The sequence below is a fragment of the Cervus elaphus genome, chromosome 23 (assembly GCF_910594005.1).
Source record: "Cervus elaphus chromosome 23, mCerEla1.1, whole genome shotgun sequence".
Lineage (NCBI taxonomy): Eukaryota > Metazoa > Chordata > Mammalia > Artiodactyla > Cervidae > Cervus > Cervus elaphus.
The window spans coordinates 99,341-168,652 of NC_057837.1; the positions used below are offsets into that span (position 1 = coordinate 99,341).

Genomic DNA, 69,312 nt, shown 5'->3' on the forward strand with positions numbered 1-69,312 from the left:
GGGGATGGCCCTCCCACACACGTGTTTGTTCAGCGACGTCAGGACTCCTGCCTGGTTGCAAGGGACAATTCGGGATTTTCTTCGAGGTTTGGCAGGGCAATTGGGACGCCTCTCCATCTGAGGCGGGAGACCAAGGGTCCCTTTCCACGTGCCACAGGAATCCTGGGACTCCTACCAAGTTTGACGACGAGTCAGGCATCGTCTCCTTTGGAGGCACTGATCTTCGCGTCCCTCTGGAGTTTTCCAAGGATGTGAGGCCTCCGGTCGCGATGAGGTGGGGAACTAGGTCTTTCTCTGTGGTCTCCACAGGGGATTCAGACATCCATTCGACTTGGGAGATGCAAGACTAGCCTGCACTCTTGTCACTGCAGGGATATCCGGCCATATTTCGAGTCCCGGCATCGCGGTGTCCATTCCACTTGAGGCCGCAAACTCAGGGTCCCTCTCACATACCTAGAGCTGAGAGAAGCCTCCACTTGAGGTGCTTGTGGTAAGGTGGTATTCCTCTGGAGTCGAAGCCAAGGACTAACCTCTCATCTCGAGTTGATTTTTGGTCCACGGAGCTCTTTCGTGTTGCTACAGTGACCTCAGGATCCCTCTAGCCTTGAAACAGTGTTCTTGGGCTTTCTCTGGAGTACCATCAAGGAAATCAAGGCTCCTTTCCTGTGTGATGTGCAACACGGCATTGCTCTGCACGCAGTGCAGGGGAATCGGGCCTCATCTCGCAGCGAGGGGGAAGTCTCATGGTTTTTCTCGAGTTGCGGCGGGAACCTGGGGTATATTAGCGAGTTACGACAGGGATGGCCCTTCCACACACGTGTTTGTTCAGCGACGTCAAGACTCCTGCCTAGTTGCGAGGGACAACTCGGGAATCTCCTCGAGGCTTGGCAGGGCAATTGGGACGCCTCTCCAGCTGAGGCAGGAGACCAAGGGTCCCTTTCCACGTGCCACAGGAATCCTGGGACTCCTATCAAGTTCACGAGGAGTCAGGCATCGTATCCTTTGGAGGCACTGATCTCCGTGTCCCTCTGGAGTTTTCACAGGATGTGAGGCCTCGGGTCGCGAAGAGGTGGGGAACTAGGTCTTTCTCTGTGGTCTCCACAGGGGATTCAGACATCCTTTCATCTTGGGAGATGCAAGACGAGCCTGCATTCAAGTCACTGCTGGGATATCCGGCCTTATTTCGAGTCAGGGCATCGCGGTGTCCATTCCATTTGAGGCCGCAAACTCAGGGTCCCTCTCACATACCTAGAGCTGAGAGAAGCCTCCTCTTGAGGTGCTTGTGGTAAGGTGGTATTCCTCTGGAGTCGAAGCCAGGGACTAACCTCTCATCTCGAGTTGATTTTTGGTCCACGGAGCTCTTTCGTGTTGCTACAGTGACCTCAGGATCCCTCTAGCCTTGAAACACTGTTCTTGGGGTTTCTCTGGAGTGCCATCAAGGAAATCAAGGCTCCTTTCCTGTGTGATGTGCAACACGGCATTGCTCTGCACGCAGTGCAGGGGAATCGGGCCTCATCTCACGGCGAGGGGGAAGTCTCATGGTTTTTCTCGAGTTGGGGAGGGAACCTGGGGTATATTCTCGAGTTACGACGGGGATGGCCCTTCCACACACGTGTTTTTTCAGCGACGTCAGGACTCCTGCCTAGTTTCGAGGGACAACTCGGGATTCTCCTCGAGGCTTGGCAGGGCAATTGGGACAGTTCTCCAGCTGAGGAGGGAGACCAAGTGTCCCTTTCCACGTGCCACAGGAATCCGGGGACTCCTATCAAGTTTCACGAGGAGTCAGGCATCGTCTCCTTTGGAGGCACTGATCTCCGCATCCCTCTGGAGTTTTCCAAGGATGTGAGGCCTCCGGTCGCGATGAGTTGGGGAACTAGGTCTTTCTCTGTGGTCTCCAGAGGGGATTCAGACATCCTTTCATCTTGGGAGATGCAAGACGAGCCTGCATTCAAGTCACTGCTGGGATATCCGGCCTTATTTCGAGTCAGGGCATCGCGGTGTCCATTCCATTTGAGGCCGCAAACTCAGGGTCCCTCTCACATACCTAGAGCTGAGAGAAGCCTCCTCTTGAAGTGCTTGTGGTAAGGTGGTATTCCTCTGGAGTCGAAGCCAGGGTCTAACCTCTCATCCCGAGTTGATTTTTGGTCCACGGAGCTCTTTCGTGTTGCTACAGTGACCTCAGGATCCCTCTAGCCTTGAAACAGTGTTCTTGGTGTTTCTGTGGAGTGCCATCAAGGAAATCAAGGCTCCTTTCCTGTGTGATGTGCAACACGGCATTGCTCTGCACGCAGTGCAGGGGAATCGGGCCTCATCTCGCGGCGAGGGGGAAGTCTCATGGTTTTTCTCGAGTTGCGGAGGGAACCTGGGGTATATTCTCGAGTTACGACGGGGATGGCCCTTCCACACACGTGTTTGTTCAGCGACGTCAGGACTCCTGCCTAGTTGCGAGGGACAACTCGGGATTCTCCTCGAGGCTTGGCAGGGCAATTGAGACAGTTCTCCAGCTGAGGCGGGAGACCAAGGCTCCCTTTCCACGTGCCACAGGAATCCTGTGACTCCTATCAAGTTTCACGAGGAGTCAGGCATCGTCTCCTTTGGAGGCACTGATCTCCGCATCCCTCTGGAGTTTTCCAAGGATGTGAGGCCTCCGGTCGCGATGAGGTGGAGAACTAGGTCTTTCTCTGTTGTCTCCACAGGGGATTCAGACATCCTTTAGTCTTGGGAGATGCAAGACGAGCCTGCATTCAAGTCACTGCAGGGATATCCAGCCTTATTTCGAGTCAGGGCATCGCGGTGTCCATTCCACTTGAGGCCGCAAACTCAGGGTCCCTTTCACATACCTAGAGCTGAGAGAAGCCTCCTCTTGAGGTGCTTGTGGTAAGGTGGTATTCCTCTGGAGTCGAAGCCAGGGACTAACCTCTCATCTTGAGTTGATTTTTGGTCGACGGAGCTCTTTCGTGTTGCTCCAGTAACCTCAGGATCCCTCTAGCCTTGAAACAGTGTTCTTGGGGTTTCTGTGGAGTGCCATCAAGCAAATCAAGGCTCCTTTCCAGTGTGATGTGCAACACGGCATTGCTCTGGACGCAGTGCAGGGGAATCGGGCCTCATCTCGCGGCGAGGGGGAAGTCTCATGGTTTTTCTCGAGTTGCGGCGGGAACCTGGGGTATATTCTCGAGTTACGATGGGGATGGCCCTTCCACACACGTGTTTGTTCAGCGACGTCAGGACTCCTGCCTAGTTGCGAGGGACAACTCGGGATTCTCCTCGACGCTTGGCAGGGCAATTGGGACGCCTCTCCATCTGAGTGGGAGACCAAGGGTCCCTTTCCACGTGCCACAGGAATCCTGGGACTCCTATCAAGTTTCACGAGGAGTCAGGCATCGTCTCCTTTGGAGGCACTGATCTCTGCGTCCCTCTGGAGTTTTCCAAGGATGTGAGGCCTCCGGTCGCGATGAGGTGGGGAACTAGGTCTTTCTCTGTGGTCTCCACAGGGGATTCAGACATCCATTCGACTTGGGAGATACAAGACGAGCCTGCATTCATGTCACTGCAGGGATATCCGGCCATATTTCGAGTCAGGGCATCGCGGTGTCCATTCCACTTGAGGCCGCAAACTCAGGGTCCCTCTCACATACCTAGAGCTGAGATAAGCCTCCACTTGAGGTGCTTGTGGTAAGGTGGTATTCCTCTGGAGTCGAAGCCAAGGACTAACCTCTCATCTTGAGTTGATTTTTGGTCCACGGAGCTCTTTCGTGTTGCTCCAGTGACCTCAGGATCCCTCTAGCCTTGAAACAGTGTTCTTGGGGTTTCTCTGGAGTGCCATCAAGGAAATCAAGGCTCCTTTCCTGTGTGATGTGCAACACGGCATTGCTCTGCAAGCAGTGCAGGGGAATCGGGCCTCATCTCGCGGCGAGGGGGAAGTCTCATGGTTTTTCTCGAGTTGCGGCGGGAACCTGGGGTATATTCTCGAGTTACGACGGTGATGGCCCTTCCACACACGTGTTTGTTCGGCGACGTCAGAAGTCCTGCCTAGTTGTGAGGGACAACTCGGGATTCTCCTCGAGGCTTGGCAGGGCAATTGGGACGCCTCTCCAGCTGAGACGGGAGACCAAGTGTCCCTTTCCACGTGCCACAGGAATCCTGGGACTCCTATCAAGTTTCACGAGGAGTCAGGCATCGTCTCCTTTGGAGGCACTGATCTCCGTGTCCCTCTGGAGTTTTCACAGGATGTGAGGCCTCCGGTCGCGATGAGGTGGGGAACTAGGTCTTTCTCTGTGGTCTCCACAGGGGATTCAGACATCCTTTCATCTTGGGAGATGCAAGACGAGCCTGCATTCAAGTCACTGCTGGGATATCCGGCCTTATTTCGAGTCAGGGCATCGCGGTGTCCATTCCATTTGAGGCCGCAAACTCAGGGTCCCTCTCACATACCTTGAGCTGAGAGAAGCCTCCTCTTGAGGTGCTTGTGGTAAGCTGGTATTCCTCTGGAGTCGAAGCCAGGGACTAACCTCTCATCTCGAGTTGATTTTGGGTCCACGGAGCTCTTTCGTGTTGCTACAGTGACCTCAGGATCCCTCTAGCCTTGAAACACTGTTCTTGGGGTTTCTGTGGAGTGCCATCAAGGAAATCAAGGCTCCTTTCCTCTGTGATGTGCAACACGGCATTGCTCTGCACGCAGTGCAGGGGAATCGGGCCTCATCTCGCGGCGAGGGGGAAGTCTCATGGTTTTTCTCGAGTTGCGGAGGGAACCTGGGGTATATTCTCGAGTTACGACGGGGATGGCCCTTCCACACACGTGTTTGTTCAGCGACGTCAGTACTCCTGCCTAGTTGCGAGGGACAAATCGGGATTCTCCTCGAGGCTTGGCAGGGCAATTGGGACGCCTCTCCAGCTGAGGAGGGAGACCAAGGCTCCCTTTCCACGTGCCACAGGAATCCTGGGACTCCTATCAAGTTTCACGAGGAGTCAGGCATCGTCTCCTTTGGAGGCACTGATCTCCGCATCCCTCTGGAGTTTTCCAAGGATGTGAGGCCTCCGGTCGCGATGAGGTGGGGAACTAGGTCTTTCTCTGTGGTCTCCACAGGGGATTCAGACATCCTTTCGTCTTGGGAAATGCAAGACGAGCCCGCATTCAAGTCACTGCAGGGATATCCGGCCTTATTTCGAGTCAGGGCATCGCGGTGTCCATTCCACTTGAGGCCGCAAACTCAGGGTCCCTCTCACATACCTAGAGCTGAGAGAAGCCTCCACTTGAGGTGCTTGTGGTAAGGTGGTATTCCTCTGGAGTCGAAGCCAAGGACTAACCTCTCATCTTGAGTTGATTTTTGGTCCACGGAGCTCTTTCGTGTTGCTACAGTGACCTCAGGATCCCTCTCGCCTTGAAACAGTGTTCTTGGGGTTTCTGTGGAGTGCCATCAAGGAAATCAAGGCTCCTTTCCTGTGTGATGTGCAACACGGCATTGCTCTGCACGCAGTGCAGGGGAATCAGGCCTCATCTCGCAGCGAGGGGGACGTCTCATGGTTTTTCTCGAGTTGCGGCGGGAACCTGGGGTATATTCTCGAGTTACGACGGGGATGGCCCTCCCACACACGTGTTTGTTCAGCGACGTCAGGACTCCTGCCTGGTTGCAAGGGACAATTCGGGATTTTCTTCGAGGTTTGGCAGGGCAATTGGGACGCCTCTCCATCTGAGGCGGGAGACCAAGGGTCCCTTTCCACGTGCCACAGGAATCCTGGGACTCCTACCAAGTTTGACGACGAGTCAGGCATCGTCTCCTTTGGAGGCACTGATCTTCGCGTCCCTCTGGAGTTTTCCAAGGATGTGAGGCCTCCGGTCGCGATGAGGTGGGGAACTAGGTCTTTCTCTGTGGTCTCCACAGGGGATTCAGACATCCATTCGACTTGGGAGATGCAAGACTAGCCTGCACTCTTGTCACTGCAGGGATATCCGGCCATATTTCGAGTCCCGGCATCGCGGTGTCCATTCCACTTGAGGCCGCAAACTCAGGGTCCCTCTCACATACCTAGAGCTGAGAGAAGCCTCCACTTGAGGTGCTTGTGGTAAGGTGGTATTCCTCTGGAGTCGAAGCCAAGGACTAACCTCTCATCTCGAGTTGATTTTTGGTCCACGGAGCTCTTTCGTGTTGCTACAGTGACCTCAGGATCCCTCTAGCCTTGAAACAGTGTTCTTGGGCTTTCTCTGGAGTACCATCAAGGAAATCAAGGCTCCTTTCCTGTGTGATGTGCAACACGGCATTGCTCTGCACGCAGTGCAGGGGAATCGGGCCTCATCTCGCAGCGAGGGGGAAGTCTCATGGTTTTTCTCGAGTTGCGGCGGGAACCTGGGGTATATTAGCGAGTTACGACAGGGATGGCCCTTCCACACACGTGTTTGTTCAGCGACGTCAAGACTCCTGCCTAGTTGCGAGGGACAACTCGGGAATCTCCTCGAGGCTTGGCAGGGCAATTGGGACGCCTCTCCAGCTGAGGCAGGAGACCAAGGGTCCCTTTCCACGTGCCACAGGAATCCTGGGACTCCTATCAAGTTCACGAGGAGTCAGGCATCGTATCCTTTGGAGGCACTGATCTCCGTGTCCCTCTGGAGTTTTCACAGGATGTGAGGCCTCGGGTCGCGAAGAGGTGGGGAACTAGGTCTTTCTCTGTGGTCTCCACAGGGGATTCAGACATCCTTTCATCTTGGGAGATGCAAGACGAGCCTGCATTCAAGTCACTGCTGGGATATCCGGCCTTATTTCGAGTCAGGGCATCGCGGTGTCCATTCCATTTGAGGCCGCAAACTCAGGGTCCCTCTCACATACCTAGAGCTGAGAGAAGCCTCCTCTTGAGGTGCTTGTGGTAAGGTGGTATTCCTCTGGAGTCGAAGCCAGGGACTAACCTCTCATCTCGAGTTGATTTTTGGTCCACGGAGCTCTTTCGTGTTGCTACAGTGACCTCAGGATCCCTCTAGCCTTGAAACACTGTTCTTGGGGTTTCTCTGGAGTGCCATCAAGGAAATCAAGGCTCCTTTCCTGTGTGATGTGCAACACGGCATTGCTCTGCACGCAGTGCAGGGGAATCGGGCCTCATCTCACGGCGAGGGGGAAGTCTCATGGTTTTTCTCGAGTTGGGGAGGGAACCTGGGGTATATTCTCGAGTTACGACGGGGATGGCCCTTCCACACACGTGTTTTTTCAGCGACGTCAGGACTCCTGCCTAGTTTCGAGGGACAACTCGGGATTCTCCTCGAGGCTTGGCAGGGCAATTGGGACAGTTCTCCAGCTGAGGAGGGAGACCAAGTGTCCCTTTCCACGTGCCACAGGAATCCGGGGACTCCTATCAAGTTTCACGAGGAGTCAGGCATCGTCTCCTTTGGAGGCACTGATCTCCGCATCCCTCTGGAGTTTTCCAAGGATGTGAGGCCTCCGGTCGCGATGAGTTGGGGAACTAGGTCTTTCTCTGTGGTCTCCAGAGGGGATTCAGACATCCTTTCATCTTGGGAGATGCAAGACGAGCCTGCATTCAAGTCACTGCTGGGATATCCGGCCTTATTTCGAGTCAGGGCATCGCGGTGTCCATTCCATTTGAGGCCGCAAACTCAGGGTCCCTCTCACATACCTAGAGCTGAGAGAAGCCTCCTCTTGAAGTGCTTGTGGTAAGGTGGTATTCCTCTGGAGTCGAAGCCAGGGTCTAACCTCTCATCCCGAGTTGATTTTTGGTCCACGGAGCTCTTTCGTGTTGCTACAGTGACCTCAGGATCCCTCTAGCCTTGAAACAGTGTTCTTGGTGTTTCTGTGGAGTGCCATCAAGGAAATCAAGGCTCCTTTCCTGTGTGATGTGCAACACGGCATTGCTCTGCACGCAGTGCAGGGGAATCGGGCCTCATCTCGCGGCGAGGGGGAAGTCTCATGGTTTTTCTCGAGTTGCGGAGGGAACCTGGGGTATATTCTCGAGTTACGACGGGGATGGCCCTTCCACACACGTGTTTGTTCAGCGACGTCAGGACTCCTGCCTAGTTGCGAGGGACAACTCGGGATTCTCCTCGAGGCTTGGCAGGGCAATTGAGACAGTTCTCCAGCTGAGGCGGGAGACCAAGGCTCCCTTTCCACGTGCCACAGGAATCCTGTGACTCCTATCAAGTTTCACGAGGAGTCAGGCATCGTCTCCTTTGGAGGCACTGATCTCCGCATCCCTCTGGAGTTTTCCAAGGATGTGAGGCCTCCGGTCGCGATGAGGTGGAGAACTAGGTCTTTCTCTGTTGTCTCCACAGGGGATTCAGACATCCTTTAGTCTTGGGAGATGCAAGACGAGCCTGCATTCAAGTCACTGCAGGGATATCCAGCCTTATTTCGAGTCAGGGCATCGCGGTGTCCATTCCACTTGAGGCCGCAAACTCAGGGTCCCTTTCACATACCTAGAGCTGAGAGAAGCCTCCTCTTGAGGTGCTTGTGGTAAGGTGGTATTCCTCTGGAGTCGAAGCCAGGGACTAACCTCTCATCTTGAGTTGATTTTTGGTCGACGGAGCTCTTTCGTGTTGCTCCAGTAACCTCAGGATCCCTCTAGCCTTGAAACAGTGTTCTTGGGGTTTCTGTGGAGTGCCATCAAGCAAATCAAGGCTCCTTTCCAGTGTGATGTGCAACACGGCATTGCTCTGGACGCAGTGCAGGGGAATCGGGCCTCATCTCGCGGCGAGGGGGAAGTCTCATGGTTTTTCTCGAGTTGCGGCGGGAACCTGGGGTATATTCTCGAGTTACGATGGGGATGGCCCTTCCACACACGTGTTTGTTCAGCGACGTCAGGACTCCTGCCTAGTTGCGAGGGACAACTCGGGATTCTCCTCGAGGCTTGGCAGGGCAATTGGGACGCCTCTCCAGCTGAGGCGGGAGACCAAGGGTCCCTTTCCACGTGCCACAGGAATCCTGGGACTCCTATCAAGTTTCACGAGGAGTCAGGCATCGTCTCCTTTGGAGGCACTGATCTCCGCGTCCCTCTGGAGTTTTCCAAGGATGTGAGGCCTCCGGTCGTGATGAGGTGGGGAACTAGGTCTTTCTCTGTGGTCTCCACAGGGGATTCAGACATCCTTTCGTCTTGGGAGATGCAAGACGAGCCTGCATTCAAGTCACTGCAGGGATATCCGGCCTTATTTTGATTCAGGCCATCGCGGTGCCCATTCCACTTGAAGCCGCAAACTCAGGGTCCCTCTCACATACCTAGAGCTGAAAGAAGCCTCGTGTTGAGATGCTTGTGGTAAGGTGGTATTCCTCTGGAGTCGAAGCCAGGGACTAACCTCTCATCTTGAGTTGATTTTTGGTTCACGGAGCACTTTCGTGTTGCTACAGTGACCTCAGGATCCCTCTAGCCCTGAAACAGTGTTCTTGGGGTTTCTGTGTAGTGCCATCAAGGAAATCAAGGCTCCTTTCCTGTGTGATGAACAACACGGCATTCCTCTGCACGCAGTGCAGGGGAATCGGGCCTCATCTCGCGGCGAGGGGGAAGTCTCATTGTTTTTCTCGAGTTGAGGCGGGAACCTGGGGTATATTCTCGAGTTACGACGGTGATGGCCCTTCCACACACGTGTTTGTTCACCGAAGTCAGGACTCCTGCCTGGTTGCGAGGGACAACTCGGGATTCGCCTCGAGGCTTGGCAGGGCAATTGGGACGCCTCTCCAGCTGAGGCGGGAGACCAAGGGTCCCTTTCCACGTGCCACAGGAATCCTGGGACTCCTATCAAGTTTCACGAGGAGTCAGGCATCGTCTCCTTTGGAGGCACTGATCTCCACGTCCCTTTGTTGTTTTCAAAGAATGTGAGGCCTCCGGTCGCGATGAGGTGGGGAACTAGGTCTTTCTCTGTGGTCTCCACAGGGGATTCAGACATCCTTTCTTCTTGGGAGATGCAAGACGAGCCTGCATTCAAGTCACTGCAGGGATATCCGGCCTTATTTCGAGTCATGGCATCGTGGTGTCCATTCCACTTGAGGCCGCAAACTCAGGGTCCCTCTCACATACCTAGAGCTGAGAGAAGCCTCCTCTTGAGGTGCTTCTGGTAAGGTGGTATTCCTCTGGAGTCGAAGCCAGGGACTAACCTCTCATCTCGAGTTGATTTGTGGTCCACGGAGCTCTTTCGTGTTGCTACAGTGACCTCAGGATCCCTCTAGCCTTGAAACAGTGTTCTTGGGGTTTCTCTGGAGTGCCATCAAGGAAATCAAGGCTCCTTTCCTGTGTGATGTGCAACACGGCATTGCTCTGCACACAGTGCAGGGGAATCGGGCCTCATCTCACGGCGAGGGGGAAGTCTCATGGTTTTTCTCGAGTTGCGGCGGGAACCTGGGGTATATTCTCGAGTTACGACGGGGAGGGTCCTTCCACACACGTGTTTTTTCAGCGACCTCAGGACTCCTGCCTAGTTGCGAGGGACAACTCGGGAGTCTCCTCGATGCTTGGCGGGGCAATTGGGACGGCTCTCCAGGTGAGGTGGGAGACCAAGTCTCCCTTTTCACGTGCCACAGGAATCCTGGGACTCCTATCAAGTTTCACGAGGAGTCAGGCATCGTCTCCTTTGGAGGCACTGATCTCCGCGTCCCTCTCGAGTTTTCAAAGGATGTGAGGCCTCTAGTCGCGATGAGGTGGGGAACTAGTTCTTTCTCTGTGGTCTCCACAGGGGATTCAGACATACTTTCAACTTGGGAGATGCAAGACGAGCCTGCATTCAAGTCACTGCAGGGATATCCGGCCTTATTTGCTCTCTGCTTCCAGTGCTCACACAGGGTGATGGGGATTCCATTTATGTGCGGCAACTTACAAAATGCAAGTCACAGAGGGAAACATGAATGAAATTGGTGTTTTCCATCTTCCCCAGGAATAATGAGAGGCTGGCAGAGATGAGCACCAACCTTGTGGTGGAGAAACAGCAGAAGAAATCTTACTCAGCACTCTCAGCAGCAGGTCAGTCCTGGAGCCCTCTTCTGTTGGAAATTTCAATCCTACCTCAGGGTTCAATGCAAATCTTATTTCAGGAGCGAATGTAGGGTTTTCTACCTGAATTCCACGCCATTCAAATGGCAGCGTGGAGACTTTCTTGACCAAGGTTAGTTCTGTTCTATTTTTTTTCACTGGGTTTCAGATTTCTGATATAAATGATCCTTATTTTTAATTTGGTGAACTTCTGAGTTGTTTTTTTGATTTATGTGTACTAAGTAAAACCGTAATCAACTGTGATAATCAAGGAGACATTTAATGATTTTTTTGTGCTAGATCTCTTGTTTATAAGAGATACTTTTTAAATTCTTAAATTTGTTTAAAACCTGCATTGAAATTCTACTTTAGAAATGAAATCTTACTGCCTAGTAACCGAAAGTGTACTTTCAGATGTTTGATTAACTTTTTAATTGATTTCACTTTGGCAGTGGTTCATAATCATTTCCAGGCTCTGTTGCTCCCACCACAGTTTTTCTACCCCTAACCATAAGTGACTGACTGGCATCTAAACACTAATGACATATGGATGTGTTTCATTTGAAGAAATCCTAGATAAGTCATTTTTATGAATTAAACAAACTTGTAATAATCAAAAGATTAATTTTGGGTTTTAGGTTAACATTTTTTGTTACTTTCTTATACAAGAGTACATCTTTAATTGCTATTTTACTGACAGAATTTTGATTTAAATGTCTAAAACATATCTTGCTGAGCAGTTGTAGAATGTTTCTAAGTTTGTAGTTAAATCAAATATTTAAAACTTGTAAATGAAGCTCACTTTTGTCTCTGTCGTGACTTCACCTGGATGAATGATGACTGAGATAGCAATGAAGGGGAGTCTTTAAACTGCAGCTAGTTTTCATTGTGTAATCATTGTGATTAAAATATCCATTTCAGTCAGTGCACACGAGTTTATGGTTTTTGATGGTGTTTCCATGATGTTGATGATGCAGAGAAAAGCAGGCCTTGTTAAATGCAATCTCAACGTGTTTTCTCATTTGGCTTCTTGCCATCACAGAAGAGCAATCTAAGGTTTCTTCGACAGCACTGGGGTTACGTTGGGTCGTAGTACTTGGGAGCTATGAACCTGGAGGGCGTGCTTTAGCTGCGCAGTCACAGTGGGCCTCCAAACACTTCATCCCCAGTCAGAGACCTGCCCACGCAGACACAGGCCTAAGAGGAGGAAGCAAATGCTTGACCCCCGTCCCAGGGGTGGCCTGCCTACCGCAGACCCAAGTTCACGGTGCTGTGGGCACATACATCTTTTCAAAGAAGAGATTGGGAACCAAGCAAGCACTTCTTAGTTCCTTCTCCCAAACTCACCCGTTAGGTAAATCTTGCTTCTCCTGAGGAGGGTAGCGGATGCTCCCCTTGAAACTTCAGGCTGAGGAAATGAAGTTCAACTGCAACTTCTGACCGGATTTAGATGATAGTTGAGATTACACTCATGCTTTTTGTATATACCCACTAATGATGAGAGCCTGGATAGAAGTATGCTAAACAGTAAAGAGAGATCTGTTGCGTGTTTTAAATTTTGTCCTCAGTAACCCAAAATGTGGATAATTCATTGCTGAGTCATTTTAGCAAGCCAGGTTCTATCTAGAGGAAGTGAACATCCTTTTAAGGTTGAATCTCTTCACTTTTGGCCCTCTTGATTCAGCTAAAGATTCTCTCCTTCAAGTTCCCTGTCCTCTGTTTAAAAAATATGTATGCTTTCTAAATTACCTGTATCTACTGCCACAAATAGGATTTGATATTGATTTATTCTTGTTCATGCATTTAAAACACATAATTTACTTCAAAAGTCATGTCACACCACAAGCATTATTCAACTGTATAACAAGGTTTTACATGTTCATTTTGTCTATGCTATATTTAAAAATCTATGTGTTTTTTCTTAATCTAAGAACATAGCTGGCCTAGGACTCTGGACTCAGTCAGAAGGACATGGCCTTTGTTACTTCTTTTGTAGAATTAGGAACTTTGACTAAATCAATGACTCTCATACCTTACAAAAAGATTCTTTTTTTCCCAAAGAAAGGAACCTTTCTTTTAAAAAAGAAAACTCCTGCAGGGAACCGTGTTACATAAACGGAGACAAGCATAGAGCCTTGTAGCTGAAGAGCGGCCAGAGGCCCTGCAGCTGTGACTTCTCTGTTCCTCAACCCTGCAGTGACCCCTGTGGGACCTTCCCCGTCTATGGGACATAGTTCGAAAACTAACACTTACGAGAGACTCCCTCTCGCTAAATATCTTCAGAATTGAAACTTGCTGGTACACTGTTTCCTGTGTGTAAATTTTCTCAACTTTCTATCTTTTCGTTAAATGGAAAACTTTAAAGAAAACCACAGATGTGCTCTCGTTCTTAATATTTGACTTTAGACTACTTCCTCCATTTGAACACAATCCTCAACCTAGAAATCAAAATAAAGGTCTCAGTACATATGTAGGGCAGGAGCTGTTAGGGGAGAATATAGGAATCTTCTGGGTCGTTCCTAGGATTATGGGTCATTCCCTCATTCTTTCACATTATGTGTACTCGACAGACTGATACTTATTGTACTTTTTATCAGTTAATCTAAATAGCATTCCATAAATATGCTCTGTTATCTATAAGGAGAATAAGTAGGAATTCATGTTCTTTTATTTATGTAACTTTTTTTTCTACTGACGTAATCTTGAGGTTAGGTCTAGTGTCTAAAAGTATTATTTAAAAGTCACATTTAGTAAGTTTGATGTCATTCCTATGATAGTATCTCTTGTTCATCTTAAACATAAATAATATTTGACTTATTTCAGATGTGGCGGGAGCTGGACAGGAGTATAACTAGAGAACTAAGGAAAGGTATGTTGCCAAAATGTACGAATTAAATTTGGACATTGATTTCTGAAATACACCGAAGGCAGTAAATGGGATCTCTTTCCATTGTTTGGATAGTAGACACCATGTTGAATATTTTTCCTTACACATAGCTAATGAGAAATGTGAACGCATGAGTGGTCATAGTGAAAAATATCCTTCTTCCTCATTGATTGATCATGTTCCATAGCTTGAAAAATAATCTCTAAAGGTCTATGTATTTCTTTTACTTCTGGCTATTTCCTTCTTCTACTGCCTCCATCCCTGTGGAACTGTCTGCCTGCACCTGACACTATTCTCAGGAGATGTGGCATTCACCCGCTTCTCAGGCGCTGGTAGCGGTTAAGGCTGGGAAACCCAGACTCAACAGTCACGGGTGTGAAGCTGTCACTCGGTGGGTGACTAAAATTTCTCTGTCACTGACTTTGTCACCAGTTTATCTTTCACCCTCAGGAAAAGCTCCAAACACGCACACCAGTTTGGGTCCTGCCAAAGTAGGCGGCCTTATCTCCTTACCGCCCTCCTCTGCCCTCAGCTCTGCATCTAACCAGCCAGACTGTAGGATCCCACAGCCGCGCGTCCTCACCTGCGGGCTTTGTACGTGCTCCTCCCCTCCGTCTCCTGTACTTTTTCCTGTCCTCCAGGTATCTGCTTCCACAGCACCTCCACCAGAAAGCTGGCAGTACTGACACGAAGCTGGCTGTCCCTTCTGAGTGTCCCTGTGCCGTCTTTTGTATCTGTCTTAGAGTTTATGAGTCTGTGTGGAAGCTGCCCGTTCACCTGTTTCCCACTGTAGAGCGTGTCGTTTTCCGGGTGCACTGGGGCACCTCCACCTTGTACTTCCAGTGCTTGTCCCAGCACCTCTGCACATGGTTACTGAGTAAATGAATGAAGCATGAGGAAGCCAGAGGCTCTGATCCTCAGCCACACGAGTGACCATGGGCAGAGAGTGCAATTACCTTGTGTTTTGTGTCATGTCATATACAGATCTGTTTCATGCTTCAGAACACTAGGAAAGGTCTCAGGGTTTGTTTGTTTTCGCTAATACTTTGTGAACTCAAGTATTTTAGATAAAGAATATAATTCTGTCTCTTTCCAGGTGCTGCTGAATTTGTATCTGAATTCTCTAGAGTGTCCTCCGTATTATCTACAGGCAGATCAAATCTATATCAGGACCTACCTGTGAGACATCAAAATAATATATACAGATTTTGAAGGAAAAAAATATATGATTTGAAAACTCAATAGTAAAAATTTCCCTACTGGACTGTTTCCATGAGATTTTAGTTGTTTCCCATTAAAAAGGATGAGGAACTCTTTATTAAAGGAAAATATTTTTGTATTGTGTGTGTATCATGAAAATTTATATGGCATTTTAAGCCATGTTTCTCTGCATCTAACTTACTTTTAAGCAGAAACATCAGCACTGTTGAGTTTTCCATGTTCAAAGTGAAAGTGTTAGTCAGTCATGTCCGACTCTTTGCGAGCCCACGGACTGTAGCCCACCAGGCTCCTATGCCCCTGGAATTCTCCAGCCAGGAATAATGGATTGGGGAGCCATTCCCTTCTCCAGGGGATCTTCCAGACCCCGGGATCAACTGGAGTCACCTGCATTGCAGTTGGATTGTTCACCACAAGAGCCACCCGAGATGCCCTTTACAAGCTCAAACTGAGCCCTAATACCAGCTGTTTAAACAGCACTCAAACAACCAAACTTGTCATTACTATTTAGTGGTGTTGATTGATAGCTGATTTGTATTTTCCAGTTTTTGTCACTATATATTTATCTATATGTAGATATATATAGAGAGACCTAAATACTGCTGTTATGGGTACTGTCGATGTTTTGAGGTATTGTAACGGTTAATAGTGGCATAAAACTTGCTACATGTAACTTTAAACACTGATTCATAGATCTTTCCTCATGGGGAAATAAGATTTGCCTGAGTCTTTGCCTTTTAAATGAATTAACTTTTCCTAATTTTTATGTTTAATCGGAGGATAATTACTTTACAATATCGTGATGGTTTCTGCCGTACGCCAACCTGAATCAGCCATAGATACACACGCGAACCCTCCTTGCTGAGCCACCTCCCACCTCCCTCCCGATTCCAGCCCTCTAGTCTGTCACAAACCACCAGCTTAGGGTTCCCTGCATCGTACAGCAAATTCCAAAAAAACACATGTACCCCAGTGCTCACTGCAATTATGCCCATAGCTTTAAAAAATCTGAAAATGTCTGTGGGTTTCTTTCATTCTTTTAGTTCTGTGTATTCCCGAGCATTTGCAATAGCTAGGACATGGAAGCAACCTAAATGTCCATCAAGAGATGAATGGATAAAGAAGTTGTGTGTTATTCAGCTCTAAAAAGAAATGCATTTGAGTCAGTTTTGATTGACTTTTGATTTACTTTTGGAATGAGACTTAAAATTAGGGAAAAGTTCCTCACAGATAAATAAGATTTGCCTAAGACTTTTCACCTTTGCTTTACCTATCAACCTATCTATTGTTGTTTGAGTTTTGGAAAAAGTCTTAAAATTAGAGAAAAGTTCCAAGCACCAGACAAACAGACATTTTCACAAAACTCCCCTATCTCCCATATATCCTCCTAAAGTACCATTTATCTTTCCGAAATGTTATTTGTTCTCCCGTAAGTGCCCCTCCTCCCCCAAGTCACCTGTTTCTCAGAAGATGCCTTTATCTCCTGCTCCCTGTCATTTGTTAAGTAGTATATCAACTCCCAGTTGTAGCCTCCCCTTCAAGTCACATTTCTGTGTGAAGCTTTGCATGTTGTTATTGTCCAGTTGATCAGTTATGTCCAACTCTTTGTGACCCCAGGGTCTGCAACATGCCAGGATTCCCTGTCTGTCACCATCTCCCAGAGTTTGCTCATATTCATGTCCATTGTGTCGAAGATGCCATCCGACCGTCTCATTGTTTGTCACCCACTTTTCCTCTGGCCTTCAATCTTTCCCAGCATTGGAGTCTTTTCCAATAAGTCAGCTCTTTACATCAGGTGGCCAAGGTATTGGAGCTTCAGCATCAGTCCTTCCAATGAAAATATTCAGAGTTGTTTTTTTTTAAGATTAACTGTTTTGATAAACAAATGGGACCTAATGAAACTTAAAATTTTGCACAACAAAGGAAACTATAAGTAAGGTGAAAAGACAGCCCTCAGATTGGGAGAAAATAATAGCAAACCAAGAAACAGACAAAGGATTAATCTCAAAAATATACAAGCAACTCCTGAAGCTCAATTCCAGAAAAATAAATGACCCAATCAAAAAATGGGCCAGAGAACTAAACAGACATTTCTCCAGAGAAGACATACAGAGGGCTAACAAACACATGAAAAGATGCTCAACATCACTCATTATCAGAGAAATGCAAATCAAAACCACAATGAGGTACCATTACATGCCAGTCAGGATGGCTGCTATCCAAAAGTCTACAAGCAATAAATGCTGGAGAGGGTGTGGAGAAAAGGGAACCCTCTTACACTGTTGGTGGGAATGCAAACTAGTACAGCCACTATGGAGAACAGTGTGGAGATTTCTTAAAAAACTGGAAATAGAACTGCCATATGACCCAGCAATCCCACTTCTGGGCATACACTCCAAGGAAACCAGATCTGAAAGAGACACATGCACCCCAGTGTTCATCGCAGCACTGTTTACAATAGCCAGGATGTGGAAGCAACCTAGATGCCCATCAGCAGACGAATGGATAAGGAAGCTGTGGTACATATACACCATGGAATATTACTCGGCCGTTAAAAAGAATTCATTTGAATCAGTCCTAATGAGATGGATGAAACTGGAGCCCATTATACAGAGTGAAGTAAGCCAGAAAGATAAAGAACATTACGGCATACTAAGACATATATATGGAATTTAGAAAGATGGTAATGATAACCCTATATGCAAAACAGAAAAAGAGACACAGATGTACAGAACAGACTTTTGGATTCTGTGGGAGAAGGCGAGGGTGGGATGTTTCAAGAGAACAGCATGTATATTATCTATAGTGAAACAGATCACCAGCCCAGGTGGGATGCATGAGACAAGTGCTTGGGCCTGGTGCACTGGGAAGACCCAGAGGAATCGGGTGGAGAGGGAGGTGGGAGGCGGGATCGGGACGGGGAATACATGTAACTCCATGGCTGATTCATATCAATGTATGACAAAACCCACTGCAATGTTGTGAAGTAATTAGCCTCCAACTAATAAATGAAAAAAAAAAAAAAAAAAAAAGATTGACTGTTTTGTTCTCCTTGCTGTCCAAGGGACTCTCAAGAGTCTTCTCCAGCACCACAGTTTGAAAGCATGAATTCTTCGGTGCTCAGCTTTATGGTCCAAATGTCACATGTGTACATGACTGCTAGAAAGCTATTAAGTATTTTTTCTCATGGTTATCTGCTTTTAACAATTTAATTTGCAGATTCCCAAACACAGAACCTAAGAGGGTGGAGGAAGTGTTTTCCTCCACAATTCCAAGAGCTGAAAGTTACTAATGCTCACTTAATCCTGATCCCCTTTTCCTTCGGTCTTCTCAGTGTCTGACTTGGCAGAACTCCAGTTTCATGTGAGACTGCTCATCCTTCCCCCTCACTCTCTCCACGCGATTCATATGCTGCACTGCCCAATGATCCTGCTACTTTATTTCATTAATTTGTATTTTCTGATGATGATTTCAAATCTCCTTTCTATAAATTTCTCGCCCTGCTCTTCCCCTCTCACTGGTAGCAGACAATCTTAGGTCCCACAACAAACTTCTCGAAAGGTTTGCCTGTATCTCTAGCAACTCTAGACTGTCTTCCCTCTCTTTCCTCAAAACTGCTCCCAAGTCACTGATGACTTCCACGTCAGTGAATCAAAGCCACACCTTTCCAGTCCTTGTTTGTCTGAATTTCTCCTTCGTCTGTTCACTGTCACTCACCTCTTTGAGACACTCTTGCTTTTGGCTGGGCTTTCAGTATTCGTTCCTTTTATCCTGAAGGCACGGACAGGTTATTGCGATCAGAGACATAGTTCTTATTAAATATCTCACAGTAAACATACAGGTGTTGCCCCCTCGCCCAGGACTGCACCTGGGGCCGTGTGTTGAGAGCAGGTCAGTTGTTCCACACCAGCAGGTGCAGGACGGCAGGAAACCTTGTCCCTGCTGCTTGTGAAGGGCCTTTTCCTCTCCTGGGAAGGATCTCCTCCTCACTCTGGCTTTTGATATGTAAGTAAAGCTGGTACCCATCCCAGAAGGGTCCTTCAGCCCAGTGTCGCTCTGCCAGTGGAATGAGTTGTGTTGAGAAGCTAAGGAACTGAAAGGTGGGAGCCCCCCTGCACAGCCCACACTCTCCAATAGGCCGCGGGTGGGGCTGCTCCACAGGACCCTCGTCAGCGGGGCGGGGGTGGAGTTGGAGGGTTCTGGGAGCAGCTGCTCCAGGTAATGGGGCTCACAGGGCTCGTTGCCATCTTGCATTAAGGTGTCCTAGCAGCATCTACGAACACGCCCCCCCTACCCTAAGCAGGAGCGTTGGCCAAGCCGGTTCACACCAGCAACTGCAGTTTGAAGGGCCAGGAGCAAGGCCCCTGCAGGTATCGCCCTGTGAGCAAGAGAAACCAGACTAAGCACAAGGGAAAGGAGGTTAGTATTTTTATTTCGTAAGTTGGATTTTTCTTTCCTTTTCTAACTGTTCATACTGTTCTAACTGCTCATAGGCTTTGCTGGTAACAAAATCTCTTAAGGAGCCGTATCTTGGCCTCATCTCTCCTTGAAATATAAATTCTTAATGAGACGGAGCACCTTCGGGGGACCTACCCTGAGCTATAATATTTAGTCTCCTTGGGGAGATGAGACTATGAATCCTTTCAGGTTGGAGCAATTAATTAGATGAATGGCTGGAGATGTGAGAGACAAAGAGCCTCTGCTAAATCCCAGGGAAGTTTATTTCCCCACGGTTTCCCCCCTTGTTCCTAGAAGAGTTCCTAGAAGAGTGGCCGCAGTTCAGCCACTGTAACCAGTCTGAGGAAACTTGAAGTTGATGGGCACCAAATCCTTTCGGCTTGTCTTGCTGCTAAGTTGCTTCAGTCGAGTCTGACTCTGTGTGACCCCATAGACGGCAGCCCACCAGGCTCCGCTGTCCCTGGGACTCTCCAGGCAGGAAAGAACACTGGAGTTGGCTGCCATTTCCTTCTCCAGTGCATGAAAGTGAAAAGTGAAAGTGAAGGCGCTCAGTCGTGTCCGACTCTTAGCGACCCCATGGACTGCAACCTACCAGGTTCCGCCATCCATGGGATTTTCCAGGCAAGAGTCTTAGGCAACATTTAATCATACATTTAATCGTACCACCCCTGCCCTGTATACCTTGTGATTCTGTAAGGCCAAGTATTTCCTGACTCGTATGAGAGTCAGTCCCAGTTCTCATCAGGTAATTTTTGACAACCTGTGGCTTTTTGTCTTCGTAAGCCCTCGCCTCTCTTTCTCAGAAGACTTTCAGTTTAAGCTGAATCTGTCTTTCTTGAATTGCACTTTTTTTTTTTTTTTTTAGTTATGGATTTAAATACTAATCATATTGGAAATGTATCTTCACAAAAACATCCAAACTGATATTTGACCAAACAGCTGGTATCATAAGCTAACCAAATCGACACATAAATTAACCCTCACACTAGACAGTTATTTTAACTATCAATCTTAAGGAGACTATTGAAATCGTCTAGTACTTCTCCAGTTCTTGGCTAGGTTTTATGGAGAATCTATAACACAACCTATACATTGCCTCCTGTCTTCCTGCAGGAGTTGGTTAGATTTTGTTACCCAACCAAACTTGAGTCCATTTGCCCAATGCACAGTCAAACCAATCTGCTGACACCAGGTTGTGATGAAGGAAAGTGTGGTGTTTATTCCAAGGTGCCCAATGCGGGGCCAGGCAAGGAGAACAGAGGGCCCCTTCTCCAAAGACACAAACTCTCTGATGGCTTCCAGGGGAGGGTTTTATTGCTGCTGTTGCTGTTGCTTCTGATGTCAGTGATTCACTGTTAAAGCAAGGCGAGCTTCACAAGGGCGTGCAGCGTATTTCCAGTAGCGAGAAACAGCTAGATACAGACACACATAATCGCACACACAGGAGGGGGTATACAGATAGCAGCATCGAGATATATGTCCCCAGGTTTTATATTAGACAGTTAATGGTTTCTTACAAGGAGGGTAGGCTGGTTTGTGAGAGAATTAACAAAATCTTAAACCTTTCCCGATAGTTAGAATATTTTTGAAAAAATAAAGGCACTTCTTGGAAAAGTAGAATGAAGAAAAATATGTGACTTCGGTTTCCTAAGGACAAAAAAACATTTTTTCAAAAAACTTATTTTATATTGGAGTCGAGCCAATGAAGAAAAGGGTGATAGTTTCAGGAGCACAGCGAGTGACTCCACCATATATGTACAAGTATCTATTCTCCCCCAAATTCAGGGAAGGGTTTTGAAAGGGAACGTTAGGGGTACGGGTGTGAGGTGCCTGATAGCTGGTGTACCTCCTTCTGGATTGGTTGGTGGTGAGCTAACTGGGTGGTTTTAGGAGTCAGTATCTTCAACCATGACCAGGTTTCAACTGGTCTGGGGTAAACATAGGTGTAGCCTGCATGCAGTTAACTTCTACCTGGTGGGGGTGTCAGTATCTGCAGAAGAGCTCACGGATATGGCTCAGAAAGTTCTCTGCAGCCCTTGAGGAAGAGTTAAAGGTCCTTGACTTTGTTCAAAGGTTTAACTGTTGTTATTTTGTCTTGCTCAACTGTTTTCATTTGTTTCAGCACCTTCTCACTTCTCTGATTACGTTTGCTCTTTGGGACTCTGGCAAAGCCTTGGAGGCTAAAGTTTTTCTACAAGCAAGTGGGAGGGGCCATGCGGAGGTCCCCACAGGGCCCAACTCCATTCCCATTAGTTCTTCTTTTTAGCCTGTTCTCCTTTATTTTCACTAGATTCAAGAGGTGGAGGGAAGATTCCTAGTTAGGAGCTTTTCATTCGGAACTCACCTAGGCTGAGAAGTCTACAAAAAATCTCTCTTCTAAAGGGGGAGGGACAAATTAGGAGTATGGGATTAATAGATTCAAACTACTAGGTATAAAATAGATAAGCAATGAGGCTATACTGTATAGTACAGGGAATTATAGCCATATCTTGTAATAAACTGTATTCGAGTAAAATCTGCAAAAATACTGAATCACTATGCTATACAACTGACACTAACACAATAATTTAAACCAACTATAGTTCAGTTTTAAAACTTTAAAAAAAAAAACATAATTTAAATATTGAAAAAAAACTCTTGTTGAAATAATCTGTGTGTCATATTCCCCCATCTCAGATATTCAATGTACATTATGTCCTTCAAAAGCCACACAACCAAAACCAACCAATTTCAGAGTGTAGTCTCTGTGCTGGATGTTAGAGATGCAACATCCAGCCAGAGAAGATGGCTTCTTCTCTCTTGTTAGCTGTTACTGGTTGTCACTGGGCCCCTCAATGCTCATGACTCATTGTACTGAATAAAAAGGTACATTATGAAACTGCAAATTAAATGGGAGGAAGTCATAGGAAAGACCTCCTTAGCTTCTGAGATATTTATTAGGAGTTGTGGATATTTGTTCTAAAGGAATATAAAACCTTATTCCAGCAGGAAACAATGTTTCTTAAATTTTATTAAAGTAAATTTAACATACACTCTTGTGTTAGTTTCAGCTGTACAGCAAAGTGAATCAGTTATATATATATATTTTTTTTTTCATTCTTTTCAGATTTTTTTCCCATATAGGTTATTCTAGAATATTGAGTAGAATTCTCTATGATATACTGTATGTCCTTGTTGGTTATCAGTTTTATGTATTGCTGTTGTAGTTCAGTCGCTTCCAATCCTTTGTGATCCCATGGACTGCAGCATGCCAGGCTTCCCTGTCCTTCACCATCTCCTGGAGTTTTTGCTCAAACTCATGTCCATTGAATTGGTGATGTCACCCAACCGTCTCGTCTTCTGTCATCCACTTCTCCTTCTGCCTTCAATCTTTCCCAGGATCGGGGTCTTTCCTAATGATTCGACTCTTTGCATCAAGTGCCCTAAGTAATGGAGCTTCAGCTTCAGCATCAGTCCTTCCAATGAATACTTAAAATTGATTTCCTTTAGGATTGACTGGTTTGATCTCCTTGTGCTCTAAGGGACTCTCAAGAGTCTCTCCAACCGTGCAGTTCAAAAGCACCAATTCTTAAAAAAAAAAAAAAAAGCACCAATTCTTTGGTGTTCAACCTTCTTTACAGTTCAACAATCACACCCATATGTGACTACTGCAAAATCACAGTTCAGTTCAGTTCAGTGGCTCAGTCGTGTCCGACGCTTGATGACCCCATGGACTGCAGCACACCAGGCTTCCCTGTCCATCACCGGCTCCCAGAGCTTGCTCAGACTCATGTCCATCGAGTCAGTGATGCCATCCAACCATCTCTTCCTCTGTCATCCCCTTCTCCTGCCTTCAGTCTCTCTCAGCATCAGGGTCTTTTCCAGTGAGTCAGTTCTTCGCCTCACATGGCCAGAGTATTGGAGTTTCAGATTCAGCATCAGGCCTTCCAATGAATATTCAGGACTGATTTCCTTTAGAATGAACTGGCTGGATCATCTTGCAGTCCAAGAGACTCTCAAGAGTTGTCTCCAACACCACAGTTCAAAAGCATCAATTCTTCAGTACTCAGCTTTCCTGGTGGTCCAACTCTCACATCCATCCATGATAACCAGAAAACCCATAGCTTTGACTGGACGGACCTTTGTCGACAAAATAATGTCTCTGCTTTTTAGTAGGCTGTCGAGGTTGGTCATAACTTTTCTTCCAAGGAGCAAGTATCTTTTCATTTCATGGCTGCAGTCACCATCTGCAGTGATTTTGGAGCCCAAGAAAATAAAGTCTGTTCACTGCTTCCACTGTTTCCCCATCTATTTGCCATGAAGTGATTGAACCGGATGCCATGATCTTAGTTTTTTGGACGTTGAGTTTTAATCAACTTTTTCACTCTCACTTTCATCATGAGGCTCTTTAGTTCTTCACTTTCTGCCGTAAGGGTGGTGTCATCTGTGTATCTGAGGTTACTGACATTTATCAAGGCAATCGTGAGTCCAACGTGTGCTCTCTCCAGTCTGGCATTTTGCATGATGTACTCTGCCTATAAGTTCAGTAAGCACGGTGACAATATACAGTCTTGATGTACTCCTTTCCCAGTTTGGAACATTGAGGTGCTTGCATTTTTTTGAATTATGGTTTTCTCTGGATATATGCCCAGGAGTTGGATTGCTGAATCATATGGCAGGTCTATATTAGTTTTTAAACAAACTTCCATAGAGTTCTCCACAGTGGGTGTACCTAGTTACATTCCATAAGGAATGTATAGGAGGGTTCCCTTTTCTCCACACTCTCTCCAGCATCTATTATTTGTAGATTTTTTTGATGGTGGCTATTCTGATTGGTGCGAAATGAAACCTCATTGTAGTATTTCTGCATTTCTCTAATTATTAGTGATGTGGAGCATCCTTTCTGAGCATCCTTTCATGTGCTTTTTGATCATCTGTCGGTATTCTATAGAGAAAAGTCTATTTAGATCTTACACTCATTTATTGATTGGGTTGTTTGTATTTTGATATTTAGCTCCTTGAGCTGTTTGAATATTTTGGAGATTAATCCTTTGTCATTAGCATCATTTCCAAATATTGTCCCTCATTCTCTGGGTTTTCTTCTGTCTTGTTTATGATTACCTGTGCTGTGCAGAAGCAACGTTTAATTAGATCCCATTGGCTTATTTTTATTTTCATTACTCTAAGAGGTGGGTCACAAAAGATACTTCTGTGATTTATGTCAGACTGTGCTCTGCCTATGTTCTCCTCTAGGAGTTTTGTGGGGTCTGTCCTTATATTTAGGTCTTTAATTTATTTTGAGTTTATTTTTGTGCATGGTGTTAGGGAGTATTCTAATTTCGTTCTTATGCTTGTAGCTGTCCATTTTTATCAGCAGCACTTATTGAAGAGGCTGTCTTTTCTCCACTGTATAGTTTTGCCTCCTTTGTCCTAGATTACTTGACTGTAGGTGCATTGGTTTCTCTCTGGACTTTGTATCTTGTTCCATTGCTCTGTGCAATATATTTCTGTTTTTGTGCCAGTACCAGTGTCTTGATTACTTTAGCTTGTAGTATAGTCTAAAGTCAGGGAACCTGATTCTGTCAGCTCTTGCTTTTCTTTCTCAAGATTGTTTGGCTATTCGGGGTCTTTTGTTTCCATTCACACTGTAAAACTTTTTGTTCTAGTTCTGTGAAACACACCATTGGTAAGGTGATGCATTCAATCTGCAGACTGCTTTGGGTAGTATAGTTATTTTGACAGTAGGAAACAATTTGTTGACGGTGGTTCTAGGTGGTTCTAGAAAAGGACAGCATCTTAAACCATTCATATGGTCTGTCTGCGACCCTTTCCTTTGCTGCATTTTTTGTGTGATGTGGGTCAAACCGAGAAGCAGACAGGAAACAGCTGCCTCTCCTGGCATGCTGTAACGTGGAATGTGGAAATGTGAGTCAGACACAGAGACGGCCCAGTGAAGCGGCCCCTGAACCCAGAGCTGGCGTGGGGATGCGTGTGTGTGCTTCTGCTTCTGAGGAAGATTGTACAGTAAAGAGTGGAAGTCAGCCTCCAACTAATTAAAAAAAAAAAAAAAAAGAGTGGAAGTCAGAAACACAGATCAGAAGAAACGGTAAAGTGAAAATATTGTAGAAAAACCTACAAAAAGAATAAAACCTTGGAGACCAAAGAGAAAGGAGAGTTCAAGGGAGCAAGAGGCCAGGGAACATGGATTACAGGACTGGCGGGGAACTCCAGGAGGTAAGATCCTATTCGTCTATTTCTTGTAGTTCTAATAATAGCAATTGAATTTCAGATGAATATCATACAAGTAGAGGACAAGAAAAAATACACCAAGTCATCTGGAATCAATTCAATGGAATTCTTCATTTCATGGGTCTCTATATACTTTTTATATATTATATCTTACATATCACTTACCTACTATATTTTATATATGTTTACTTTTAATGTGTATATATAAATGACAATGTCAAGTGGTAAGTGTAGAATTTTCAGTGATACCAAGGAGAGAGTTGCAGGAATTTAGGTGAAGTTGCATGGATGTGAGTTAGTGTGGTCGGGAGAGGACAGCTCTGGGAGGGGCTGGGACATGGCCTGGGCCCTGAATGATGGGGAATAAACAGAATATTTGAGGTGAACAGAATTTGCTTCCTATGATAGTTGTTAAGCAAGGACATTATGAAGATCCGTAAACCTACAGTAAAGATGCAGAGTGGCAGAGCATGGCCAGCGATTAAAAGAATAATCTTGTTAATGACCTTCAGAGGAGTTATAAAGGATGAGAAGCCTGATGTTCCAGACTCAGCAATATCATCTCCTTGTTTTGTCAGTATTTTAGTGCCAATTGTACCACTTTTTTTAAAGAACAATTAATAAGTTGGTAAATGGTAGGAAAGCTTGACATATTTATTGTATATAACCTGTTCTTCACAGATCCATATTTATTTCGCCCAGCTGCTTTTAAAAGTTAAAGTTGTCTACACATGAAGGGCGTAGAGAGTTAACATCTTCAGAAGAGGATCAGGACAATTGAAACTAAAGGAGGACGATTAGTCTAATTAAAAGCTAGACTAATAAAGAGCGGTATTCCTCAAGACTTATGCTTGGACATATTATTTTTAGCTATTGTTCGCCTATCTCATTACATGAAAAAAAAAAAAAAAAACTGAATCTCATTACTTTGTTTTCTTTACTCAGCTCTTCTTCCCAGCATCCTACTGAAGCATTGAAAACAAAACATTTAGGCCAATTTCATCCAGGAGTTTTCACTGAGCATGTAGAGAAGGGGTGTTACTGCATCATACCACACTAGGTGGGAAAGAAGATCTACTCTGCAACCAGCCTGTTGTTGTTTTTTTTTCCTTTGTAGTCGATTTTTAGTTTTTCTTCAACCTGTTTTATATTGTACTATAGCCTATTAGCAAGATTGAGATAGCTTCAGGTGCACAGCTGAGGGACTCAGCCATACATACACCTGTACCCATTCCCTGGAGCACCGTTCACAATAGCCAAGACATGGAAACAACCTCAGTGTCTGCCAACAGAGGAATGAATAAGGAAGACGAGGTACATGTATACAATGGAATGTTACTCAGCCACAACAAAGAACAAATAGTGCCATATGCAGCAACATGATGGACCTAGAGGCTCTCATACTAAGTCAGAGAAAGACAAGTACCATTACTGACATCATTTATGTACAGAATCTCATCTAAAATGTGATACAAATGAACCTACCTACAAAATAGAAACACTCACAGATTTCAAAAACAAATTCAGGATTACCAAATGGGAAATGTGGTTGGGGAGGGATACTTAGGAACTTGGGATTAACATACACTTATATAAAATAGATATCCAACAAGGAACTACTGTATAGCACAAGAAACTCAATATTTTGTAATAATCTACATTGGTAAAGAATCTGAAAAAGAATGGATATACGTATAACTAAATCATTTTGTTGTACATTTGAAACTAACACAGCATTGGAAATCAGCTATACTTCAATAAAATGAAAACAAAATTTTTTAAGTAGGTTCTTCTAAATTAGAATTCAAGGCCAAAATGACATCTGAAAAATCCCAGATATTTGGAAACTAAAGTAACGTACAAAGCAATGAAAGATTAGAACACATTTAGAATTGACTGCAAATGAAAATATTAAAATTTGTGGGGGTGGAGTGAAAGCAGTACTTGGGGGGAAACTGATAGCAGTACGTAACCGGATTATAAAAGAGGTAGGCAAGAAAACTGGAAGGCATTGCCATGCCCTCCTCGAGGAGATCTTCCTGACCCAGGGATCAAACTCGCGTCTCTTACATCTCCTGCATTGTCAGGTGGATTCTTTACCACTGAGCCACCTGGGAATCCCATGTAAGAGGTATACATGTTATTTAACTTCGGTTTTTCTCTTGGTAATCTGTCTTTTATTACAGAAGGTGGGGGGTACCAAGAACCTAGAAGGGCAGAGGAAAAATTGTTTTCCCACTCAAGCACATGCAGTGGAACACGACTCAACCATAAAAGGAACAAACCATCAAGCCTTGAAAGACATGGATAAATCTTACATGCATGTTGCTAAGTGGAAGAATTCAGTCTGAAGGGACTGCACACAGTATGACCCTATTTATGACATCCTAGGAAAGGCAAAGCTACATAGATGATATGTAGGTCAGGCTATGGGGTTTGAAGTATTCCATGTGATACATTAGGATGGATACCTGTCACTGGGCATTTGTCTTAGCTCATCAATTTGTATAGCCCTTGGGAGTTAATGTGTTCAAATTTAGTTATATAGGATATAGGAGAGTCACAGGATTGAATACAAAATGTGACAGAATCTATCCATATTAGAAATGTATGGAAAATAAATCCACTGTAGGGGGTGGGTTAGAGGAAGGCATGGCAACCTACTCCAGTATCCTTGCCTGAAGAATCCCAGAGGACAGAGGAGCCTGGAGGGTTACAGTTCATGGAGTCACAAAGAGTCAAACAGAACTGAGTGAATAAACACAGCACAGAGGACGGGGCAAAAGTTGCTGACCTAAGTAAACTTTGGAAATAAACAAAACCTGTAGACTAAAAGCAAAATCAGTTCAGTTCAGTTGCTGAGTTGTGTCCAACTCTTCACGACCTCACGGACCACAGCATGCCAGCCCTACCTAACCATCACCACCTCCCGGACAATACTCAAATTAATCTCCATTGAGTCAGTGATGCCATCCAACCATCTCAACCTCTGTCGTCCCCTTCCCCTCCTGCCCTCAGTCTTTCCCAGGACCAATGAGTCGGTTCTTTGCATCAGGTGGCCAAAGTATTGGAGTTTCAGCTTCAACATCAGTCTTTCCAATGAACACTCAGGACTGATTTCCTTTAGGATGGACTGGTTGGATCTCCTTGTAGTCCAAGGGATTCTCAAGAGTCTTCTCCAACACCACAGTTCAAAAGCATCAGTTTTTTGGCTACTGGAAAAACCATAGCCTTGTAAAGATGGACCTTTGTTGACAAAGTAATGTCTCTGCTTTTTAATATGCTGTCTAGCTTGGTCATAATTTTTCTTCCAAGGAGTAAGCGTCTTTTAATTTCATGGCTGCAGTCAACATCTGCAGTGATTTTGGAGCCCCCCAAAATAAAGTCAGCCACTGTTTCCACTGTTTCCCCATCTATTTGCCATGAAGTGTTGGGACCAGATGCCATGATCTTAGTTTTCTGAATGTTGAGTTTCAAGCCAACTTTTTCACTCTCCTCTTTCACTTTCATCAAGAGGCTCTTTAGTTCTTCTTTACCTTCTGCCATAAGGGTGGAGTCATATGCATATCTGAGGTTATTGATATTCTTCCCGGCAATCTTCATTCCAGCTTGTGCCTTATCCAGTCCAGAGCTTCTCATGATGTACTCTGCATATAAGTTCAATAAGCAGGGTGACAATATACAGGCCTGAGCTACTCCTTTTCCTATTTGGAACCAGTCTGTTGTTCCATGTCCAGTTTTGACTGTTGCTCCCTGACCTGCATACAGATTTCTCAAGAGACAGGTCATGTGGTCTGCGATTCCCATCTCTTTCAGAATTTTCCACAGTTTATTGTGATCCACACAGTCGAAGGCTCTGGCATAGTCAATAAAGCAAAAATAGATATTTTTCTGGAACTCTCTTGCTTTTTCGATGATCTAGGTGATGTTGGCAATTTGATGTCTGGTTCCTCTGCCTTTTCTAAAACCAGCGTGAACATCTGGAAGTTCATAGTTCACGTATTGCTGAAGCCTGGCTTGGAGAATCTTGAGCATTACTTTACTAGCGTGTGAGATGAGTGCAATTGAGCAGTCATTTGTGCATTCTTTGGCATTGCCTTTCTTAGGGATTGGAATGAAAACTGACCTTTTCCAGTCCTGTGGCCACTTCTGAGTTTTCCAAATTTGCTGGCATATTGAGTGCAGCACTTTCACAGGATCATCTTTCAGGATTTGAACTAGCTCAACTGCAATTCCATCACCTCCACTAGCTTTATTCACAGTGATGCTTCCTTAAGGCCTACTTGACTTCACATTCCAGGATGTCTGGCTCTAGGTGAGTGATCACACGGTCATGATTATCTGGGTCGTAAAGACCTTCTGTTTTGTTCAATTCTTCTGTGCATTCTTGCCACCTCTTCTGAATATCTTCTGCTTCTGTTAGGTCCATACCATTTGTGTCCTTTATTGAGCCTATCTTTGCATGAAATCTTCCCTTGGTATCTCTAATTTGGTTGAAGAGATCTCAAGCCTTTCCCATTCTGTTGTTTTCCTCTATTTCTTTGCATTGACCACTGAGGAAGGCTTTCTTATCTCTCCTTGCTATTCTTTGGAACTCTGCATTCAGATAGGCATATTTTTTCCTTTCTTCCTTGCCTTTTGCTTCTCTTCTTTGCACAGCTACTTCTTAGGCCTCCTCAGACAACCTTTTTTTTTTTTTTTTTTTAATTTCTTTTTCTTGGATATGGTCTTTTTTTTTTTTTTAATTTTAATTTTTTTTTTTTATTAGTTGGAGGCCAATCACTTCACAACATTTCAGTGGGTTTTGTCCTACATTGATATGAATCAGCCATAGATTTACACTTATTCCCCATCCCGATCCCCCCTCCCACCTCCCTCTCCCCCCGATTCCCCCGGGTCTTCCCAGTGCACCAGGCTGGAGCACTTGTCTCATGCATCCCACCTGGGCTGGTGATCTGTTTCACCATAGATAGTATACATGCTGTTCTTTTGAAATATCCCACCCTCATATTCTCCCACAGAGTTCAAAAGTCTGTTCTGTATTTCTGTGTCTCTGTTTCTGTTTTGCATATAGGGTTATCATTACCATCTTTCTAAATTCCATATATATGTGTTAGTATGCTGTAATGTTCTTTATCTTTCTGGCTTACTTCACTCTCTATAAGGGGCTCCAGCTTCATCCATCTCATTAGGACTGGTTCAAATGAATTCTTTTTAATGGCTGAGTAATATTCCACGGTGTATATGTACCACAGCTTCCTTATCCATTCATCTGCTGATGGGCATCTAGGTTGCTTCCATGTCCTGGCTATTATAAACAGTGCTGCGATGAACATTGGGGTGCATGTGTCTCTTTCAGATCTGGTTTCCTCAGTGTGTATGCCCAGAAGTGGGATTGCTGGGTCATATGGCAGTTCTATTTCCAGTTTTTTAAGAAATCTCCACACTGTTCTCCATAGCGGCTGTACTAGTTTGCATTCCCACCAACAGTGTAAGAGGGTTCCCTTTTCTCCACACCCTCTCCAGCATTTATTGCTTGTAGACTTTTGGATAGCAGCCATCCTGACTGGCGTGTAATGGTACCTCATTGTGGTTTTGATTTGCATTTCTCTAATAATGAGTGATGTTGAGCATCTTTTCATGTGTTTGTTAGCCATCTGTATGTCTTCTTTGGAGAAATGTCTGTTTAGTTCTTTGGCCCATTTTTTGATTGGGTCATTTATTTTTCTGGAATTGAGCTTCAGGAGTTGCTTGTATATTTTTGAGATTAATCCTTTGTCTGTTTCTTGGTTTGCTCTTATTTTCTCCCAATCTGAGGGCTGTCTTTTCACCTTACTTATAGTTTCCTTTGTAGTGCAAAGGCTTTTAAGTTTCATTAGGTCCCATTTGTTTAGTTTTGCTTTTATTTCCAATATTCTGGGAGGTGGGTCATAGAGGATCTTGCTGTGATTTATGTCGGAGAGTGTTTTGCCTATGTTCTCCTCTAGGAGTTTTATAGTTTCTGGTCTTACATTTAGATTTTTAATCCATTTTGAGTTTATTTTTGTGTATGGCGTTAGAAAGTGTTCTAGTTTCATTCTTTTACAAGTGGTTGACCAGTTTTCCCAGCACCACTTGTTAAAGAGGTTGTCTTTTTTCCATTGTATATCCTTGCCTCCTTTGTCAAAGATAAGGTGTCCATAGGTTCGTGGATTTATCTCTGGGCTTTCTTGGATATGGTCTTGATCACAGTCTCCTGTACTGTACTGTTAAAGGACCCCAGGTCCTTTAATGGACCGGAACCTGGTGGTACGGAGTCGACGATAAGAAAGTAAAAGAGAAAAAGAGAGAGAGAGAGAGAGACAAAAAAGACCCGGGGACCTAAGCTCTGATGGAGCAAAGGTGCTTTAATGATTTTTCTATGAGTATATATAAGCTGTGGTACAAGAAACTTCTTTCGGGAATGATAGAGATCAGAAAACCAAACGTACAGCAACTGTTACCAAGGGAACAAGGGGTAATGTTAGTCACAAGGTCAGGAGACAACCCATATCTCAAGAAAGGGGAAGGAGACTAAGCAGTTTTGTCCTAAAGAGAATGTTTACTAAAGGAGACCCAAGCCTGCCTCACACAATGACCTCAGTCCCTGGGAGCAGCATGCTGTTCCGCTTGAAGAGGGACAAAGGACTCATGAGAGACAGCACGTAGGAATCCTCCCGTCAAACATTCCCTGACAATTCCCCCTTATTTATTTATAATATTTGTAAGAAGCGTTCTGACCATCAGAGTTTGTTCAGTTTTGACAATCTTTGCATGAAGGCAACAGTAGACAACAAATATAATTGTTAAGACAATCACCAAAATTATAGTTCTAGACCCAATGCTATGAGTAAGGCTTTGAAACCATCCATGTGGGTCTAGCCCAGATAATTGATCAGCTAATTGTTTAGCTAAAGTTCTCATACTAGTGGAAGAGGGCAGGTTATTAGAAAAGGTTTCACATTTTTTTTTTTTTGTAATAACTGTACATTCAGAAAGGCATTATCATATGTTTTGTACATGAAACTTGATTTGTTTCCAGTTGTAGCCACTATTATAGAAATGAACAGGAGTAACATGAAATTGAGTAGAATTTCAATCACATTTTAGCATCATCTGTTTTTCTACATCTGTTCATTGATCTCCAACCCATTTGATGGCTGTTCTCAGTTCCTGTATTTCTTTTTGAATATCCTCATCTATTTGAGCCTGAGTGGCCCACATAGTATGAGCATCTTTAGTCCAATTTTGGATAAAATTATGTGTTTGAATTGAGGTTTGTAAAGTAACGCTAGTGATGGCAGCAATGGTGCAAATAGTTATTAATCCTATAATGCCAAAAATCAGCCATCCAGTGAATCGTTTAGATCACTAGAGAAATTTAGTAAATAACTGGGAAGCAAGTCTAGCCTTGGGACCTTCTTCTCAGGGCCATTGGAGATTTATTGGTAACCATAGATTATGTCGAGATCGAAGAGTCAAAAGGGAGTCGTTTTTTAAGGAAACAGAGGAGTTAAGACAAGTATATAATTTACAATTTATGCAAGTTACAGAACGTAAAGTCTTATTGAATTGTAAATTTCCTATAGCTACAACAAAAGGAAGTGGAACATAGGCTTGTATAAAATATGATTGATTATAGTGAAAGAAATAATTGCTATAGCTATGATTGGTCCCTGTGAAATGTCTGGTCCAAGTCCCAAGTTCTTCGGTGTTTGCAGCAAGTTTTCAGATGTCCCATTGTTTAGGCCCAATCTGTTTATCAAGGATGATTCGAGGACGAGGTGGGGGCCATTCCATCGTCAAGCTGGCCAAGAAGTCCTCAATCATGGTAATGTCCCATTGTACTATTAGTAACCTTCCATGTTACTTGAGTAATATAATCATACATAGTATTGTTAATATCATCTGAGCAGTTCAATAACCGCATACTATGGGGTCCCCAACTGACAATTGTACAATTAGCTATAAACATTAATTTTCTTGATTTTGCCTGACATCTGTCTTAATGAACAGGAATATATTTAAAGTTTTTATTAGTAAACCCTTTGCATAGTGTTCTTTGATTTTCTTTAATTCTTTTCTTAAAGTTTTAGTAGTATAAACATGATTCATGGACAAAGAAAGAGCAGTAAGTAATGCAAGAAGCATCAGAAAGTCGTCTTTTGGAGTCAGGGGAAGGCCTAAGTTTGTCGGCTAACGTTTATGCATAATTCTGTTGTACCCATACATAAAGGAAGGATTTCATAACCTAGAAAGATATTAACTAGTTTCTCTTTTTCTTCAGGATGAGAGGGCCCCTCCAAGTTCCAAGGAGGGGGCATATGTGTCGACTCATTAGTGGATATGATTGGTCCTATATCTGTCCATTTTACAACCTACAATAAAAAAGGGGGGGTTAGGTATATGAGCCCAGTAAGTGTGATCAATCAAGTCAGCCTGAGCAGGGGTAGCAAAAGCAAGCAAAGCAAGCATAGCGAAGAAAAATATTTTCAGGATTCCGAGGCATTCCCTGTTGAGAAATCAGATTTTCAGTTTGATTAGTAAGGGTTTTTATCTGTCCCCAAGTAGGGAGATCATAAGGTCGATGACGTCGAGTGCGGCGTTTTTGGGAAATTTTTAATGTCGCCATGGCTTGTATTGGAATTCTTTCTTCCTGGGTTTTTTGCTGTTTTATCTCTAGTCTGAATGCTGGGGGCCCCCTTAGGTTGAATCTTCTGAAGAGGAAGTCATGTGAGCTCGTTGGATCCATCTGGAGAAATAGAAGCATACCCTTTCCCTGTAAGATTAGTTTCTTAGATTTCCCTTGATTAGTTAACCCGTCTTGATATCAAATGGGCAAAGGAAAGGAGGTGTCCTTTAATGTTTCAAAACTTCCTTTTTTTGTTTGTTTTTTGCTTTTGTCAAAACCTCTCTTTGTGGTAAGTTTAAAAAGTTTAAAACAAATAAGGCTATATTAGCAATAGTTATAAAAAGAAAGGAAAGCGATAATGATGAAAACATTCTTAGGAAATATTTCAGTCCAAAAGAAAAAAATCATTCAGAAGTCTGTTTGGTATTTGGCTGTGGTTTGTGTTATTTGGGGCAAAGGATTAGGAGTAACCATTCAAATATTTTTTCCTAAGTGAAATTATTGAAAAGGTGATGCAGAACAACTTGACAAATGAAATGTTGCTCACATCCGAATATATTTGACCTTGTCCTTGAAAAAGAAATGCAGCTTAGCAACTGTTGAATCTCACTGTTCAGTGTGTTAAAGAAGATGATTATACTTTCAAGACAGACCTGAAAAGAAGGTGAACATTCCACATTTCTGATATTCTTAGGAACAAATAATCCATTCGGGAAATGGTGTCTTTTTTTTATGCCATTCTCACCCTGCTTTAAGAATCTTACAGATTGGAAACAGAAATAAAGTCACACCAACAATAGTTATAGGCTTAAAGACTACATTACACCAGAATCTAGTAAAGTTTGCTCTGGACAAGGAAGACAAAAGTGTTCCTGTGTATTTCCTCTTATTTAATTTTTTATTTGCAGTTACAGTGTGTAATGTGTTTGTCCAATCATGTCTTGTGTTTGTGGACTATAAGGAATGTCTGCAATCTGTTTAACAGAGAATGAATGTAAAAATTGTTTAAACTGCTTAGAAATATAGGCAGAGTCATTGTCTGTTTTTATAGAATTAGGTGTTCTCATTATCATGAAGTAAGTTGATAGGTGGGTTATAACATGTTGTGTAGTCTTACCTTAGAGAGGTGTTGTCCCTAGAAAAGAAGAATTTGTATTGATTGAGACATGTAAGAAGGAAGAGGAAGAAAGTTCAGGACAATGAGTTACATCTATCTGCCATAAAATTTTTCTTCATTTGTCACAAGCCCTTCTAAAATTCCAGCACTAAACATCCCTAAAAGTTAAAAGGCCAAAACAAAATATGATAGCACAATAAACAAATGCAATGTTTATTTCAAATAAACACATCATACTTTGTGGTTTTCATTGTGATCCACCCAAGCATTTCAACTGCATTTTCTATTATATTTGCAGTCTGAATGTATCTGCTGACCAAAGTTAATTCTGTTAAATATTGTTTTCCCAGAATTTTTCTTTTGTTTCTAATTCGGCCTAATTTGGAGAAAGGACATTTGCTGTAGCTAGAACGACAATGAAAAACTAGCCTAGCAAAGCCTATGCAAATATTACTTTATTCTATAATATATGTTTCAACAATTAAAAAAATATTTTTGTATTCATCATTTTATTTGCCATTTCTTATATCTTTCTATTAAAAGCATATATTTTACTTTTCTATAGTAACCATGAAATGTCTTGTATGTTAGCATTTTATAGACCGTTGAACATATTTATCAAATCATATTATATTATATATATCCATTCTTATACAAATATATATTTATATTCATTAACAGCTCAAAATCTTCAGCTCTTCTGCAAGAAAAACCCCTTGTAAGAGTAAGCCAATGTTCAGCAATTAATGCTTCAAAATCCTACTTCATTTGGAAATGACCCAGCCATTTAACAAACTTCCACTATTTAGTTCAGTACAACTCCAGCAACGTAAGTCACTTCAATCCTAAGAGATTGTTTTAGATTATAGATAATAGATTATTCTATTAAAAATATAATTATTTCTAATAGAGCTTATCTAAAAGTTTTCATCTCATCTATATATTTGTATATATATATATATATAAAGAGTTACCTTTTTGTTGACAAACGTAGTTTACCCCAAACCATAACATAAAGTATTATAACAAAAGTATTATATAATGTTGATGACTTAAGACATGTCTTAATTAGATTAACAAATAATTATATTTAAATTATATTTATATTTATATTTAAATAAACATTATATTTAATATTGAATACTTTTCAGTTCATGTGAAGTTGAATTTAAATAGAGCTTATTAACTTTATATTATCCAGAAACAAAGACATACATTGAGACATAGATAATTTTAGATACATAGGCATAGTTCTCCGTTTGAAATTTAAAATACCCTTTTGTTTTATTTATTTATTTTGAGCTCCACCAATTTGTTAATGGCTGGAGTCCTAGATAGAGTGGGCTGTGCATCCCAAGGACATGATAAGAGTTAACTTAAGGTTTTTTCTTAGGCCTATTTTTGTTTCCCAGGCAGAACTGGAGCTCCAAAAAAATATTTTAACAAGTTAACCTTTTCCTAACTGCACGTGCAAGAAGAACCGGTTTTGCAATTTCAAAAAAGATTTTATTTTCATCAGTTTTCTCCAGAGTCTAAAGAATATCATAGCCATTCAGTGTTAAAAATATCATTTCTCCTTTTTGTAGCTATAGTATATTATTACTGCTATATGCATGAGGGAATTGCTGTCACATAGGAAGTAAAGCCTTGGCTACAAAATTTTGACAAGTACTAGGACTGTTATGGAGAAGCCAATGGCACCTTATTTCAGTACTCTTGTCTGGAGAATCCCAGGGATGGGGGAGCCTGGTGGGCTGACATCTATGGGGTCGCATAGAGTAGGACACGACTGAAGTGCCTTAGCAGCAGCAGTAGCAGGACTTTTAAGCATACCTTGAGGTAACAAAGTCTACTGAAATCTTTTATGAGGCCCGATATGATTAGGATAAGGGAGAGAGAAAGTGAATCTCTCCCGGTCTAAAGGGTGTAAAGGTATATTAAAAAAGCAATCTTGTAAATCAGTAATAATAATGTGCCAATTTTGAGGAATAGTAGTAGGTGATGGGATCTCTGGTTGCAATGCACCCATAGGTTTAATAAAAGAATTAACTTTTCTAAACTCTGTTAAGAGACACCATTTGTTATATTTCCTTTTTATAACAAAAATAGGAGAGTTCCAAAAAGAGCAAGATTCCTCAATATGATTCAATTTTAATTGTGTGTTTATAAGTTCTTTAGTAGCTTTGTAATTTTTCTTTCATAAGGGGCCATTGCTTTGTCTAAATAGGCTCATAATTTTCCCCAGTTATTTTAATAATTGTTTTGTTTGTTAAATGAGCAGTGGCCCCTAGGAAAAATGTGGAATGTATATCTGAGTTTGCCATTGCATAAGTAAGTTCCTTCCTATTAGATTAAGGGTGCACCTATCACATAAGGTCTTAATGTTGTAGGTTGGCCTTTTGCTCTATCATATGGGTAGATTTGAATATTTTGATAAATTTCTTGTACTTTGGTTTGAGAAATTCCTGCAATTTGGCAAGAGACCTTTTGTATAGGTCAGGATTGGGGCCACAAGTGTTTGGAAATAATAATAATATTAGATCCAGTGCCGAGGAGACCAGAAAATCTTTTACCATTAATTTTGATATTTATATTTGGTCGGACATATTTAAATACCAATGATGTCCATAAGGATTGTTTTTGATCTGTATTGCCAAATCTGCCTGTCCATACATTATGAGAGGAGTTAATAGAAATGTAAGGCAAAAGAAGTAATTGAGCAATTTTGCCCCCCCTTTTGAATCGCCATAGAATCTGAGCTGACATCATAATTTGAATTTCTCTTTTATAATTTGAATCAATTATTCCAGGGTGAACAGTAATTCCTGTAGAAGCCAAATTAGATCAGCCAAGTAAAAGACTGAAGGTTTGTGGGGGCAGGGGTCCAAAAAGTCCAGTAGGTATTCTAGAAGGGACTGCTTAAGGGTAAAGGAAAAAATCATTTAGGGCTGGTATATTAATGGCAGCACTGCTGGACGTTGAGGGTTTGAGGGAAAAGATAGAATTTGCCCCTGGTTTTTGTTGTAGGGGACCTGGGAGGTCCCCTGTTTGGACTTTCCTGGAATAGGTTTTCCTTCACTATCAAATTTAAATTTACTGTCTTTGGCCCAGTGCATTCCTCTATGGCAGGAAGGGCAAATTTTTGGAGGTTTTTTTTATTAGCCTTCTTAGGGCAGTCCCTTTTTAAACGGTTTTTATCTCCACATGTAAAGCATCCTTCATTTCCCTTTTTAAAAGGTAGTAGCCATTGTTTCAACTAGTATTTGCATTTTTAAAGTTTTTGACCCTGGATTGTGACAGGCCTTCAAATAATCAATAATAGTCCTAGTCTCACAAATTGCATCTATAGCTCTTTGACATTTCTGATTTGCATTCTCATAAGCAAGTAATTTCTCTAGCTGTTTTTGGTTTCTTCTCTGATTACAGTACGGGAAATAGCAGCTTCTAATCTAGTTTAAAAATTAGCATAACTTTTCATTAGGTTCCAACAAAGGAGAGACTTTTGGAGTTGCGACTGTTGGCAGAGGAGAAGTATTTGGAGCAGCCGGGGCAGGGCTAGTAAGAAAATTTTGAGATATTTTGTATTGTTTTAATTGGGCCTTTTGTAAAGTTTAATCATTTAATTTATATTTATGTAATAAGTGTTCTGTCTGTTGCTGAATATTGGAAGGGCTAGAATGTACCTTGAAATGGCAGAATTACAGCTTTAATAAGAGCCCATAGGGGCTAGAGATCAAGTGGAATATTTTTTCCTTGTTTGGCTGCTCATTTAACATTTTCTTTGACCCGGAGCCAAATTTCTAAATCAAAACTGCATTTATCAGGAAACTAAGGATTATGTTCAACTACTGTTTGAAGGCAAGCCTCTATTCATTGGCGTGAAACCAGAAGTCCCTGAAATTTAAACAAATGGTGAAGTAAAGTAGAAAAATAACGGGGCTGGCCAGCCGTTTGACCCATGCCTTAGTGCTTACCGACCTCAATAGGTCCCTGAATCACTCCACCCGATATGCCATGTATACCAGTGTCCCTGTTCCTTGGCGCAGGGACAGTGTCCCTGTCCCTGTTTGTTGGGGTCCTTTAATGGACCAGAACCTGGTGGTACGGAGTTGACGATAAGAAAGTAAAAGAGAAAAAGAGAGAGAGAGACAAAAAAGACCTGGGGACCTAAGCTCTGATGGAGCAAAGGTGCTTTAATGATTTTTCTATGAGTATATATAAGCTGTGGTACAAGAAACTTCTTTCAGGAATGATAGAGATCAGAAAACCAAACGTACAGCAACTGTTACCAAGGGAACAAGGGGTAACGTTAGTCACAAGGTCAGGAGACAACCCTATCTCAAGAAAGGGGAAGGAGACTAAGCAGTTTTGTCCTAAAGAGAATGTTTACTAAAGGAGACCCAAGCCTGCCTCACACAATGACCTCAGTCCCTGGGAGCAGCATGCTGTTCCGCTTGAAGAGGGACAAAGGACTCATGAGAGACAGCATGTAGGAATCCTCCTGTCAAACATTCCCTGACACTGTACAGTGTCACGAACCCCCATCTATAGTTCATCAGGCACTCTGTCTATCAGATCTAGTCCCTTAAATCTATTTCTCACTTCCACTGTATAATCATCAGGGATTTGATTTAGGTCATACCTGAATGGCCTAGTGGCTTTCCTTACTTTCTTCAATTTAAGTCTGAATTTGGCAATAAGGAGTTCATGGTCTTGTTTTGCTGACTGTATAGAGCATCTCCATCTTTGGCTGCAAAGAATATAACCCATCTGATTTCGGTGTTGGCCATCTGGTGATGTCCATGTGTAGAGTCTTTTCTTGTGTTGTTGGAAGAGGGTGGTTGCTGTGACTATTGTGTTCTCTTGGCAAAACTCTATTAGCTTTTGCCCTGCTTCATTCTGTACTCCAAGGCCAAATTTGCCTGTTACTCCAGGTGTTTCTTGACTTCCTACTTTTGCATTCCAATCCCCTATAATGAAAAGGACATCTTTTTGGGGTGTTAGTTCTAAAGGGTCTTGTAGGTCTTCATAGAAACATTCAACTTCAGCTTCTTCAGCATTCCAGCTCGGGGCATAGAATTGGATTACCGTGATATTGAATGGTTTGCCTTGGAAACGAACAGAGATCCTTCTGTCTTTTTTGAGACTGCATCCAAGTACTGCATTTCAGACTCTCTTGTTGACTGTGATGGCTACACCATTTCTTGTAGGGGATTCTTGCCCACAGTAGTAGACAGAATGGTCATCTGAGTTAAATTCACCCCTTCCAGTCCATTTTAGTTTGCTGACTCCTAAAATGTCGACGTTCACTCTTGCCATCTCCTGTTTGACCACTTCCAACTTGCCTTGATTCATGGACCTAACATTCCAGGTTCCCATGAAATATTACTCTTTACAGCATCAGACCTTGCTTCCATCACCAGTCACATCCACAGCTAGGTGCTGTTTTTGTTTTGGCTGCGTCTCTGAATTCATTCTATTCTGGAGTTATTTCGCCACTGATCTCCAGAAGCATATTGGGCACCTACCAATCTGGGGAGTTCACCTTTCAGTGTCCTATTTTCAATAGGCTTCCATAAACAGTGGGCTTTATTTTATGGAGTTCTTTCCAGGGTGTAGCAGCTAACAATGCTGAAACCACCTTACATACAATCTGAAGAGGAGAAATAAATTGATAAACAGCAGATAGCGCAAGCCAGGCTCCTCAGTATAGGAGTGGGAAGTTACAGATAAGCAAAGGAGCGAGAGAATGAAGCTGAGCCCCTGACAGCCTCTCCTTTTGGCTCAGAGTTGCTTCCATTATCCAGAAAAACATCTACTTGTGCTTTATTGACTATGCCAAAGCCTTTGACTGTGTGGACCACAAAGAACTCTGGAAAATATTTAAAGTGTTGGGAATACCAGACCACCTGACCTTCCTTTTGAGAAACCTGTATGCAGGTCAGGAAGTAACAGATAGAACTGGACATGGAACAACAGACTGGTTCCAAATAGGAAAAGGAGTACCTCAAGCCTGTATCTTGTCACACTGCTTATTGAACTTATATGCAGAGTACATCAAGAGAAACACTGGGCTGGATGAAGCACAAGCTGGAATCAAGATTGCTGGGAGGAATGTCAATAACCTCAGATATGCAGATGACTCCACCCTTATAGCAGATAGCGAAGAAGAACTAAAGAGCCTCTTGAGGAAAGTGAAAGAGGAGAGTGAAAAAGCTGGCTTAAAACTCAACATTCAGAAAACTAAGATCATGGCATCCCATCCCATCCCTTCATGGCAAATAGATGGGGAAACAGTAGAAAGAGTGACAGACTTTATATTTTGGACTCCAAAATCACTGGAGATGTTGACTTCAGCCATGAAATTAAAAGATGCTTGCTCCTTGGAAGGGAAGTTATGACCAACCTAGAAAGCATATTAAAAAGCAGAGACATTACTTTGCTGACAAAGGTCTGACCAGTCAAAGCTATGGTTTTTCCAGGGGTCATGTATGGATTGGGAGTTGGACTATAAAGAGAGCTGAGCACTGAAGAATTGATGCTTTTAAACTGTGGTGTTGGAGAAGACTCTTGAGAGTCCCCTGGGCTACAAGGAGATCCAACCAGTCCATCCTAAAGGAAATGAGTCCTGAATATTCACTGGAAGGACTGATGTTGAAGCTGAAACTCCAATACTTTGGCCACCTGATGGGAGGAACTGACTCTTGCAAAAAGACCCTGATGCTGGGAAAGATTGAAGGCAGGAGGAGAAGGGGATGACAGAGGATGAGATGGTTGGATATCATCACTGACTCAATGGACATGAGTTTGAGTAAACTCCAGGAGTTGGTGGTGGACAGGGAGGCCTGGCGTGCTGCAGTCCATGGGGGTCACAAAGAGTCAGACACGACTGAGCAACTCAACTGAACTGAACTGCTTCCATCAGGACCACAGTCACCTGCGTGGAGTCTGTTACGATCCGCTTTCCCCCACCTGGCTCTTCCTCTTCCTCCCTGTGATAATTCCAGTGACATTTCTAGCCCAGGTCCCTCTCCCAGGCCAGCCACATTTGTACAGCTAGTGCATCCCCATCTCACTTCGGGGGCTAACCGGCCCCTCAGAGGACTGTGATCCTGATGCCCCCCCACACCCAGGAGGCAGCCCCATCTTCCAGGGTTGCTGAGCTCAGATACCTGGTGTAACCAAAAAGGACTCTATGGGGTTTTCCCAGGACAGACTCCTTCCCCTATATCCTCTGCTGTAGCCCTTCTCTGAAATATCTAGATTAAGGGTCTCCAATGCATACTTCCTGAGTTGTTTTACAGATGCTAAAACCGACACCAAAGGGAAGAAGTTAACTACCTGGTGATCATGAACACATTTCCCCGGAGTTACTGGGGCCTAAAAATTTATGTTAATTGTGTGCTACCTTACCATCAACCGAGAACTGTGTACCAGCTGATCATGTGCCCTGTGTCAGTTACAGACAGACACTTGCCATGGGCACTTTCCATCTACCTCTACCAGGATTCAATCATGTGCTGCTGTAGCTGTTGACCTTCAGCATCCCCGGAAAGGAGCTCAGGGTGGAGAGCAGAAATAAGGCACTCTGTGCTCTGGGGAAGCAGGGAACTGGCAGGATAGGTCTTCAGGTAGATATTCTCAGGAGGTGATTTTATAAGCTCACTTCTTGTATCTCATCATACAGAAAAGCACTAAAATCCTTCATGGTGATGACAGTTTCTCATGGCTAGCAGAAGCTTCATGAGACTGGCAGAAACTTTCTATAAATATATATATATATACACTCGATTGCATGTATTCCTCCTTTACCAAAATCAAATCTGTACTGTCCCCCCTGCCTCTATGGAGCAGTTTTGCTATCTTCTGGGCCACAGTCTTCATTTTGCCCAAATATAACTTAACTTGCAACTCTCACATTGTCCATGTTTTTAACTTGACACCTGTGACCCCCCTCCCTCACTTGTCCTTTGCAATTGCTTTGCTGAAACCCTTGAAGGAGTTTGGGGTTTTAAATCACAAACCATCTGTCCTCTACATACTGCTGCTTTTACAATGAACATTTCACTTACCTTCACCACAGCCTGGTGTCAGAAGACTGGCTTTACTGCACTTGGGTGGGTGGACCCAAGTTGGGCATGGAAACACTGTGCCTCTCAGGCTCCCACTTCCATGTGCCTGAGTGACTGTCAGCCCCTCCTCCAGAACCTATGACAAGTCTCCACACTAATTCCCCTTGACACCCGCAGCCCTGGCCCAAGCCCAATACCCCCATCAGGCGCGGAAAACGCACCATGCCCCCATGGTGCATCTCACGTGCCAACCCAATGCGGTATTTTGGAAACAAAAACAAGACCCATGATGCTCTCCTCCCTGTGATTTCCCCCTCACCTGATGAAGCCAGGCCTAGATCCATTCCAAGTGATTCCAGCGTCCTCATTCTTCTGACAACCCACTGACAAGGCTGTTTGTGCCAGTCTATATGTGACCTTAGTAATCTCAAATGAGGGCTACTTTATATATAGAAAATGGATTGAATGGTGGCCCCAAAAGATGTGTCCCCCCAGAACATGTGACCAGGACTACATCTGGGGAAAGTGTCTCCATAGATGTGGAGGATCTCGAGGTGAGAAGATCTTGGGTGACAGTGGCCCTCAATCCAGCTAACAGCATCCTTACAAGAGACAAAAGAGGAGAGACACAACGCAGAGGAGAAGCCACATGAAGATGAAGGCAGAGATAGCAGGGATGCAGCTGTAAGCCTGGGGATGCCTGGAACCCCAGAAGCTTGAAAAGACAGAACTTGATGCTGGAATCTCTGGACGGACTCCAGCCCTGCAATACCTTGATCTCAGATGTTTGGTCTCTACCTCTCTGTTGATGAGCACTTGAAATATTTCTACGTTTTCAGTTCAGTTCAGTCGCTCAGTCGTTTCTGACTCTTTGCGACCCCATGAATCACAGCACACCAGGCCTCCCTGTCCATCACCAACTCCCGGAGTTTATCCAAACTCATGTCCATTAAGTCGGTGATGCAATCCAACCATCTTATCCTCTGTCGTCGCCTTCTCCTCCTGCCCTAAATCTTCCCCAGCATCAGGGTCCTTTCCAATGAGTCAGCTCTTCACATTAGGTGGCCAAAGTATTGGAGTTTCAGCTTTACCATCAGTCCTTCCATTGCACACCCAGGACTGATCTCCTTTGGATGGACTGGTTGGATCTCCCTGCCGTCCGAGGGAACTCTATAGAGTCTTCTCCAACACCACAGTTTAAAACCATCAATTCTTCAGTGCTCAGCTTTCTTTACAGCCCAACTCTAACATCCATACATGACTACTGGAAAAACAATAGCCTTGACGAGATGGACCTTTGTTGACAAAGTAATGTCTCTGCTTCTTAATATGCTGGCTAGGTTGGCCATAACTTTCCTTCCAAAGAGTAAGCATCTTTTAATTCTAGGGCTGCAATCCCCATCTGCAGTGATTTTGGAGTCCCCCAAAATAAAGTCAGACCCGGTTTCCACTGTTTCCCCATCGATTTGCCATGAAGTGGTTGGACCGGATGCCATGATCTTAGTTTTCTGAATGTTGAGTTTTAAGCCAACTTTTTCACTCTCCGCTTTCACTTTCATCAAGAGGCTCTTTAGCTCTTCTTCACTTTCTGCCATAAGGGGGGTGTCATCTGCATATCTGAGGTTACCGATATTTCTCCCAGCAATCTTGATTCCAGTTTGTGCTTTATCCAGTTCAGAGCTTCTCCTGATGTACTCTGCATAGAAGTTAAATAATCAGCATGACAATATACAGCCTCACTGCTGCTGCTGCTAAGTCGCATCAGACGTGTCCAACTCTGTGTGACCCCATAGATGCAGCCCCCCAGCCTCCTCCATCCCTGGAATTCTCCAGGCAAGAGTACTGGTGTGGGTTGCCATTGCCTTCTCCGATACAGCCTTGACATACTCATTTTCCTATTTGCATCCAGCCTGTCCAGTTCTAACTGTTGCATCCTGACCAGCATACAGGTTTCTCAAGAGGCAGTTCAGGTGGTCTGGTATTCCCATCTCTTTCAGAATGTTCCATAGATTATTGTGATCCACACAGTAAAGGCTCTGGCATAGTCAGTAAAGCAAAAATAGGTTTTTTTTTTTCTGGAACTCTCTGGTTTTCTCGATGATCCAGCTGATGTTGGCAATTTGATCTCTGGTTCCTCTGCCTTTTCTAAAACCAGCTTGAACATCTGGAAGTTCACAGTTCACATATTGCTGAAGCCTGGCTTGGGGAATTTGGAGCGTTACTTTACTAGCGTGTGAGATGAGTGCAATTGAGCAGTCATTTGTGCATTCTTTGGCATTGCCTTTCTTAGGGATTGGAATGAAAACTGACCTTTTCCAGTCCTGTGGCCACTTCTGAGTTTTCCAAATTTGCTGGCATATTGAGTGCAGCACTTTCACAGTATCATCTTTCAGGATTTGAACTAGCTCAACTGCAATACCATCACCTCCACTAGCTTTATTCACAGTGATGCTTCCTAAGGCCCACTTGACTTCACATTCCAGGATGTCTGGCTCTAGCTTGGTGATCACACCATCGTGATTATCTGGGTCATAAAGGTTTTTGTACAGTTCTTCTGTGTATTCTTGCCACCTCTTCTGAATATCTTCTGCTTCTGTTAGGTCCATACCATTTGTGTCCTTTATTGAGCCCATCTTTGCAGGAAATGTTCCATTGGTATCTCTAATTTTCTTGAAGAGATCTCTAGTCTTTCCCATTCTATTGTTTTCCACTATTTCTTTGCATTGTTCGGTGAGGAAGGCTTTCTGATTCTACATTGTGGCAATAGTGAATAATGCTGCAGTGAAGCATAGTGTCCTCATTTCTGTTTAAGGCCATTTTCAGTTCTTTGCAGTATATACCTAGGAGTGCAATTAGTGGGTTGTATGATAATCCACTAGTTAGCTTTTTGAAGAAGCATCAAACTATTTTTCACAGAGGCTACACCATACTATATCCCACCAGCAATGTGTAAGTTTTCCAATTTCTCCACATTCTAACCATGATTATCTTTTTAATGTTTGTATTGGTTATTTGTGTATCTTCTTTGGGGCTCCCCAGGTGCCACAGAGGTAGAGAATCTGCTTGCCAGTGCAGGAGATGCAAGTGACTTGGTTTCGATCCCAGTGTTGGAAAGATGCACTGGAGAAGGAAACGGTAACCCACTTCAGTATTCTTGTCTGAAAATTTCATGAACAGAACAGCTTGGTGGTTAGGGGTCACAAGGAATCAGACAGCTGAGTGACTGGGGTTACACGCATATCCTCTATGGAGAACTGTCTATTCAAGTCCTTTGCCCTCTTTTTGGCTGTGCCCCAAGGCTCGCAGAATCTTATTTCCTTGACCAATGCTTGAACTTGGGCCCAGGCCCTTGGCAGTGAAAGACCACTGGACTACCAGGGAATTCCCACCTTTGTTCATGTTTAGTGAAGTTGTTTGTCCCTTTGTTGTTGATTTCTGTTGTTGATGAGTAGATGTTGTAGATATTAAATCCTTATCAAGTTATATAATTTGCAAATATTTTCTCTCACTCTGGAGATTATCTCTTTACTTTCTTGATAATGCCCTTTAATGTACAAAGATTTTAATTAAGATGAAATTCAACTTATTTATTTTTATTTTGTTTACTTGTGTTTTTGGTGTTATATCTAAGCTTCCATCAACAAGTCAGGTTGTGTGCATTTACTTTGTTTCCTTCAAGAGTTTTATGGTTTTAGCTGCAATATTTAGGTGGTTGCGATTTTTAATCATAGTTGTATATGATGTGAAGTAGGGGTCCAACTTCATTCTTGTACATGTCGAAATCCAGTCATCCAAGTGCCATTTGTTGAAGAGACTGCTCTTTCCCAGTTGATTGGATTTGGCATCCTTGTCAAAAATCAATGGGCTGTAGATATATGGATTTATTTCTAGAGGCTCAGTTTTACTCCATTGGTCTATATGTCCGTCCATATACTAGTACCACTCTGTTTTAAATTCTCTAGCTTTGTTACATTTTTGAAATCTGGAAATCTCAGTTGTCCATTTCTTTTTTTCTTTTTAAGGTTATCTGGAATATCCAGGGCTCCTTTAATTCCGTATGAATCTGAATGTTGACCTCTACATTTCTGAAAAAAAAAGCTGTTGAAATTTTGGTAGAGATTGTGATTAATGTGTAGATCTTAGGCGAGGTTGTCCTTTTTGACAATATTAAGTCTTCCTCCCCATGGACTGTGAAAGTCTTTCCGTTAATTTAGGTCTTCTTTAGTTTCTTTCACCAATGTTTGGTAGTTTTCCATGTACCAGTCTTTCACTTCTTTGGTTAACTGTGATCCTAAGTACTTCATTATTTTAAACACTAAAGGAAATCATGTTCTTCATTTCTTTTTGGGATCGTTCATTGCACATGGATAGAAACAACTGAAAACTGTGTGTTGATCTTGTATCTTGCAGCTTTACTGAATTTGTTTACTAACTTGAGTAGCTTCCTTTGGATTCACTGGAGTTTTCATACATATGATCATATAATCTGTAAAAAGATACAGTTAAAATTCTTGCTTTCCAGTTTGAATTTCTTTAATTTCAATGCCCTACCTAATTACTCTGATTAGCACTTCTAGTACATCTTTGACTATCACTGATGAAAGTGGGCATCTTTATCTTGTTCCTGATCTTAGAGGGAAAGATTTCCTTTTCTCACCACTGAGTATAATGTTAGCTGTGCAGTTTTCATAATTGCCTTTATAATTTTGAGGAACTTTCCTTCCATTCCTTGATTTTGAGAGTTTTTTATCATGAAAAGACATTGAGTTTTGTCAAGTGCCTTTTCTGTACCTTTTGAGAGATTCATATGGTTTTTTATCCTTTGTTCTGAAAGTGCTGTATTACATTGATACTCTCATGTTGAACCACTCTTCCATTCCTGGGTAAATCCCACATGGTCATGATGTATGCTCCTTTTAATATGCTTATTGAATTGTGTTTGCTCGAATTTTGTTGAGGATGTTTGTATCCATATTTATAAGAAGTATTATCTGTAGCTTCCTTGTGATATCTTACTCCGAATTGATATCAGTGTAACAGGGCCTCATCAAAAGAGTTAGGAAGTGTTCCCTTCCTTTCAATTTCTTTCAAATAGTCTTTGTTTTCTGTTATCAGTATAGGCACTCCTAGCCTCTTTTGGTTAGTATTCATAGGGAGTATTTATTTCATTCCTCTTATCTTTCAATCTATTTAAGTCTTTGGATCTAAAGGGAATCTCTTGTAAATAGCATATAGTTGAATCATGCTGTTTTATCCATTCGGACAATATCTGCCTTTTTTTTTTTTTCTTTTTAATATCTGCCTTTTGACTGGAAAGTTTAATCTGTTTAGATTTAAAATAATTGCTGACAAGGAAGAACTTCCTTCTATTGTTTGGGTGTTTATATTATGTATATATTATAGCTTATTATCCTTCATTTCATCCATTGATGCCTTTTTCTGGAGCAAACCCAGGCCCCAGCAGTGAAAGCACCAAGGAGTCCTAACCACTGGACTACCAGGGAACTCCTGATTTATGCTTTCTTCAATGTGTAGTTTCTGTTTTTCTAGTGAACTGTTTTGATTGGTCATTTTGCTGCCAGTGATGCCCAAGTCCGCCTGAGCAGGGGAATCACATGTACAAATTTTTAGACACATGGATTCTGCAACTTCTCTACAAACTGTAGATCAGAGTCTGCAGAGCTATGTTCCAGGATTGCACGAATCTGAAGTTCTAAGATTTTCCGAAGTCATTCTGATAAACTGCTTAACCAAAGTCCTTCTTGGGGACTAGGAAATCTGCAATTGTTTTCACTAGTGTTCTATATACACGTCTTCCCTTCCATTGCCTATTGAACATTAAAACAAAGGTCATTTAGAGAGGCAACACAGCAACTAGTCGAAGTCAAATAATCCCTCTAGCCGATAATATACTTCACTCTCCCCATCCTCTGAAAAATTTATAGCAACAATCCAGAAACCTGAAAGAGGGAATAGAGATAAAAATGTTATATGTAGCTTCTATCCTGTTAACCTTTCTGATTTCAAGGTTCATCTGTGGTACTTTTATCTTAAACGCCTGTAAACCAAGGTTGTTGCTTTAAGAAAGTACTGGTTGTAATCAAATTTTTTTCTGTAATCAAAACAAAATACTGTGTGTGTGTGTGTGAGTATGTGTGTGTGTTGATTTGGGGACCTGAGTTTAACTGATAACACCAGCAGTTGGAGAAAAAGTGAAATACAGACACACATAGCTGTTTTAATAAGAGGAAAATTTGGTTATTTTAATGTGGCCTTGCACGAACAAGGTCTTACTTATACTCTTGCTCTTTGGGAATCAGTAGCTCCACTTCCATAGTTGACTTTGCTAGTCTTCAAACCAAACTTAGTTTCGCTCTTCTACTAAAAGTTTCTAGAGGCAGTTATCAGTCATTTGTTTTGAAGAAGTTAGCAGTGAAATAAAACAGAAACCTAGAGATTGTTGTCAATATTTTAAGATGGAAAGTTGTGCTTGTTGGGGAGTTAAAGTATTAAATTCAGTCTTTTTAAAATGCTGTGTATATATTCCCATCTTTGTTGGTCCAACCAAGAAACAGGCATAAGGTGTTATTCAAAATGGAGTACATGTTACTTTTTTTTTTTCATAATTAGTAACCACCTTTCTGGGGCTTCCCCGGTGGCTCAGTGGTAAAGAATCCACCTGCAATGCAGGAGACGCAGGAGACGCAGGTTTGATCCCTGGGTGGGGAATATACCCTAGAGGGAGGGCATGGAAACCTATCCCACTAATTGTGCCTTGAGATTCCCATGGACAGAGGAGCCTAGTGGGCTAGGGTCCATAGGGTCATAAACAGTTGGACATGACTGAATCGACTGAGCGCGCACACACACACACACACACACACACACACACACACACACACATACACACACAGAGCCTCTCTTCTAGGACACACATCTCTAGCAGAGGAGAACCACAGAAATCTTTTCGAAGGCTTTCATTCTTTTTGTTAGCCACAATATATATTAAACCAGCTTTGACATACAGGAGATATTTAGGATTGTGTTTATGGCTAACTGGACTCATAAGTGGGTGAGAAGATACCTAGCCATGGGCACTTTCATACCGCTTACTTCCATTCACGCTCTTTTGAAGATCAGAGTGGAATTAGCTCTTTGCAATGCTTTAGTATATCTTTGTGGTTTTGAGAAGTCCAGTTGGTGGATTCATGTTTGGCTCGCTGCATAAGAACCAACCAGTATAGTTTGGTAACAGCACAGATTCCCAACTTTTCTGTCCACGCCTCCCGCCTCCCCATCTTCTGTTCAGTTGGTCTGGGTTAGTGCTTGGAAATTAAAGTTCTCCAGCAGGCAGGTATGGGAAATATTCTGCAAGAGGCCTCTGAAGAGGTGTTCAAGTCAAGAATGTTATGAATTGCTGGAATTTCAGTATGGAAGCTACCACCACAAGTTCCATGACCTTTCCCTCCAAGTTTACAGGTGTGACTGTGTACGAAACAAAATGTGGGCCACAGCCTTTGGAGTCATTTCTGCTGCCTTGGCAGTGGTGAGTTGCTTTGGCCTGATGTTGTACGTTGGAGTGCCATTTGTGATCATAGTTGCAAATTCACCATTTCTTATTCTAGGTGAGTAAAACAAAGCATGAGGCTGCACACTGTGTATGTGGGGGTGTGGGGTGGGTAAAGGAAGGGTATTGTGTTAGATTAGGCAAAATAGTTATATATAGGTGACTCTACAGATCCAAAATAAGGAATCAGGAGAAAAAGAAAATCAAATGGAATTATGTGCCTTTCAGTTCAGTTCAGTTCAGTCACTCAGTTATGTCCAACTCTTTGTGACCCCATGGACTGCAGCACGCCAGGCCTCCCTGTCATCACCCACTCCTGGAATTTACCCAAACTCATGTCCATTCAGTCAGTGATTGCATCCAACCATCTCATCCTCTGTCTTATGTGCTTTTAAGAGTTGGAAAAATCTAGTACCCCAAATGGAAAACACAGACCAGGGACATGGACAAGTAGTTCACACACACACACCCCCTCATGCACAAACACACACAGAATCCAAAACACTAGTCATTGAAAATATAAGAAAGAAATATTTGATCTTTCCATTAATCAAGGGATGCAAATTAAACCAAAAGTGAGACACCTTTTCTTTTTATTAATGAATATTATAGCAAGACTGAAGGTTTGGGGAAGGTTGTATGCAAATAAACACACATTCTGCTGAGGGAAATTTGTAAATTGGTACATGTTTAAAATATAACTTTGCAACAAATCAAAAGACTTAAAAATTTAAAATGGAATCTGACCTGCCAATTCCACTTCTGGGAATTCGTCCTAATTATTGGATGGGTGCTCCCAAAATAGAATAAGGATGTTCATTTCAGTGTGATTTAGAATAGGAAAAAACAAGAACAGGCTAATTGTATGATAGCTTACGGTGAATGATGTTGAATTCGTGATCTCCAAAGAAGAATATTTAGCTTCTTCTCCACCAGGGACTAGGCTTGATCACTCAAGAGCTTCTGTGTAGCAGAGCTTTGTTAAAGTATAAAAAGGGACAGAGAAAGCTTCTGACATAGACATCAGAAGGGGAGGCAGAGTGCCCCCCTAGCTAGTCTTATCAAGACTTTATATACTTTTATCAGACCCACTCCCACAACATACATCTTAAATGAACAAGATTAGAATGAACAATAGAAAGATCTGACCAGACCCACTCCCATAATATACATTTTAAGATGACAAGATTAATGAGAAGGTTCTTGTTAAGGAGAAACATGTCCTCAAGCAAGGTGCAAGATGCATTGTTATATTCACTAAGACAAAGCAATGTAGAAAAGACCGTTTGTCATTTTCTCCTTGGGAGCCTCAGATCCCTTTCTCCTTATCGAGGGCTCTGGACTCCTTTCTTCTCCTCCTCCTCCTCCTCCTCCTTGGGGACCCTGGCCGTCTTATCAACCTACCTAGGAATTGACTCTCTCATTCCCCCCATTTCTTTTAGGAGGATCATGTTGCCAAGGGAAAGGGCCATCGTTTTCATTCCATAACTACGTCCTGCTGTTGAGGGGCATTGTCCCTAAGTTGTTGAGGCAATATATTCTCCTAACTGTCATATTGAGGGTCTCTGCTCCAGCGGCCCTGAGTAATAGTTGGAGGAGGCTGCAGCACTTGTAAGAGCCTGGACAACCATTTTTAACTTAGAAGCTTACAGATGGTTAGAAACAAACCCCATTTTACAGTTACAGATGTAAGGCAAGATATCCATTAAACCAAGTTAAAACATAATCAAAAAGTCACATTGTATCCATAGTTACATCAGTCCATTTTAGGGTTCTGAGATGTCATCAGATCAAGACGAGACATCGTATACAATTGCTGTCAGTGCAGGTATTTGCAGAGCTGAAGAAAGTCCTTTCCTTGAAGTGGAGAAACCCACCATGCAATGCCTTTCCCTGACGAGAAGGTTGAAAAGTTGAAAGCTGAGGCACATAGTTAATTCTAAGGTTTCCGGATCTATGACAATATCTGTGCATGAAAACAGTCTCATAGAGACAGTCCCTTCTTCTTAGAGGCAGTTCAAGCCCTCGTTGGAGTCATGGGTAAAACTTTAAACCAACTGTCCTGGGTTTCCTGAGTTAGCTTCCATGGATGTCCTTTAATAACGGCATTAGCCTTCTCAACCTTTCCTGAAGGTTGGGGTCTCCAGGAACACGGTATGTAATATTCTATTCCTAGAACTTTTGACACCCCTTGAGTTACAGTAACTTTAAGACAGAACATTGTTGCTCTGAACTTTAGAGTTTAAGATCCCACTTACATCGTGAGAAGCCAGTACAGTAAGGTTTCGCCCATTCCTTAACCTCAGGATTTAGTGGATACTGCTTTTGATGTGAAAATAGGTGAGGGGTTTTGAGCTTGATAACAACAGGAACAGCATTTTGTGCTCAATCCACAGTTTTTCCACCAGCCCATACTCTAGGATTTACATTTTGTTCACTTAAAAGAAGAAGGCTCCACATTCATGAAAACAGAGGCCTGGACCATGTTCAGTATATGCCTTCCTTTAAGGGGTGAGGGAGACTCCAGCTCCATCAGAACCTCGTGAGAAAAACAGCACGGAGCCCCAGTTGCAGCTTAAAAGATGACTGAAATAATAGCATTTGGCTCATCCTGACAGTCCCATTACAGTAGTGGATTGGAAGGAAAGCAGACGAGGGGCTTCAGTGAGCACAGAGAAAATTGCCCCAGTGTCGAGAAGAAAAGCAATCAATTGCCCCCGCCCGCCACCCCCCCCCCCCCCAGAGTTATAAATCCCCAGGGTTCCACAGGTGTAATTAGAATGGGAACTCGTGTAGGGACCGCCAGGCACTTTCAGTCCTGATTGCCTTGAGAGTCCAACCCCTGGGGCTTATGTCTCAGAGGGTAATCTCTCCTCAGGTGTGGTCATTTTATAGACCTGACATGGAGCCAGGTGCAGCTTAGATGCCTGAGGGCAATCCAGCTTGAGATGCCTCTCCTTTCCACCGTAATAACAAGTCCACCCCTTTTCACCTGGGTTACTCGGGGCACTTTTCCTCAGTCTGTTTCAGAGTGGCTCTAACAGCCATTGTTGGGGCTTCATTCTTTTGCCAGTTCCCCCCCACCCCCCACTTTCCTCCCCGTATTCTTTACCATGATATACCATCTGAGCCAGCTGTAACAGTATTTTAAAGACTGATTTGGTCCAAACGCTTGTTTTCATAAATTATGACAGATACCTGGAGCTGACTGAGTGAGAAATCTATCTTTCAGATTATTCCTCCCTCTGTACTTTTGGGATAAATGTCAGTAAACTTGCAGAGAGCCTCTTGTAGTCTATCTAGGAATTTATCAGGAGCTTTCTTCTCTCCCTGTTCTGTGTCAGCCAACTTAGCATAGTTTAAAGTCTTTGTGTGCACTCGCTTGAGTCCTTCAAGAATACACCTGGCAAAGTGGTTCTGATCCCACCTTCGTTTAGGCATGCTATAGTCACAGTCTGGCTCATCATGGGAACTGCTTGGCTCCCAGGAGGGAGGAGGGCTATTTTGTGTTCCCTCCTTCCCCATGTCTCATGCTTAAGCCATTCATCTCCAAAAGTAGTAGCTTCTCCCAAAACTCGAGTTCTCGAGTCAGGAGTCAGCATCTGTCCCAAGACATACGTTACATCTCTCCAAGTAAGGCCATAAAGTTAGTCCTGTAAAGGCTTCTATGAATTGGGACTGTTTCGGTTTCTACTGAGACTGAGGCAACCCCTTCTGGAAGGGTGCCCTGACTCAGCCTGTTTCATTGGGAGCCCCAGATACAGGGGCAAAGTAAGAGAAGAGGAGGCAGCTGAAGGTTTCACACCAAAATTTGCACCCTTAGGACATAAGTCTGGCATGTCTCGCAGCGAGATACAGAGCAACACATATGGCCTTCTACCCATTTCTCTTGTTTTCTGCAGAACTGATCTAATTGTAAAACAATACTATATTGAGACCCTTCAGCCGACCAGTCTTCCCCATCTTCCAAAGGATACCATGGTCATTCGGTATCAAAGAAAAAGATCAAGCATGTCTTTGTTAAACTCTGGGAATCAAATTTATCCCCGTTTGGAAAAAACCATTTTAAAGAGGTGGTTCTGGATCTGCTAGCTCTCATCTGTAAGAGAGAAAAAAGCAGCATCCACAGCCGTGGCTTCTTTCCACCAGAGGTGCCCCTCCCTGCTCTAGATGCGGCTGTAGACAGACGTTCCACCGAAGCTTTCCTTCCCTGGTTGGACTTAGTCTGTCCCTTACCGACACAGGTGACTTATCCGCCGCTCCCAGTTCAACCACCAAGCTGGGGTGGAGATGCACCAGGGTAGACCTGATGGCATCCCAGACTGATGTCCGGTTCCTCACCATTAAGACCTTTGTCTGATAGTCGTTCCTCCTCTGATGCCACCTGGGGTGGAGCAGAGTAGCTTTCCTGGAATGTTTCCCACGCTAGTTTTCTAGGGGAAGCATCCATGTTCCATGTGCCTGTGCACATTCCCGAATACAGTCCTGACCACAATAGAAGCTTTGAGTTATAAAGAGATGAACAAAAAATCCAAGATGCCTCTTCTGAGTGTCACCACACCAGTATATGTGATAGCAAAAGGGGGAGTGGAGGGTCAGCCAGTGAGGAAAAAGTGATTTCGGTCCTCAAGTTACTAGGGCCAATCCGTCCAGTTCATTCCCACAGATTCCACAAAAGCAATATCTAGGGAGTTGAGACACAAGCCGTTGGAGAGCTTTCTCTGGTCTGCTAAGAGCTAGCACTACCAAAGGAAGCCCACCACAATTCCAAGCTGACCAGATCCTGCAATTCCCGACCTGTGTATTCAAAAATCTCATGGTCACCAGCAAGGCTTCTACCCACATAGATCAGAGGCACAGCCATGACAAAGACTTACTTTTAGGACTCTGGACCCTGAGGCAGCCAGCCAAGAGAATGACCTCTAACCTGAGAGACGTTCCTGGAACTAGAGCTCCGCCTTGCTCCCAAACGTGCTCTTGTAACTTCCAGCTCCTAGCAAGGCTAGGCACTTCCATCCATATAGTTTGAGGTCTAAGTAAAAGTACAGAGTAACGGCATGGATCACAAGTCCCTTGAAAGTTTATGATCCGCCAGGTTAGGTTAGTAGTTCTAATTCCCCGGGCAATTATGGAATGGTCAAAGAGACCAGGAAAAGGTGACCCAGAACGGAAAATTTGGTCCAGGCGCATCGCCCATTTCTGGCCCTTCCCCTCGCAGGGATGTTGGGTGTCTCTTGGCATTGGGAAGTCGGTATATAAACCCTGACAAGGCTTCCATTTTGGGGTCTGGCTTCAGTCATTATAGGGCACCACAAAACCCCAGTGCAGGACTCATCACTTGCTTTGCACAGGACATGACATTCATTCACACAAGCACACCGCAAGATCAGTGAGACCTTGACAGGCAAAGAAAACCGTTTGAGTTGATCTTGTTAATTTTAAAGGGATGTTTAAAAAATGCGGAGACTGTCTCTTTCTCTAACAGGTGTTGGGGTCGATGACATGTTTATCATGATTTCTGCCTGCCAGAAGACCAGCCTCACGGATAGTATAAGCCAATGTCCAATGTCTATTCAAAAGTGGCAGTATCCATTACAATCACCACCATCACCAATGTCCTGACCTTCTATAAAGGAATTATGACCTCTCTCATAATAATAAAGAGAACCTGACCTCTTTCAGGTCCGTACAATACTTTTGCATTTATATAGGAACAATCCTGCTCCCTTGTTATTTTCATAACATCATCTGTTTTGGAGCATTTATGGCCATGGATGGTAAAAGAGAAGTAGTCTGTCTATGGTGGCTGAAGAAGCAGGAAACTTTTGACCAAAAATGTTCCTCGTTAAAAAAGTCCTTTTGCCTCCCAGGTAATTTTCTCCAAGATGAACATAAAGCTGATATCCATCCAATGAGTCTATTCCTTTTTCAATTTATTTTTTATTGAAGGATAATTGCTTTATAGAATTTTGTTATTTTCTGTCAAACCTCAACATGAGCCAGCCATAGGTATACAAATATCACCTCCCTTTTGAAACTCCGTCCCAACCCCACCCCTCTATGTTGGTTCAGAGCCCCTGTTTGAGTTTCCTGAGCCGTACAGCAAATCCCTGTTGGCTATCTATTTTACATATGGAATCCAGTGAATCTGTTCTTTAGAGAATATTTTAGTCCTTTTCTCACAAGCACCGAGTCCAAGATTTTTGCAGTGCTCCTATACTTCGTACATCATAAGTAGTTTATATGGGTGTTTCTGAGTGCAGGAAGGTTTAGACCTCCGAAATTTGGTAAGTGATGACTCTTACACCACACAATATTGTAATGTAGAAGAAGACTATTTTTCAAGTTATGGTCCCAGGGTTATGGTTATCATTACTGAGATTCTTGACTATTGGGATAAAGACACTTGACTACTGGGATAAAAAAATTGGAAAAATGTCTGGCAGATTTTGAAAACAGTGAGTATGTATATAAAAATCTTACAGAGTTTTGGTTATGAGAATATATATAATATATGGAAAACCTCCATCAAGATATATGATAAGACAGCTTTTCTAAGCAATAAATGCACTTTTTAAAAGGAATTTCCACTTTTTCTGTATAACATTAATATTACATCATCACGGGAAATCATTTGTTCCCAGGCCTTCATTCAAACCATGATTATGTCTTCTTCAACCAATAAGAAACTGATGTTACACCAGTTCCGAGACATGGCCAAGAAGTGTGAAGTCCCCCTAATGGTATACAACCAGGTTTTCATATATTTGGATCAGTATTCTGCAATATTGTTCAAAATGTGACTGTTGCATCAACAGCAATGTTCATTGTTTCCTTATGGTTAATTCCTCATCCCCTGTGTTCCTTGTAGGTAACTTTTGCAATTGCTTCTGTGATTATGGGCCTCATGGGTTATATGGCCTTCTGGAATGTCAATCTCGATTCCATAGCCATGATTAATCTTGTCATTTGTATAGGGTTTTCCTTTGACTTTTCTGCTCACATTTCCTATGTGTTCGTTTCCAGTTCAGAGCCGTCAGTAAACTGAAAAACCATTGAGGCATTGTATCTGCTAGGCCACCCTGTGTTACAAAGTGCATTTTCAACAATAATAGGTGTGTGTGTCCTGTCTGCAGCTAAAGCATACATCTTCAGGACATTTTTAAAGATTGTTTCTTGTGGTGGTATTTGGAGCTGCTCGTGGGCTACTTTGTATCCCAGTATTCTTAACTGTTTTTTGAAAGTTGTTTGAACAATCACTAACAAATCAAAGACCAATTATAGAATTCCTGATTAGCCCAACCCAATCTGATGAAAACGCACCATTAAGAATAGTCAGTAATCTAAAAGCAAAGGCATGTTTCCTTGGCTTGGAAATACCGTTTAAAAATGTTATTTAAAATATCCCGAGAGAGGAGAGAGTAAGATGGCAGAGGAGAGGTGGACGTGGAGTACATCTCTCTCCACAGATACAACAGCAATATACCTTCAGACACAGAAGTGCATGCAGAACACCAGCTGAGAGTGGATAGGAGTACCTGATCGGTGGAAAAGAATACATAACCATGCAAAACTCTGTAGGATGAAGGAACCAGGGGGCAAAACAGGAGTGGGAGATCTCAGATGCCTATTCAGGACTACAAATGAGTGCCATTCTAATGATAACCCCCAAAATTAAGTTTCTGGGGATAAGATTTCTCAGGGTAGCTCTAAAGAGCCAACACTGCTTGGCAGGGGCTGTACTCCAAAATAGACAGGAGATAGATCTCCTGATCCCTGAACAAGGAGGGACTTGAAGCATCTTGAGTGAGACATGTTGTTTCTGGGTAAATATCTCCAGCTAAGTTAAAGAAAGTCTCACAGTCCTCAAGAAAAACGTTCAGACCCTACAGGATCTCAAAGAAGGAGCTGCAGAGCTCTCGGGGTGGCTACAATCTCTTTCTGGGGGATGGGGAATTTGGAGTTGGCTAATGCCCATACTAACCCCTGTTATTATTGATACTGCCTAGGATTGCTCCATGTATTATAGATTGTTTAACCCATTTTGTCTCAACATGCAATGCCAGTTCAAAAAGGATATATAAAATTACACCCAACCATGGAAAACATCACTCACCCTTAGATGAACACCATTATAAGGACTCTGAGGCTTCAGACTAGCAAGAAGGGAAGGCCCAGTGCCCCTCACCATCCCAACTCAGCAGGAAATAGCCAGAGAGAGCTTGACGCCTCTATTCCCTAAGAAATGGGCCTCCTATCTCTTGAGATGGGAATGTTAGTTAGAATAGGAAGAATAGGAAAAAGGAGTCCAAAATGGTGGTAGCTAAAAGACAAAGAAAGTCCCAGAATATTGGAAATAAAAGCAAAAGTAAACAAATGGGACCTAATTAAACTTAAAAGCTTTTGCACAACAAAGGAAACTATAAGCAACGTGAAAAGACAGCCTTCAGAATGGGAGAAAATAATAGCAAACCAAGAAACAGACAAAGGATTAATCTCAAAAATATACAAGCAACTCCTGCAGCCCAATTCCAGAAAAATAAATGACCCAATCAAAAAACGGGACAAAGAACTAAACAGACATTTCTCCAAAGAAGATATACAGATGGCTAACAAACACATGAAAAGATGCTCAACATCACTCATTATCAGAGAAATGCAAATCTAAACCACAATGAGGTACCACTACACGCCAGTCAGAATGGCTGCTATCCAAAACTCTACAAGCAATAAATGCTAGAGAGGGTGTGGAGAAAAGGGAACCCTCTTACACTGTTGGTGGGAATGCAAACTAGTACAGCCACTATGGAGAACAGTGTGGAGACTCCTTAAAAAACTGGAAATAGAACTGCCATATGACTCAGCAATCGCACTCCTGGGCATACACACCGAGGAAACCAGATCTGAAAGAGACACATGCACCCCAATGTTCATCGCAGCACTGTTTATAATAGCCAGGACATGGAAGCAACCTAGATGTCCATCAGCAGACGAATGGATAAGAAATCTATGGTACATATACACAATGGAATATTACTCGGCCATTAAAAAGAATTCATTTGAATCAGTTCTAATGAGATGGATGAAACTGGAGCCCATTATACAGAGTGAAGTAAGCCAGAAAGATAAACACCAATACAGTATACTAACACATATATATGGAATTTTAAAAGATGGTAACGATAACCCTATGTGCAGGACAGAAAAAGAGACACAGATGTATAGAAGAGACTTTTGGACTCTGTGAGAGAAGGCGAGGGTGGGATGATCTGAGAGAATAGCATTGAAACATGTGTATTATCAACTGTGAAACAGATCGCCAGCCCAGGTTGGATGCATGAGACAAGTGCTCAGGGCTGGTGCACTGGGAAGACCCAGAGGGATGGGATGGGGAGGGAGGTGGGAGGGGGGATCAGGATGGGGAACACATGTAAATCCATGGCTGATTCATGTCAATGTATGGCAAAAACCAGTACAATATTGTAAAGTAATTAGCCTCCAACTAATAAAAATAAATGAAAATAAAGTAAAATAAAAGACAAAGAAAGCAAAAAGCATGCAAAAGTGGAACAAAAGAAAATCTGAGGACCAGAGTAAGAACCTCAGGTGGGAAAAACAGCCCCCCTGGCTAGGCCAATTTCCATAGGGCAGGCGCAGGGGCAAGAGACAAATGTATAAAAAGAGGAAACCAAGATGGATCGAGGCCTCGCCTTTGGGATCGACCTGCTCTCACACCTCGAGGGTGTACTTTCCTTGGCTTGCTGAATAAAACTCTGAGCTATAAGCAAGCTGTAACACTCGTCCGCTGTGTTGCCAATCTCTGCTGTGGAAAGAGAGAACCAAGGAAATTACATATCTACATATTACACGTTATATCTACATTATATCTACATTATATCCCTGACATATCTACACATTATATTTATTATCACAAGAAAACAATTTTTAGAGTTTACTAATAAAATTGTTTTACCTGTAGCATGATACAACTGCAAATAATATGATTAGAAGCTATGCCAAGTGAAACAAGGGGACCACTGTCATAGAATTTGCCTCAAACTCCAGTTGTCTAGAAAGTCATGGAGAGGGCCTACCACAAAAATATATTCAGGTAAAGACCTTTCAGTTCTGATACTGTGTGTGTTACATATGATATTGAAACACTAAAGCTTATTGATTTGAACATTAAAATTCAGTTAAAATCAAAATATATGGATTATGATTTTAGAATAAGAAAGTAATGAAGATTTGCTTCTTCCCACAAATCTCTGGCATGCTTTTCAAACTTTCTTTCAAAAATCAAAAGTTTACAACTCTTGAATACACAAAATCTGAATCTTATATGAAACTGTGAAAGCATTAATAACTGTGACATTATGACTTTTTCTAAACTTCTATTAGGTTCTTATCTTTTACTATTTTCATTGGAGAAACACCATCTCAGAAAGGCCTGAGTATTAAAAGGCTTTTTCCAGAAGGTGTCTTCTCATTTTCACCAGTTTTACTCAGAGCATTAGGTTTTCCAGCCCAAAAATTACTGGACAGATAACAAGTGACTGGCACTCTGCTATAATTTACTTTTAAAATGCTCATCTTTCTTCCTCAAAAACATCATGAAACTGTTGTTTAAAGGTTTGTTTTTTTATTCCAATGAACTTCAAACAAAGTTCAGGGGGCTCGCAGAAACAGCAAAGGCTTAAACTGGAAGTAAGAATTGCAGAGTAATTTGACCAGAAAACCAAACTAAGCCTTGAAGATCAAGGTCTGTGCTGAACAGACCTCCCCTGAGAATGTACCACTTGTGTTTTTAACCATAAGGTTACCAAGGACTTAAGGTTTCTGGCTCCTTTTTTTAGGTCCTCTCTCTTTTTACTAAAAAATCATTGTCGTGCAGTTGCTTCACAGTGTTGTCAGTCACGTGCTCGGCGGAGTGAGTCAGTCATACACACGGCCACTCTTCTTCAGAATCCACTGTGGCCTTCTTCAGTAACAAAGTTGGATTAAGGATCAAATAAAGCAGAGCACACCTAGCTTTCAGTCAAGGACTCTATCTGATAATCTGGGAGTGCTGCTGCGATGGTCCTTGGAACAAGTCTTATCCTTCCCACCTTCTCCTGGCCTCCCTATTAACCCCAGCTGCTAGGTACCTTGATCTTCTTCAAGGCCAGACTCTTTTCGAGGCTGCCAACCTGCATCAGGAAATGGATCATCCACGCCTTGCTACGTTCATTTTCCTCTCCTTCACCTGTCTTCAGGTGGTACTGTAGCCGCAGGGCTTTGGCCTGGAGGAGAACCTGGATCAGCCCCAGACTCTCGCCTAAGACAGTTCGTCCCAGGATGTCGGCCAGGTAGACCACCTGACCGGCGAGGCTGTAGATGGGGAAGGTGATGGTTTTCAGGTTGAGGCCGCTGTCCCTTTTCCAGGCGAACAAGAGTGGGCTGGGGGGAGCCTGAGAACAGCCATTCACACCATGGACAGCAGCAGGAAGATGCTGGGGTGCGAGCCCACCTTCCAGCCCAGCTGCCTGAAGGCCCAAGACAGCGGTGGCTCCAGGCAGTTGGTGTGGCAGCGGGCCGCTGGGCCGGTCGGTTCTCAGACTGCGATACCTGCGGAGGTAGTGGAGCCTCGGCCGCAACTCGGGAGGGGGCTCTGCGCTCTGCCCCGCCGCCCAGCCAAGCTCGGTTCCTGGTCTTGACCCGAGGCCAAGCGCGGCTCAGGCTCTAGGCCAGACCCTGCGGAGAGACAGATCTCTCTCTCCAGGTCAGGCCCCGACTCTGACCTGGGCCCCTGGGACTGGACACAGGCTCTTGCCCCGCCTCCCGCGCTGCCTCCGGTGCAAACTTGAGGGATTAAGGCTCGTTTCCAGGAATAAAGACCAGGTTCTCAAACAGCACAGGAGATCAGAAAAGAGTTGTTGGACAGAGCGCCCCTCTCCACCCACCCAATGGTTTCCTGGAGAAGTTCCAATTGAGCCTGTTTGAACTTGGGCTGCTTGCACCTTAATGCTAGAGCGTCCTCGGCAGTCACATGGTAGCCTCAGTTCAGTTCAGGTCAGTCGCTCAGTCATGTCCGACTCTTGGCGACCCATGGACTGCAGCATGCCAGGCCTCCCTGTCCTTCACCAACGCCCTGAGCTTGCTCAGACTCATGTCCATCAAGTCAGGGATGCCTTCCAACCATCTCATCCTCTGTTGTCCCCTTGTCCTCCCACCTTCAGTCTTTTCCAGCATCAGGGTCTTTTCCAGTGAGTCAGTTCATTGCATCAGGAGGCCAAAGTATTGAAGTTTCAGCTTCAGTATCTGTCCTCCCAATGAATATTCAGGACTGATTTCCTTTAGGATGGACTGGTTAGATCTCCTTGCAGTCCAAGGGACTCTCAAGAGTCTTCTCCAACACCACAGTTCAAAAGCATCGATTCTTTGGTGCTCAATTTTCTTTGTAGTCCAAGTCTCACACCCATACATGACCACTGCAAAAAGTATAGCTTTGACTAGAAGGACCTTTAATGGCAAAGTAATGTCTCTGCTTTTCAATATGCTGTCTAGGTTGGTCATAGCGTTGCTTCCAAGGAGCAAGCATCTTTTAATTTCATGGCTGCAATCACCATCTGCAGTGAGTTTGGAGCCCAAGAAAATAAAGTCTCTCATTTCCATTGTTTTCCCATCTATTTGCCATAAAGTGATGGGCCACATGTCATGCTTTAACTAGCCCCAAATTTGTCCCTGGTGCCCATCTTCTCAGGATTTAGTTAATACAAGAAGCATTTCTTAAAGGTGAATGAAATGAGTGCTTATGTGACTCAGAATTACCTGGGAGAATCTGGCTTGTTCACAGACACACATACTCACACACACACCTGCACACAAAAGGCACAGAATTTCCCTGTGTTCTAAGTGGCAGATTTTACCTTTGAGGGGATCATCCAGAAGCATAGTTCTCAGGTAAGGCTTTGGTGAACCTGGTACACATCATTTAGTTATTCTTTACAGACATAATGTTCTCCTTGTAAAAATTTTGAAGTAAATGCATAAAATAAAAAGTGGGACTAGAAGAACCCAAAGTACAGTCCTAAAACTTCCTTCTATCATGCTCCTCTTCTTAATGGAAGTGTTAAAAAGTGGGAGTTTATCCTTACAAACCGTTTTCTTTGCATTTGCAAGCAGGTCCACATATATGCAAGGGTATCTTTTTCATAAATATTATTGCACTGTGTATGTATCAAGCAGGTTCAATCCCTGGGTTGAGAAAATCCCCTGGAAAAGGGAAAGGCTATCCACTCCAGTATTCTGGCCTGCAGAATTCCCTGGACTGCATAGTCCATGGGGTTGCAAAGAGTCAGACAGGACTGAGCGAAAAAGAAAAAAAAAAGAGAAGAAAATCTCTGTATGTAGATTATATTTTTCACCAAATACATCAAAGGATCATAACGTGTGACTGTATATAGATTTATTTATGCTTTTGAGTTGCTTTATTTAGCCATAATGCTATTTAGAGATCTGGAGATTGTTTATTACCTAACTAATTTGCCTAGGATCACACTCCCATTGTTTTGTTTAGCCATGTGGCACATTGCATTTTGCACACTGATTAATTTCCATTGTCTCCAAAAGACAAACGCTTGCCTCACTTTTTAGAATCCCTGTTTCATGCTGGAATAAAAGATCAAATATCACAGTGCATAAGATTATGGCCTCAGATCATGTTCTCATCCTACGGAGTCCTGCTTTTATGGTATCAATACTTCCAAATCCTCATTCTCATAAAGTGAGCTAAGGACTCTAAAGTCAAATGCTCCTCCACACATCCAAGAAGTAGTTCTTGATCTTTAACTATCTGCATGATTGTACTTTAGGGCCCTTTACACAGAGAGGGAGAAAATTTTGGTTTTCCCCTACAAAATATATGTCTCCTTAGATATCGGATAAGTATCACCCTTTCCAATCAGATGTGCAATTGCTTACTGGGTATGGTGTTTCAGTTCTGTAAGATGAAGAGTTCTGGAGAAGGTGGTGGTGGTAATGGCTATATGACATTATGAATGTTTTGAATACATTCAATAGTATGTGTGCTCAGTCGCTCAGTCGTGTCCGACTCCTTCTGACCCATGGACAGGACCTGCCAGGCTCCTCTGTCCATGGAATTTTCCAGGCAAGAAAACTGGGGTGGGTTGCCATTTCCTTCTCCAGGGAATCTTCCTGACCACCCAGGGATTGAACCCACATCTCAATTAACCACAAATGAAAAAAAAGGAAAACCAGATGTACTGAATTAATAAATATCTTTTGTGGAGTTTTAAAAGGAAACATAAATACAAAATGTATGTGACTGCTCTAGGCCCTGAAAATAGAGGCAAAATAAATGTCCCATGGCTTATAGATCTGTACCATGCACAGATGTACATGTACCGTGTACATAGATGTACCGTGTCTTCTAGATCTGTTCTAGACACTTCTGCTAATCTACAAATGTTAGATTTATTCTCCACATTCTTTACAATATCCTCCTGATTATAAAGAAATAGCAGAAATAAAATACACCCAACTTAATGTCAAAGTACTTGATTAAGTACACAAGAATTTCCTTAAAACATTCACATCTCCATGTGAGCAATTAGATAGGAATATATTTCTTCTGAGATGCAAAAAGCAAAAGAGAAAAGAAAAGATATTCCCATTTGAATGCAGAGTTCCAAAGAATAGCCAGGAGAGATAAGAAAGCCTTCCTTGATCCTTGCAAGTGATCAATGCAAAGAAATAGAGGAAAACAACAGAATGGGAAAGACTAGAGATCTCTTCAACAAAATTAGAGACACCAAAGGAACATTTCATGCAAAAATGGGCTCAATAAAGGACACAAATGGTATGGACCTAACAGAAGCAGAAGATATTCAGAAGGGGTGGCAAGAATACACAGAAGAATTATACAAAAAAGATCTTCATGACCCAGATAATCACGATGGTGTGATCACTCACCTAGAGCCAGACATCCTGGAATGTGAGGTCAAGGGGGAAAGCATCACTATGAACAAAGCTAGTGGATGTGATGGAATTCCAGTTGAGCTATTTCAAATCCTGAAAGATGATGCTGTGAAAGTGCCGCACTCAATATGCCAGCAAATTTGGAAAACTCAGCAGTGGCCACAGGACTGGAAAAGGTCAGTTTTCATTCCAATCCCTAAGAAAGGCAATACCAAAGAATGCCCAAACTACCGCACAATTGCACTCATCTCACATGCTAGTAAAGTAATGCTCAAAATTCCCCAGGCCAGGCTTCAGCAATACCTGAACTGTGAACTTCCAGATGTTCAAGCTGGTTTTAGAAAAGGCAGAGGAACCAGAGATCAAATTTTCAATATCCGCTGGATCATTGAAAAAGCAAGAGAGTTCCAGAAAATCATCTATTTCTATTTTATTGACTACGCCAATGCCTTCGACTGTGTGGATCACAATAAACTGTGGAAAATTTTGAAAGAGATGGGAACGCAAGACCACCTGACCTGCCTCTTGAGAAAACTGTATGCAGGTCAGGAAGCAACAGTTAGAACTGAACATGGAACAAAAGACTGGTTCCAAATAGGAAAAGGACTACGTCAAGGCTGTATATTGTCACCCTGCTTATTTAATTTATGTGCAGAGTACATCATGAGAAATGCTGGGCTGGAAGAAGCAGAAGCTGGACTCAAGATTGCTGGGAGAAATATCAATAACCTCAGATATGCAGATGACACCACCCTTATGGCAGAAAGTGAAGAGGAACTAAAAAGCCTCTTGATGAAAGTGAAAGAAGAGAGAGAAAAAGTTGGCTTAAAGCTTAACATTCAGAAAACTAAGATCATGGCATCTGGTCCCAACACTTCATGGGAAATAGATGGGGAGACAGTGGAAACAGTGTCAGACTTTATTTTGGGGGGCTCCAAATTCACTGCAGATAGTGACTGCAGCCATGAAATTAAAAGACGCTCACTCCCTGGAAGGAAAGTTATGACCCACCTAGATAGCATATATAAAAGCAGAGACATTACTTTGCCAACTAAAGTCCATCTAAGTCAAGGCTATGGTTTCTCCAGTAGTCATGTATGGATGTGAGAGTTGGACTGTGAAGAAAGCTGAGCGCTGAAAAATTGATGCTTTTGAACTGTGGTGTTGGAGAAGACTTTTGAGAGTCTCTTGGACTGCAAGGAGATCCAACCAGTCCATCCTAAAGGAGATCAGTCCTGGGTGTTCATTGGAAAGACTGAAGCTGAAGCTGAAACTCCAATACTTTGGCTACCTCACGCGAAGAGTTTACTCATTGGAAAAGACCCTGATGTTGGGAGGGGTTGGGGGCAGGAGGAGAAGGGTACAACAGAGGATGAGATGGGTGGATGGTATCATCGACTAGACGGGCATGAGTTTGAGTAACTTCCAGGAGTTTGTGATGGACAGGGAGGACTGGTGTGCTGCGATTCATGGAGTCGCAAAGAGTCAGACACGACTGAGTGACTGAAATGACTGACTGATTGATACTTCTTCTGACAAAGAATTTTAACCAAAAACTGGTAATAGTGACTGTACTGCCCAGAACCAAACTAGGAGGATAGGGCACAGAATTTTGGATCCTGAATTTCCCCATGGTACAAATACAGGAAAATCATTCCCTTACTGGACCAAGGCCTGTTCAGTCACCTCCTAAACAGGTGTGTAAACTGTTCTCCTTTCCCCTAGTCTGGCTCACCTCTCCTGTCACCTTCATGACCACCATCCTCCCTCTCAATCCCACCATCCACTATCCAGATGGAGGCCAGGGTGGTCCTTAGAACACAAACATGCCACCACCAGCCCCCCATGCTTAAAAATCTCCCCTGGTGTCGCCTTCGGCCTGCTCACTAAGTTCCAGCCACACTGGCCTTTGGGAATGACCAGGTCCCTGGGCATCCCACCCACTTTCAAGACTCAGGACCTTTGCACATGCTGTTTCCTCCAACAAGAATGCCCTCTGCCCACAATTACTTCCTCACTAAAACATGCTCTTTCAGGCTCCAGCTGAAATGTCTCTTCCTCAGAGAGAAGTTCCCGGATTTCTCAATCTACTGATGTTTTCAGGACATGCTTCTCTCTCCAAGTGTGGTGTTTTCCTTTACAGCAGGTACTCTGACCCGCTTTACCTGCCTTTAACATCTGCCTTCTGCATGACACTGCTGGGGGCCACAGGGGCAAACCTCTTGATTCTGCTGTTTACAACAGAAACACCAGAGCCCTTTATCAGCTCATAACTGCTGAGTGCATATCTGTTGCAGGAACAAATGAAGGACTTGGGAACCTGAGTGCAGGACTTTCCATTTCCCTCACATTTACTGCAGACCTCTTGCACATCAGTTCCTCGTTTATCAGCATCTGTCCTTAAACAGTCACTGCAAAGTGTTCCTACTGTTCTGTGTCCTCCACACACCCTAACAGCACGCTACTGATTTCTACGCCCAACTAACTGATGAAAACACTACCAAACAAGGCCAGGGACGAAATCTCAAGTTGCAGACCTACTTCTCTCCAGGATGAGCTCTCAATAACTCAGTTTCCCTCCAGCAGTCAGTAGTCTTGCGTCTTATTCTTCACTCAATCACAGGTCCTCTGAAGTCTGTCATTCAGCTCAAATTCTCCTCTGTGCCCACTCCCATGCTTGGCTCACAACAGTCCGCAACTCCAGAGCCCTCTAACCTACCAAGCTGTAGTGTTCTGCAGCAGGAGTTCCCAGCCCACTTCACTCAAGCTTTTGGAAGTCGCTGCTACTCCTGCTAAATTTGCAAACTGCCTGTTCTCCCTTTAAACCCACTAAGGCCTCACCTGATGAAAACAAGCAGTGGAAACAATACACTTCACTTGTCAGGTCTGTTACTTGCTCCTGGGTCATCTCTTTTGGATCCACCCTAATTCCTTTTAAGTCATACCAGTCAATCAAGAAGTATAAACGCCTACCATGTTCCAAGCACTATTTGGTCCCTAGAGAGATAACAATCATGAACACAAATTCACTCACACTGCCCCCTCCTCCCCTGGGCCCTGAAGGAGGGAAGGGCTGAACACAGATGCCCGGGGGCACAGCCAGAGGCTATGGGCACCACCCACGGGCTGGGCGGTAGGCCTAGGGAGGCCAGAGAGGGGAGACAGCTCCAGGCAGAGGAGCGTCCTGTG

General features: G+C 43.3%; 2 pseudogenes; both read left to right on the forward strand.

Moving 5' to 3' along the window:
• Positions 1-33,524: 33,524 nt before the first annotated feature.
• LOC122681747 lies at positions 33,525-57,267 on the forward strand (annotated as a pseudogene).
• LOC122681748 lies at positions 57,257-58,546 on the forward strand (annotated as a pseudogene).
• The last annotated feature ends 10,766 nt before the right edge of the window (positions 58,547-69,312 follow it).